This window comes from Myiozetetes cayanensis, unplaced genomic scaffold (genome assembly GCF_022539395.1).
Source record: "Myiozetetes cayanensis isolate MyiCay16 unplaced genomic scaffold, myiCay2020 scf4, whole genome shotgun sequence".
Lineage (NCBI taxonomy): Eukaryota > Metazoa > Chordata > Aves > Passeriformes > Tyrannidae > Myiozetetes > Myiozetetes cayanensis.
Window position 1 is genome coordinate 45563487 of NW_026087631.1, and position 58521 is coordinate 45622007.

At 37.4% G+C, this 58521-nt stretch overlaps 1 protein-coding gene across 1 annotated transcript; it reads left to right on the forward strand.

Moving 5' to 3' along the window:
• Window positions 1-3544: 3544 nt before the first annotated feature.
• Window positions 3545-57547, forward strand: MAP3K1 (mitogen-activated protein kinase kinase kinase 1). The gene is given in 22 exon segments (XM_050329100.1): window positions 3545-3699; window positions 3702-3938; window positions 3941-4043; window positions 33806-33956; window positions 35995-36201; window positions 37906-38106; window positions 38887-39003; window positions 39536-39684; window positions 42016-42137; window positions 42843-42924; window positions 43062-43239; window positions 44003-44293; window positions 44733-44854; window positions 45855-45946; window positions 46144-46333; window positions 46647-47919; window positions 48832-48984; window positions 50327-50489; window positions 51662-51793; window positions 52787-52929; window positions 53406-53537; window positions 54914-57547. Coding segments are annotated over 22 exon segments (4527 nt in total). The 5' UTR covers window positions 3545-3560; the 3' UTR covers window positions 55064-57547.
• Window positions 57548-58521: the final 974 nt, after the last annotated feature.

The window sequence follows — 58521 nt, forward strand, 5'->3', positions numbered from 1 at the left end:
GGATTATGGTTTAGGACAGGTTTGTTTTTCCTTTCTCAAAAGGGAAAGAATGAATAGAAGATCAAGGTGGGGATAAGTCTTTCTACATAGAAGAACAAGACAGGGAGAATCCAATTTGTATACAGTATTAAAGCACTTCTTGCATGTGTAGTCAAGACCAGAAACTACAGATTGTGTTATCTCTCATATTTATTCTGTTTGTGGATGATGATGCTTAGGTTATGTACTCAGGGGCACAGCAGATTCCTATCTCTAGCATGCTGAAAATTGTTGATTATGCATGACACTATTACAAGTTTTGTGCAACAAGGAAACTCCTTGGCTTGCAAAATCTTAGTGTGTTCCCAAACAGAAGTTTCTTTGTGTACAACAGTAGATGTCCCAAATGTTGAATGATGCTAATTTGAGGCCAAAGGCCTCTGTTTCGTAACAAACCCGGGGTGCCGCTACTTGTGACTTAGGGGAAACAAGCCCACTGAAAACTATTAAAAGTCTCATGTTACCATTTAGGGCTGTTTTAGACAGAGTGAGAAATAATCTGTGCAAGAGGTAGCTGAGTATCTTTCTGAGCTCTTCAGTAAGTTTTATGCTTTTTAGAATCGGGTCAACTCACTTGTTTAAATGCAAAAAGACTTCTAAGAGGAGATTACAAGAAAACACAGAAGCCAATCAGCATGTTCAATTTCCGATTTCAAAATGAATGGGCTAGTAGAGTCTCTATATCGTGCATAAATCTATGTTGTGTACTGGCAATGCATTACCTTGTGTTCTGGAGTGTGCCATGGAAGGTGTTTTCTTGTTTGCCACTATGCTGCATTGGTGAAGGCAGAGTGCAGAAACACACGTTTGAAAAAATAGGGTGAATATAAGGATTGTAGGTATAAATGAAAAATTGATTTTTTTCAAAAATCAGGAGCCAATAATCAGGAGATAAACAGCCCTCATAAGCCATGCCAGATACTCTTTAATGACAGAATAGTGAGGGGTTTCCACTTTGTATCTTATCCAAAAGTAACTCTAATCCTTGACAGTGCTGGCCTTAGTCAAAAGGCAAAGTCACGCCTTAACAGGGATGGTGACAGCACTTGTCTGCGTTTAAATATTTCTTGCAGTGGTGCCTCCCACTGTTTATATTTTGCTCTGTTCTTAGCTGCTTTCCAGAAGGCATTTCACCTCAGTGCACATGCACATCCCTCAGTACCCCATTGCCACTCTGACATTTTGCCTTGAATTTCCCAAGTTTCCTTCTCCCTTGTTGGCACTCTGGGAGAGGTGTCCTCTAGGCCTGATATACACATTGTATGCACCCTTATCTCCTAGATTTACTTGAATTAAAGATTTGCTTTTTCTTCTCTTTATTCTTTTCCAATCAATTTGCTATTCAAAGATGTATTTATCCTCCATAAGTGTTTACAAAATTCCTAAAGTTGTTTTCTTTTTCTGTTTAGATTTGTTTTAAAGTGTAGGGTTATGGGATTGGGGGTTTGTGTTTGTTTTTGGTGGGTTTTTTTGGTGGGTTTTTTTTGTGTGTGTTTTTTTTGTTTTGTTCTATTTTTCTGTGAATATGATTTTATAGCAAAGAAGAATATTTGAAAAGATATAATAGTGCACTGTTTATTGGTGTTTTTTTCCTATTGAAGACTAGAGGATCCTGTGTACATGCAGGTTACACTGCCAACAACTAGTAAAAATTCTAGTTTGTTTCAACAATCTATTTCAGAATTTGCGTGCAGCTAATCTCATGCTGCTTCTACAAAGTGGATACTTTGTTATCTTACTCCTGGCATTTATTAACATTCTCCCTTCGCCAATGTGGCTTGGTTTAGGAATTGTCCAGAAAACCGTCTCTGATTCATAGTAGAGGCTTTAAATAAGAGTCAAATGCTAGCTTTATGAAGTTCTGAATTAGGTTATATCTCTGAGTTGTACAAGAGGAGGATTTTTAGATGACCTGCTTATCCCAAAGGAACCCTTCTTGCAAGATGACAATTAATGCAACTGACTTTCCCACAGCATTCTGCACTGAAAAACCTTCGCAAGTATAGGTACAAAGTGGCATCTTGATAGTCCACCTAAGTGATTCGCTCAGTGTGACTCTGAGGCCATATGCATGTGTCTGCTGATACTATTCTGCAAGTATACAAGATCTCCTCAGGCTTTTGTCTAGAGGGAAAGACCTCTACCAGTCTGTTCATCACATCCTCCAGCGAAGACTCTACATTTAGGTCAGCATCTGATCACCTATGTAAGGCAAGAAAGAATCTGCTTCTCTTAGGAGGTACTTCTCACTCAACTAGTGCTTCAGATCAAAGCAGTAATCCTACCAAAGCGATCATACTAATCATGATTGTTCAGTTGCTTAGTTAATATTACACTTGGACACCTACCAAATTCTGGGAAATAAGCCAAAGATACTCAGCAAAAGTGCTTAGAACTGTGTGACTTTTACTGTATTCAGAAATCACACCATCCCGAAAACAAACCTGTACGCATGGCAACATCCAGTTCTCCTTTCCTCATCTGAAATGAAAAAGCAAACCCACTCCCCTGTCGTCGGGTGGAAATCCAGACCAAGAGAAAAACCTTCCCAAGGTTCTGGTCATGTGATGTCTCCTGCATTTCTTCCCTCCCAGTCTCTCAGGAAGCAGCCACACCGGTAGGTGTACTTGGCAGGCTAAAATCTGATCTGGATGTGCATACGTGCGCACATATGGCGACGAGTGTGCTCCGACGAGACATTAACGCTTCTCCATCCTTACAGACGCGGAGCAGGACCTGAGCACAGGGGAAGTGCCGCCTGCCAACTGAGGGCAGCCCGGAGAGGGACGCGCGAAGGCTGCGGGCGAGGATGTGCACTTAATTTCGTACTAACTCCGGAGAGGGAGGAGCAGGTGAGCTGATGCACATTCCAGCGGCAACTCCCCAGCTGCAACGCAGCTCCTCCGGAACTCCCGCCGGCTTCCCGGGAAGTTCTGGGGATGCTGGGGAAAGGCACACGGGACGGGGAAAGGGTGGGCGGAGGGTACGAGCTGGGGCGCGGTCCGAGCTCCGAGAAAGCTTTCCGCGCCACTCGCACGGCGGACGGACGGACGGACGGACGGGCAGATGGACAGCGCCCACCCCGGGACCGCTCCACTGCACGTGGGAAGGGCCGCATGAGGGCGGGGACGCGCTCCCCGCTCGGCGCCTCCACCGGCTCCCGGGCCCGGCCCGTCCGGCCGCCCACTCGCACGAACTGACTGACGGACAGATAGACAGAGAACGTGCTCCGGCCCCGGCCCCGGCCCCGGCCCCGGCGCCGGCGCCAGGCGTGACCCCTCCCTGCGCTGCCTCCTGCGCTGCCTCCCGCGCCCCCTCCCCGCCGACACCTGCGCGGGGGCGGGCGGGGCGCGGTCCCGCGGCACCTTCGCGCGGCCGCCCCGCCCCCGCCGCCGCCGCAGCCAATCGGCTGCCGCCGCCCGCCCCCGCCCTACGCCGTTTGCGCAGGCAGCGCCCTTTGCGCAGCGCGGAGCGGCGCCCGTCCCCGGTGCTCGGGAGCCCGATGTGACCCGCCAGAGAAAATGGCGGCGGCGGCGGGGGATCGCGCCTCGTCATCGGGATTATCCTCGGGCGCCGCCGCGGAGGCGGCCGCCGCCGCCGCCACCTGCGGGAGCCTGAAAGGCGGCGCGGTGGCGGGGAACGTCGTCGGGAGCGGTGGGGGCTCCTGCGGGAGGCGGGCGGCGGCGGCGGCGGCTGCCGGGAACAGCGCTCTGACTGGAGACGGAAGCAGCTGCGCAAAGTGCGGAGCGTGGAGCTGGACCTGCTGCCGGAGGCGCCCCTCTTTCTCGCCGCCGCCCCGGCCGCCTCCTCCTCTTCCTCCTCCTCGCCGGAGCCCCCCGAGACGCTGCTGCTCCACTACCTGCCCGGGCCGCCGCGCTCCAGCCCCGCCAGCCCGGCTGCCTCCCCAGCCGCTGCGCCGAGCTCCTGGAGCCGCTACTGGCGGGGAGCGCGGCGGGGACGGACCCCGCCGCCGAGCGGAGGATGGAGCCGTCCCCAGCCGCGAGGTGAGGGGCGCCGGGGGCTGGAGGGGCGGGCAGGGCTCGGCCCCGGGTGGCGGCGGGTGACAGCGGCGGGGCCCGTTCCCGCGGGCAGGGCTCGGAGGGAGGGAGGCTCCAGCGCTCCGTTCCCCGCAGGGCGCACGGCCGCGCCTGGCCCCAGGCCGGCGGCGGATGCGGGGGCGGCGGGAGCTGCCGCGGAGCGCAGCGCTGGGGCGCGGCGGACAGAGCTCGCCCTCCGCCTGCCTTCCGCGGGGCACCTGGTACGGGGGAGCGGCCGGGCCGGGATGCCCCGCCGGGCGCCTGCAGCTGTCAGCCGTGCGGCGGGAGCGGGGCCGCGGGGGACGGCCCGGGTGTCTGCGGGGGTGCGCTTGTGTTTGACTTCTGCCGGAGTCCCAAAAGGCTTTGAAGTGCGGTCTCGGGGCTGCGGCGGGGCCGGGGCCGGATATGTCAGCGGCCATTGGGACGCCGTGCCTGCCCGCGGGGCCGGGCCGGGCGCGCTGGGGGTCGGGCGACGGCTGTGCCACTGCCCCCGGTGCTCCCCGGCCGGTGCCCGCACTGCCTGAGCAGTTTGCTGCAAAACTGTGTAAATCTACTGCAAAATCTACTTTTTTTTTTTTTTTTCCCCCCGCAAAGGACTTCTCCGAAGTCAAAATCTAATTTGCAGCATCGCGATAGTGCAGAACTGATTTGATTTTTTTTTTTTTTTAACTCTCGGTCAGGAGAGGAAAGTCTGTAAGCAGTAAAGCACAGATGACCTCCTGGTTTTCCAAGAGAAAGTAGTTTTGTCGGGATTTAGTCTAGGTGATAAATTTCAGTGGTTTCATTCAGTGCCCTGATGTTCGAAGCCCGTATTTGCCTTCTGTGTGAATTAATTGATAAGTTCCATTTTCTTGAGAGCTGCCTATTTGACAAGTGTGCAAGTGTTCAGGATGAAACCGAGCTCATGTCTGCAGTGAAACAGTTGGAGTACTTCAGAGCACATTTCAGCTTTACCGTGTTCTTTAAGAGTCTGACTTGTGTGTGTTGGGGAAGGCACTGCAGAATGACTGTGTAAATTTGATGTGAAGTTGACAATTTCACATGGATTTCTTGTAAGATTTTATAGGATGCGGACTCTGTAGTTTAAGAACTTACTCCAGGGACCTATTTTAATGATGCCTTACAGTTTGGCTTATCATTTAAACTTCGTGAGAAAGAAATATTCCCATTCGGGACTTGTGTGTTGTTTTTGATTGTGTCTTATGTCAGGCAAATCTCAAGGATATTTTAAAAATGTTGACTTATCGTGGGACTATTGTAATAGAAACTGTTTTCTAGACCGATGTCCTCTTTATATGTACTCTCAGCAATTCAGATGGATTTTGGCCTGTTTCTAGGGCAGGGTAAAAATACTCGATATGGTGTGGTTGTGCAGATAAGAAATGGCTCTGTACTTACAGAAAGATTAGCAGGAAATCATAAATGTTTTGGGGAAGGGAAATAATGTATGAATGTTAGTGAGTGCTTTGCCTTTTTATAACTCTTAGCATCATCTTTGTCTCTATCAAGTAATGAAATTATAATGTACTGTGTCTTGTAATATGATTGTATCCAGTTTCATGGTTTTCAAGGAAAATAAAGAATCGGTGTCGGAACATGTTTAAAACAATTGAATCTCATGGTGATAGCAAGTGGGAGTTAGGCCACTTAGGGAGTTAGGGAAAGGCCAGTCCTGAAACACTGCATCCATCCTCGATAGTCCCACAGCAGCAATGACAGAGCAGCTGTGGAATTTTTTTCCTTTTCACATGGACAGTTTTGCTTACTCTTAAGTACTTGTATTTGGTCAAGTCAGTGTATTGCATGTATATACAAGTTAGAACACTTGTAAATACTCTCTGGTATTTAACTAGGAATGTTAACAAATCTTAGAAAATACTAAATGCCAAGTTATTCTTTCTTTAGTATTTTAGTGAGAATGTCTACTTTGAATTTATTGTAAGTGCAGTTGAAAATACATGACAACTTTAAAATTGTCCTTTGGAAATATTCTATAAATGCTCGTGTAGAGTCAGTAATTCTGTATGCTGTGTTACTAAAAAATGGATCTTAAAGTATTACTTTGTCAGGCTGTATCAAGAATTTAAAACATCTCTCTTCCTTCATTTTAATATTAATTGATTTGTTTTAGCTGAAAGAGGCTAATTTAAATGTGAGTAATAGTCTATTACACATTAAAGTTGTGTGTGTAGCAGTTGCCCAGGCATTTATTAAGAGGTAAACTTGAAAGGCATAATCTAAATAATGTATTATGTGAAAGTTTTAGATTCTGTTTTTAAATACAGGTAGTTGTAGTTGCCTGTAAGGATCTACTGCTAGTTTGAGGATACTGTGCTTGCTCCCAAGTCCCCCTATCAGTCTCTTCGGTATTACACTTACTTTCGTTTTAAATAGGGTCTCTGTTTTTGTGTATACTCTAAGACCTGCCTGAGCTTCAGAATGAAGCTGAGGAGGGAAATTGACTGCTTAAGTTATAGATGTAAACATTACTTTTTTTTCCTTAAATCTCTCAAGCATTCTGCTTGTGAGGCAGTAGAGCAAATATTTTCACTGACCTTTTTTATATCACTGTGAGAGGAGGAGGGAGTTGTTTTACTGGGACTTGCAGCTTCAACATAAAGCACTTCAGATCTCTTATCCTGTATGGGTTCTACACTGACAATATATTCATTTTCTTTATAAAAGGATCCAAATAGTGAGGTCAGTGATAACTGTAGTCTGATTTCTTGTAGCTTGAGGGAAATCCGTGAAGGCAAAATGCACCTCCTTTTCTGTGACCTTAACAATGTGCTTTTAAAACATTCAGACCCTTAGGTGTTGTTTGTGTCTGAAATTGGTGTAAATGACTTATTGCATCCCCAAGTACAGGATTAGTTTATAATGCCATAAAAATGAAAAGCAAGAAATTATGATATTCATGTCCTCTGCATGCAGTAACCACATCCTGTGTGACTTGTGTAAAAATTGTTTGAAAATGTGTTAGTTCAGCTGCAAGACAACCTTTGTAAATATTAATACAGTATTTTCCTGCAGTTGCTTTTTGACACCTGCTAGAGACACCAAAGACATACTTCAAAACTGAAGTTTTGTCTGTATGCACAAATGTATTAGTAAAAACTTGCCACTTTCAGCTCTGCTCATCAATTTGTAGCACCTTTGATGACTTTCAAGGAAGGACATGAACGCTTTTAACAGAATACTGGAAGTTGGAATTGGAACAGAGGGAGAGCACGTACAGTGAAAGCACAGTGTGGCCAAGGTTCAACTTTTTTTCTTTTTTTTTTTTTTTTAATGTTACTGAAATGATAACTTTCACTGTTTATGTTGTCAAAATATAGCTAAGGTAAAAAAAATATAGCTTATTATTGATCCAGGCTATTCTTAGGGAAGGTAAAATATAATTTTGTATTTTATCCAAATCCCTATAGCTGGATATTTGTAACTGTTGGTTTAAATAAGCCACCAAATTTTCTGCTTCCAGTTTGAGCTGGATATTAGTGGGAGAGAAGATTCACTTTCTACCTCTTCTATGCTCTGTGGCTCTAGAGCACCTTTGGAAGAGGTCACCCTCTACCATGTCTGATTTTTATCACTCTTAGTTATTGCAAGTGGTAGGGTTCTGCTTAAATGGTCTGATCTGGTATGGCAGTTTCTTTGTTCCTGTGCAAAGTAAATAGATTGTAACTAACTAATCTGGAGCTTTCTGTCTCATTGGATTTAGTGATACTAAAGGTTCAGTCTCCACTGTCACTCGGTGGAGTCTAAGTACTGCTCAGTGCAATACCTGTGTGTAGACATGTACAATTGTACCTTACCCAAGGGTCAAACATATAGAGCACGAGATTTGAAGATTGCTTTTTCATTCTGTATGGTGGATTTGAACTTCACAAGATCTTTTAGTGTACTAACATATTTGTTGTCATTTGAAGTTGTAATAAAGGTACTGGTGCAGCTGTGCAAAGATTTATGCTGCTGCAGGAGAGCATGAGGCAGGAATGAAAATAAGCATCTGAGGGTGGAGTGACTGTGCAAATGCTGCTTCCAGTATTGGTGAAACTTAGGTTAAGCTTGTTTAAAACATAAAATAAATGTTACCATGTAGCAGTTCTTTAAACAAACTTATAAAGTTAGTTTTCAGCAGCAGTGGTGATAAGAGGATGAATCTGGTTTGAGTTCTGAGTTTCTAATGTTAATCTTGGTGTTCTCAGAGGATTCTCTGCAGAGATCCAAGGGTCCTCTTAATTTACTATTTATCTGCTGTGGTCTGTCTTAGAAGTCTAGAATTAAATTTGCTTTTTGCATAAGGCAAAGTGGACAGAAAGCCTGTAAAAGGGCGTTATTACTTGTCTCTGTGTGACTAGGAGAATGTGGTTAAGTCGAAAGTTGCTTTCTGTTACTTCCCTCCCTTTTTATCTTTATCTAGAGGCTGAGTGTATTGCCTGCAGCATGCTTCCGCTTTCCTGTCTCACCACACTGTAGAAACTGAGAATCCTGGTCGGTTGTGAATAGTCCTGATTATTTTTTTCCTGTATGTTTGGAGTTTTGGAGGGGGGGGTTGTGTGTTTTTTTGTTTGTTTCTTTTTTTCTGTTTCTTGACCTGTGGGTTATGCTTTGTTGTTTGGTTGGTTTGTTGTGGGGTTTTTTTTTGTTTGGTTGGTTTTGGGTTTTTGTTTGCTTTGTTTTGTTGGGATTGTTTGGTTGTTTTTTTTGGGGTGCTTTTGGAAGATCAGTTTTGTTGGATCTTGGCTGAAGAATGACTAGAAAAAAACAGCAGCTCTATTTACTTGCTACTAAAGAGTAATTTGAAATAGGGAATTGTTTACTTTCTGTCTGGAAACTGGTGAAGTAATTTTCAAATTTTCTTAATAAAAGCTGATTGACGTATGACTCCCTCTCTGTTTTGCTCATAAATGTCCATTTTTTTTGATGCCGTTCGGCATCTGATGACTAAGGATTTGAAGGTATTCACAAAAAGTAGCTGTTTTTTCCTTTTCTTTAGACTTAGAATGTCATTTAGTGTTCCTGTTTCTGAGATTGAACTGGAATTTGAACCAGGTTACCTTTGTTTCACACAGTCTCTATGTATTTCTTTTGTGTCCCTGAAGTGTAAACTATTCAAGTCATTCAAGGAAATATAATACTGTTTGTTCTCATCTCTCTTGTCCTAGTATTCTAATTTGTAGTGGAATGACTGCTAGTATGCTTATTGTGCCAAATGACTTCAATTCTTCCCTAGTATTTCCCATCAATAGATTTCACACTGCCATTGGTACTGCAGCTCCTTGTAACTTATCCAGGGTCACTGTGGAAGGTGGGAGTAGAGTGCTGGAAAATGAGTTGTCTGCTTGACCTCACTGACATCTGACCACATCTGACATCATGTTTTCTGAGCTCTTTTCCATCCTCTTCTTGAGCCTCCAGTCATCCTGCTTTTGAGGAAATCGAAATGAGTTTCTTGCTCAGCTGGTAACAATGGTGATCAGATCCTTTTGGGAAGTGGTAGTTCACCCTCAAAGGTGTGCAAATATGCATTTAATTTCAGTTGTTATTTCTCTGGAATACCCTCTTACACTCTGAGGATTTTTTTTATGTCCTGTGTGACTGTCATGCTTCTGTCTCCAGGATAGTTCCTTTCAGATGGTGAAAGATCTTGGTATAAATATTTGAAATGCTGAAGGAAAAAAACCACACCTAATTTGTCATAATGAAAAACTGAGAAACAGTTTGGATTTTCTTATACAAATTGTTTCTGTTATCTCCTATTCTACTGCAAATAAAATTCCTGCAGAATTTTTCTTTAGTAATTCCTTGTATTCTTTAAAAGGAAAACTTCAAACCTCAGTGGATGATAGGATCATTGCATTCAGGTAATATTTAAGTGTTTTTCGGTATATACAAAAATGCAAATACCTGTCAAAGGTGTGGTGAAACTTCCAGTGACATCCAGTTTGCAGTTCATGTTCACTTTTTTGAGCTTGTCAGATTACAACACTCTAGGAAGCAAATGTTTGTTTACTGTCATGGTTAAGACAATACTCTAATTGCTTTGAATTATGACAGTAATTTCTGGTTGCTGAATATATACTTTGAAAAATTTTACGTAGTCAGGGACAATTTCTCAGTTTATAATTTTTTCACTTTTTTTTTTTTTTTTTTTTTAATTTTCACGATTTTGGAATGTGGAGTTGCCAGGTCTGATTCCAATATTCCTTTCAGTATTTTTCTCTTGTTTAGTTTTACCACCAGATATGTAATCAGTGTTTTAAATGTGCCCACAAATAAATGTCTGAAACATTTGTTATTTCACTAAAGTAAATGCCTGGATAGGAGCCTAGGCTAAGATTAAAGACTTGTTTGCTTAATGTAATAAAATATTGCAGTTGTGATTAACATGGAAGCTTGCTAAGACAGTGTCAATGTGATAGTGTGGACTGGATGGAGTTTTTCCTAAAACTATATTAATATGCATTCGTTTATTTTTAAAAAGTTAATTCAGTAATAGCTGCATGTAGGTCCAGAAAATGAGCCCTTCTGTAAATATAGAATAATGATTAATTTATTGGATTTTTTTAACTGTGAGTTCTGTGTTGATTTGTGATGAACAGCTTATTACAGTAAGTCTCCTGATCTCTGCAGGCAAGTTAGATGCCTGGCCGGTAGAAAGTGCCAGGGCTCTGGGTTTTCTATTAGGTTTTCAATGGTGGGTGTGGAAGCTATTTCTCTAAAGCCCAGCAAATACAGCCAGGCTCTTCACTGTCTGCCTTGCAGGGGTGGCTCCTGGTTTCTGGCAAGGTCACAGTAACCAGGATAATTAGCTTTCTCTTTAAACCTCCAAGGTTAGGGCAGGGATCTCCTGCACTGGTACATTCTGCTCCAAGCTTTGTTCACACCTTCTTTAAACATATTGCTAAAGTACCTGGGAGTTGCAGTTTGTTCCCTGGACAAGAATTTACTTGGAGTTGCAACTGCATGTTTCTTATCCTTCCCGGAGGCTCTTGGGAGGAAGAGCAGGGGCATATGGAGAAGAGGTCTTAAAGATGTGGAAATTGTTGTCTGTATTTGCTTTAAGCCAGTATTATAGGAAGAGGGGGGGGAGAAGAAATTCCCACCGCCCTCCCCCCTGCCAGCCTTGAGGACAAGAAGGCATGAAATGAAACTCCTTAAGCCATGCAGAGCTCTGGCAGAGAGCAGTGCAGGTGGTCTTCAGCGTTGTCATTTTAGAAAATTGTGCCAAACCAATACAGAGAAGATTTAATGACTTATCTGTTTGGTTGCTCTCACTGTGGAGATAGGCACTCAGTGTCAGTCTTCATGTCATTTTTTATGGGAAGAAGGCACATAAAATAATAAATATTTTGGATTATTTGTCTTCCATCTCTTCAAAATTGTAAGATGAGCTCATGTAAGGATGTGTTCAGTATTGTAGACGAATATACACTGATATGGTCAGTAAGCTGAGTGATGTGATACTCGTTGGCAGAGACTTGGGTGATTTGTGCCTGACCGTTGCATTTGGCTTATGCTGCAGGACAGTATCCTCTGTTCAAAATGGTTGCTGTTGTCACTCATTTCTGCTATATTGCTGGTAGTGAAGGATTCAATTCTGAAAAAGAAAGCTTTTTTTCTTGTGTAGAGACTTCAAAGCTAGGTGGGTCCAAGTCTCTTAGGAATGGAAAACATTGGGGAAAGGGTTAGAAAGTACCAGAATAGTAATATAAACAAATGTGAAGTATTTTTTGTACTTTGGATTCCTCGTAATTTTAGGCAAAAAGAGTTTCTCAATCTGAGCTCTTCCTTTCTTCACAAAAGGACAGAAGTTGGGGTTTGCAGACTTGACTCTTCAACTCTCCTACAAATCCTGTTTCCTTTCTATAGTGGAAGCTGGACTTCCCTTTCTAAAGGGAAAAAACCCCATTGTTGATAGGGTTTGAGCTGAGAGCTGCCCTCTGACATGCCCATGAGAAAGGGCTTGATGACGTCTCATTCAAATGTTTACTGTCTATACCAAATACATCAGGGTCAGTAACCTTCCTTGACTGTTGCTCTTTGGGATGCTTTGTGGAATAACAGTTTACTAATAATGTCGGAGATCTTTGTGAAAACTAGCATTTCTCAGACAGGTAGTGTCTTTAACCTAATCTTTCCCTTATTTCTGTAATTCATGATCAGAAACTAATGAAAGTGTTTACTGTTCATCTTTCTAAACTCATTTGAAGTACAGTTTTACTTGATCTTGAAATGATTTTCTTTATATTGAATATATTTTAAGTATAGATTTGCTCTTTTTGAAGTTAAGTGTACATATGGTAAGAAGAACTGTGCTACTATGTTGTCAGGTTTGTCTTTTAAGCATGCGGTTAAGTTCCAGCATGTTCAGGTACAATGCTAAACCATCTTGCCCTGGTAAATACGCTGAAGTATTTAATTCCTCTTAGTATTTCAGCAGAAAATTAGTATGCTCTACTGTTTGCTTGTTCTGACCTGCTCTGAGCTGTATGTTTGTGGCAATGTTTTACAGCTCTGCTACTACTGAGGATGGCCAGCAAAGCCAAGTGGAGAAGGACAATTGCTGTGGTGTTTTGAAATCAGCTGTGTATGAATTGTATTCCTATATTTTAAAAGTGACTGCAAATGAGAGTACAGGTCCAGTGCCAGAGCAAGCCACTTGTAGACCCTGAGAATCAAGACTGCAGGGGAAAGCACAGCCAGAACTTTTAGACTTTTGGCTTTCTTTCAGCCCACAGCATGGACTGCTGAGGAGCTAGCAAGGGGAACTAGTAGGAAATCTGCCAGCCTTTCTAACATGTAGACAGAGTTCCATGGGAGCTTCATCAAAATAGGTCTTTCACTTTTTCTCAGTTGATAAATAATTTCTTGAAAGTACTTCTTTCCAGGAAGCAGCTTAGCTGTATGTGTTAATATTTCCACTGTATTTAAAGTACTTGCATGTGCGTAAGTAGTTGAGACTTAAATAGCTGGAACTTAACAAAAATGCAGGTTTTAATCTTGCTAGTGAGCCTCTAGTAAAAACCTTATGCAATGGTGGAGTCTTACAGGCTTTATTGATACTCTTTTTGAACAAGTGTTCACGTCTTGTGTGTCTATCCTATTTGTGGTATTGGTGCCTTAGCCTGGAATAAAGCAAGGTTTATCACTAAATAGGCAAAATTAGTCTGGGTTTTGTTCAAAACATAAATCCTAATTCAGAGGAAAATCAGGACCTGAATTACCACTATACCCATGTTGGAGCTAATGTGAGCCTGTTGGAGTTCTGAGGTTTCTCTGCTCATCAGCTCTGTGAAGCAGCTGGCAGCAGGATCCAGCTAGCATAAAACCTGTTGTACTCACAATTACTAGGTAAGTTCTGTGGATCTTGTGGCCCTCAGCTACATAAAACTTTTTATGTGTGTTGTAAAGTTAGTGAGCTACACTGTGTCTGATGCTTCAGGCAGCAGGTACCTCTAGAATTTGGGGAAAAAGAAGGGTGCAGAAAGCGTAGTGTGTGCTACAAACTACCAGACCTCCTGGCTCTAACAGAATGTTGCATAGAAATGGGTGTTTCAATTTGTTATTTTAGCACATTGGAGTTGCTTCTGCAACTAGGCCATGCTGACAGTGTTTTGATGCACACTGATTTGTTAAACATCTACATATGGTGAGTTTCTGTCATGATTAAAACCCTGATTCAGAGGATATAATAGTGAAAGTGATCAAAGGTAAGAATAATATTCTTGTTTCTTTAATATATCTAGGACTTTTAAGTATAAATAGCTATATTTAAGCATCCATAAGATTTTAGAAAAATATTCAGTTTGCTTCATTCCCCTTACTGGGAAATAATTCAGCTCTGTTCCCTTAGTTTTTGTAAGGGGAAATACTACTGAATAAATTTACCTTCTCTGGTTACCATTGGTACAAAACATAAATTAAGTTTGTCTGATTGTAAAGCCAAAAGTGCTACACATCTCCTGATTTGCACAACTAGAAAGTAGGTAAACTAGATGGGAACAAAGCTAAAACCAGATGGAGGATTAATTTATGCAATTGCAGCATTTTCAGACATGTGAAATGTTATCTGTGTGAAGGAGCTCAACTGGTTATACTAGTTAGTACCAGCTGTGTTCTGTCTCCCCTCTGTGGGAGCTGATACCCTAATGACAGGCTCTTGTTTTCCATTAAGTATTGTCAGGTAATCTCTGGGCGAGAAGGCACCGTTTCCTCCAGATTTCAGGATACTTCTTAGTACAGGAAATATGATGACAAATAAATTTATGATTTGGTGAAGGTACAAAGCAAGCTTATATACTTTGCCCTGAAGACATTTTTTAAACTACTTGTTCTTGCTAGAAACCACAAATAATTAGTGCATAAGCTTAAATGCAGTTAAAGTTTTCATTGTAGTTAGTGTTGGTCAAGATTTTGACATTTTTCAGTAACAGTCTATCCAGTCTTCCCTTGGGTTTCTTTATAACCACTTTTGGAAAATAAAAAAAAAATTACAATAATTAAAAGCCCAAAACATATGTAGAACTTGCTCGTTTTCCTATGTTAATTTGTTTTAGAGAACCAACATCTCATTTTCTCTCCTGAAAGCCCAATGTGTACTTCAATGCATTTCTGAGTCTTATTGTAACAAGGTCTGCATTTTGATACCTAAAAGGAAATAGGAAATGAGACAATATGGGTCTAGCACTGTTACTCCCTTTCCATGTTCAAATAAATGGCATGTTTTTATAACTGGGAGGAGATAAAGCTTGGCTCTCACAAGGGAAGTGGTTACTGTAGCTGGTTCTTTCCATGGTGACTTTTGATAAGGATTTTGTTGCATTACTGTATATTTATTTGCAGTTGGTAATAATAAGCTATAATTACAGGATTTAAAATGATTAACCCTTTCTGTTTTACTGCATTGGTCCTTCAGTACTTGTGAGCGGGCAGCCAGCAAGTAAGAATTGAGAACTGTGCTATTCTGTATTCATACAGCATCTTGTTTCTAACTTTGTGTAGAGACATGACTGGCTGGCTAATGCTTAACCCAGACATATTATGCAAGCAGGTAGGAAGGCTGTCTTCTGAAAGTGTTGACCTTCCATGTTGACAGTGTTCAGAGTGATAGTTTGTGTCCTGTTGTCTGAGTGTTCTTGAATAATTTGTTGTTATAAATGTGACTGAAGCTGACTGTTCAAATGCCTTTGGGTTTTCTAGAATAGGATTATGTGACAGTGTGTTCTTCACTGGTCCTGGGCTGAAATCAGCCTTGTTCCAACTATACTTGAAAGGCCTATCTTCCTTTTGATATCTGCATGGACTTGGGGCTCTGTCACCCTTTGCCTATCACAGATTGCCTGATGTTTTAATGTAGCAATTAATTCAATATTGACATCAGTTTTTAGTTTCTAATTCACAGCCAGTTCACTCCAGTGCCTAGTATAAGATTAACTTATTGAGAAAAGTATTTCCATAAACAGTCCGTTAGTAAGTCACAAGGTCATGATTTGTTTCCGATGCAGACTTTCGCCCAACTCTAGTTTCACCAGTGTGTCCTGGAAACTAGTTTCTATTTCTTGGCTTTAATGTAAGTATTGTGGTTTCATAGTGATTTGCACACCTTTTTAAAGAAGTGAGACTGCTTTGCCAGTTACTGTTCCATTTTTGAGAGGCTGCTACTATCACACAAGTTCTCATAGTAAGAAGTAAAATGAGTCTGACATCTTCAGTGATCAAAATGTTTGCTTAATCTTTGAGTATTTTATTAAAATTGGATAAGTTATCTGTGTTTTAAAGAAAATGTTTTTTCATTCTCTTCTCTTAGACCTTGTGAAGGACATTCAGAATAGTATTCTTTTGGTTGTAAAACAAGCATATTGCAAATGTCTTTCAGTGATGTTGGTTAAATTTGTAAGACTTCTGATCATGCATTGATTTGACATAAGATTCCTTTTGTAATCTCTTAATATGTGGCAATGCCATTAAACTGGAGCACTTTCTGGAGTTGCAAGAGGTGTCGATTTTTTTCACCACTTTTTTTGTTCTTCTAAAGTAAACTTACATTGAATAGCAAATTAAAGGAAATTAAATTTGATTATGAATTTGTAATACTCAAACAAATTCTGGGATAGAGTTCTTACTATGTCCTGTAAACAAATTGTTTTAACTAAGGTTGAAAGTCCATTTAGAGGAGTTATAGCACAGTGGGGTAATCATAAACGGAACTGTAAACTACTAAAGCTGCCGTGCTGCTCAGGCTGCATAGTTATCACCTGTTTAGTTTGTTACTTCTTTAGTATTTTGTGTACTGAATCACTGCTGATGAGTTCCTTCGTAGCATCTCAGGGAATCCAAGTTCAGTTGTTGTGACTTCCTTTGGGTGAAAAATATTTCCTCTGTAACAAGGGGGATAATTTACCCTTTCTGAAGTTGGTTCAATGAAATTGTGGACTCTTATTACCCATATTTTTATGATTTTCATTACTTTCACTGCTTCAAGTTGCAGTCCTAGTTTGTGGTTTGTGTTTCTTATCTTTAAATGCGTTGCTCAAAGAAACAACACTGTGTTTAGGTTACTACTGATTTTTAAATGGATTCTGATTTTAAATCCTCAAATATACTGTGGAAGTGTGGATAACTCAAAACCTAATGAGATTTCACATATGATTTTTTCTGCAAAAAACACCCATGAAATTTGGTGGAAACTGGAGGAAAATTTATAAAGGCAGATGTGACAATTTGATCTTTCCAAATAAAAATTAATGTTCTTGAATATAATTAGCTCTCCATTTTTCTTTCATTTAATTTTGAGTAAGCCAGTTATGACTGCTGGCAAATAAATGAAGTCAGTTTAAAATTTGTAGATTGGTCCAATAAATCTAATACAAAGAGTGAGCAACTAAGAATTTTCATCAGAAGGAATTCAGGAAAAAAACGCCGCAAAGATAAACGCTCTTCTGAGCTGTACAATTTAGATTTTTACATTACAAAAATACTTTAACATAATTGTATGTACAGAAAATTATAGAAATCAGTTCTGTATGAGCTGTGCTTCATCAAATCAAAAAAGGATTAAGCGAACTGGGCCTCACCTGTGCCTTAGATACATGCTGACACTTGAATAGGCTCAGAAACCATACTGAAACTTCTAGCTAGCAAATTCTTCCAATTTTTTTTTTTTAATCCAGTCAGATTCTCATTCATTTAAGTTGCATTTTTATTGTGAACTTCTTATTTCAAAGTAATTGTCACATCCCTTAGTGGTTTGGTTTCGGTGGTGTTTTTTGGTGGTTATTTCAATACTGGAGTTTTAAAACATTGTCATGTATTGCTGCTTTCTGGATTGTTGTGCTTCTGTCTGAATGTTCTTACAGAAAAGAAATCTCACTCTTGTTAGTCAATTTTTTTTAAAAAGAATAGTTCTGAATTTCTCCTGTTATTTGATTTATGTGTTTTCTGGAGAATGTGTCTTTACTGTGCTCTCTTTGACTAGAATTGCTTATGCAGAAAGTGAACGTTGGATTTTAAATACGGGTGAAATATAGAATTAATTACTTAATTGTGAAGCCTAAATTTGGTAACAGCTTAGGTAGACTTAGCAAATTTTAAAAAATGAGATTACTTCTATGGGTATTTTCATATTGATTGGGAAACTTTTTTAATGTGAAGGCAGGGAGCGGAGCAATCCAGAAGAGGAGTCAGTCCAGAAGGGTAATCTTCTACCCTCTTCAGAAATGTAATACCCTCTTTTTTCAAGCTGGCAGTGGGAAAAAAGTAACAGAAGAGTATCACCTAGTTTGCTCAAAGTGATGTGGTTTATTCTGACTTGTTAACAATCGACTGCACAATGTTAAGTATTATTTGCATTATTAGTTTCAAGTTGGAAGTAGTTAAGAATCTCCTGAGAATAATGCTGAAAATATGCTTTTGACAAATATGTGTCTTGCTTGAGGTGCTTCTTATTAAGTGTCTGTGATGAAAGACTAGATGACTTTCATCCACCAGTTTGAACCAATAAGGTTTGGTGGTTTCTTTTTTTAAAGGGCGTCATTTTAAAAGACCAGAGTTTGTTGTTCCATGAAGAAATTGTAAGATAGGTTTTGAACAGAAATAGAAGATTCAGTCAATGTTAGTTTAACCTTCCCTTAGAAGACTGAAATAAAATGAACTGGAAAAGCTCTGGAAACCAGATTAAGACACACTTGAAAGCACAGATTCACTTATTGCCTTTCTAATTTTAGGGCATTGTGGTGGTCAGAATTACTGGAGATTTCATGAGAAACGGGTAATAGATTGAAGTAAAAACTTGCTGAAGGCATATATGCATTAGTTTCAGAAATTCCTGTTAAAACTACAGTGCAGAAAGAGTATCTCAATTGATGAACTAGTGCTGTGAAGTGGCTGAAGAACTCTTCTAAGTTAGTTCCAAAGTGAAATGACAACACTTACAAACCACTAGGCTATTGGACCTTTTGTAAGACAAGGGGGTTTCTCAGTCAGCCTCAAAACTTGTAGTCTCTGTTGGTATGGATTTGTGTCTGCCAGTGGGATGTGGAGAGGAAAAGTTGGTCTTGGCTTTAGTGAAACTCTGTAGCAGGATCAGCATTGTCATTTATGGCCTATTCCTCTGGGTTTGCCTTTGTTGGTGTTTCAAGTATTTTCCATTTGTTGTTCTTCACTGGACTAAGCAGTAGGGAGAAAGTTAAGGAAAAAATATTTCTGTAATTAGGTTCTGTAGTAGATTTTGAGGTGGGGGTGGGGGTGGGGATTGCTTCTTACCTGAAAGCTCAGACACTCATGGAACGCTAATTTATGTGAAGTTGTTCTTGTGGGTGCAAAATTATATAGGTGATTTCCAAACATAAGATTTTTAAAATAAGTACATATTCTTTCTTTTATTACACATATGTTTCACTCTTATATGGTTGCTTAAAACCCTTTAAATTTATGAAATACTTTTTAGTAATGTTTACTTCCATGGAGGTCCTGAAAAGGTACGTGCATACTTAGATACCAGCATTAATACAACACAGGTCTAATATCTTTTGAGCTGATGACAGCTGTATGTTTCACACTAGAAGCTGTGTTTTTAGTGATTAAGTGAATTTGTGAAGGGGTATAGAGTGGAATATCATTGTTTGCTCATAATTGTACTAACTGGTAAATATATGAAATGAGAAAAAGATTCAAAGCTAACTGTTCCTCACCCACACCATGGCCTTCCCCCCCCCCCCAGACACTAGTGGCACTTATGCATTGTGTTTCAAGTTAAGACATAGACATTTTTGCTTATTGCTCTCATACATTTGTATGCTGCCCTTCATAACAGTGGAAAATTATGAATATATCGATTGAGTAAAATAAAAACTCTGGATAATTAACTTGCTTCACACATTGATCATAATTTTTGTTGGTAACACTTCAATTCATGGGCTAGATTTCATGGTCTGCTTTCTTCTAGGAAGAATATTGCTTTTTAATGAATGGTATTAAGTAAATATGAACAGCTTATTTGGTTCTGGAGTGAGGAGAGATTATGATAGTTTGTCTTACGGATCTAAGAGGGATCCATATCCTATGGATACATTAGTAGTTTACTTTCTAATGCACTCTGAAACTGGAACTGGTAAGTTGTAAGGTCCTAGCTAGATAGTAACAAATTAGGTGATGTTTTCTTTACCATTTTCAGCTAAAGGTATTATATGTGAATGACACAAGATTTCTTTGGCTGTAAAGAGAATAACTTTATAAGATATATATTTTCATTTTGTGAACCGTAAAGACTCTCCCTAAAAAACAAAAGACAAATCTGAGTTTGTTTTCTCCTAGAAGAACCTTTAAAATTACTGCTATAAAAGTCTTCTGAGACAAATTGCAGGTAGCAAGTCCCATGTACTTTTTTTAGCTTACATAATGCAACTTAATCTTCAGTGCGTGGTGAGTTTGCTGTGGACTTGATGTAAAGTCATGCGATACTGCAGAGAACGGTCCCAGTGAGTGTGCTCTGCAGTGCAAGGAAATGAAGTCCTGATCTCAAGCAAAATGGTTTCTATTTAGTTCTTAACAACTCTGTTGTGGTAAATTGTTTATTATTTAAACAAGCCATCTGAGGAGAGGCTGAATTGCGACAGATCATATAGTAAGTTCCGTTCTGTGCTGATTGTATCTATTAAGTTTCTTGAACTATGATGTAGTTTAAGTTAATTGGTATACTGTGCTATTTGTAAGACTTAAGTGTACAAGTTATGTAAGACTTAATGACACCCTTTTATAATTGTTGAAACAAACTGCTATATTTCTGCTTTGTTCAACCATTTTGGTTTTTTGAATGTAAGAATCTGTCATAAAGGAACTGCTTTGTAAAACATGCTCAGATATTATAAGAGCACATGAAAATATCTTCTGTTTTTAGATAGCTGCCTCCCATGAACTGAGTTTCTCGGAGATTTTTTGTGTGCTACAACGGAAGGAAAGAGAAGGGCTTTTTCTTAGGCAGATAAGAGAAAGTGAAAGCATGTGACTGACTTGTGCAAAATGATTTTCATTCCCTAGCTCTGCAATAGGAGTCCTTTTTTAACTTCCATTAGTAATTTTCTATGTCTTAATGCCATCTGTGTTATGACAAATACCACTTTACTGTATGTATTGAGTTTTCTGTTTCAGGGAGAGCATGAGAATGCATCTTTCTTGACTGTCTGGTCGTGTTCTGTCTAGGCCTCGGGAAGAGATTGCCTTTTTGTTATTGGTGCCCTCAGAAATCCGAGGTGGCTTTTTTGGTTTTATCTTTAATTCTGCTGCCAGCTTCCCTTCGTAGCTGAGGTACCATTTTCAGTGTGCTAATGAAACACTAACATTGTCTGGGTACAGTAATCTGTTCCTGTCTGCCTGTTAGATGCTGAAAAAATGACAGTCGTTTTGATAGTTTTGCAAAGCAGGAAATTACGGACTTCTTATGCTTTGTTGGAAACATCAATGCCTAGGGCAGGAAGAGCTGCTGAGATCCCTCAGAACACATTTCAAGACACAAACACACAGTGTTTCTGTTATAGCTTTGTCAGGAAACTAATTTAACTGAACACTTCTTCTGTTTTCTCTTTTTGATAGTTTGTAGTAATTGACAATCATCTTCTGATTTCTTTGAGTATAACTGAGAAGTAATTTTTTAATAAGACATTGTGCAAACAGACATGATTTTTAAGAATTCATTGCTAGTATAGTTACCCTAGGGAAAACCTTCATGAAGTGGAACTTCCTCTCCTCTTCTAGGTAGTATATACATGGTAACACTGAGAGACATGTTTGTTGAATGTCCGCTTGCACGGACAGCTTCCTTTAGAGTTTTGACATAAACGGTAGTTGTACAGTTTCTCCTTCTTCCACCCCCAAAAGGTCAAGTAGGTCATTTGAGTTTTTCTGTCTGCCAGCTTGATTTGAGTAAAACTTACTCACTGAATAATTCATTGAATAATTTTTTTATTGTAGTTTAAATTTAGTTGCACATAATGGTATTTCTGGTGTAACACTTTCTGAATATTGAAACGGTGGGATTTCTTGTATCGTTCTTGTATAATAATGCTGATAGTGTGGTGTGTAATCAAGGAGATGCAGTGTCTTCTACCTTGAGAAGTCAAAGACCTTTTCAAGATAAATTTAATCAAAGCAAAAAGAAGGAAAGCAAGGCCTGTACTTGTGGACCAAGTTTTTTATCAAGTCTCTTATTAATACCTCAGGAGGATACCCGAGTACCTCCTTGTTTTTGACTTATTTACAAGAGCAGATTTCATGATTACAACTCTTTTATACTTACTTTGGTATTTTAAAAGAAAGGGCAAGCTCAAGGGGGGGGTGGGGTGGGTGGGTGTCTTTATGGGAACTCTTTAAAGTTACGATATTTCCCAGCCTAGGGTTTTTCTGATTTATAAAAATGAGAATTTTTTCCCTGACCTACCTTTGTACACAAAAGTGGCAAATGTATGTAACTAAACAATGTGCAGTTACATATGTATCTTAGAATTTTCTATACTGGAGTTAGTTTCAGCTGTCACGTTGCCATTTTTTTTAGTATTGTAGTGTACTGAGTAAACATAATTTTAAAATTTTCCTTGAGGTCATTTCAGCTTCTTTTAAAACATCTCGGGTCATTACACATGACATGACTTCAGTTTCTAGGGCGGGGTCTATATACAAACCAGCAGATGAAAACTTACAGCAGATCAAAAATCAATTGAGCAAATTCATGAGGGGGCATCCTCCTGACTCCTCCCTGAAGCCACACATTTGCTGGTGAAGAATCTGGTGGAAGATGTTGATCAGAGATTGTTCTGTGGTTTTACTACAACATGCACAAATAGTTGCAGTTTGACATAGGATATTGGGCTAGATGGACTTGTGTGGCTTGTTCTTACAAAGATGCTCCTATGGGGAGATCCTGTGGAGTGACAGACTGCAACTGGGAGCCTTGTGAATGCACAGGGTCTACAGTTATTTGTAAGTTCTCTTCTTGTATTTATGTTCGAGTCATACTGCCATGTTTCCTTTCTGTCCTGGAAATATAGCATTTTCTTCCTACCATAAATAGGAGACAAAGGAAATTGTTATTTTGGGGGAGTAACCTGTTGAACAGAAAGCAGAAAAAAGGTAGTATTAATGGCTTTCAGTGTGATAAACTTTCCAATACATCTAATCTCATGGCTGCAGGACATAACCTCTGCTGTCTTACTGAGTTGAAGAGGAACAAACCTCAGCTTTTAGGGGCTATTGTTTCTACTTTGGCAGTTTCACTTTAATAATAAGACTTTCTTTATCCTTTGAAACCGTAGTCTTCGGTGTGGTAATCCCATTTCTGCATGTGAGATCTTCTCTATTGGAATAAATATTTATTACAGTGCATGTGTACTGTGAAAGAAGCTTGTTTGTCAGAAATGCCATCCTGTCTGTTTTCCTGGGAAATTTCCTGGGAAATTTTTCTAATTCCTGGGAATTAGATTGGAGATCAAATCCAGTCTAATAGTTTTCCATTTTCTCCTCTCCAACTTCAAGTTTCAATATGTGTGGCAGTGTTTTGTGTTTTTGATCTGAAGTCAGGTCCACATCAGTAGGGATAAATAGAAATGAATAATCAAGGTGAGGAGTGGAAACTCCTCAGTCTGGGGGATGGTACATAGAACTGTTTCAACAGGTTGCTTACGCAAGTTAGGATACCTTCTGGCCCCTTCTTCATCTGTAGTAGCATAAATAGCTGTTTATTCAGAGCCTAAGTATTTAAATTACCTAATAGGTTTTTAGGCTTATTACCACTTTAGTTCTAATGTTCATACTTGATCTGAGAGTATTCTAGCTGCAAATTCAAGATCCTACTTGCATACAAATATTTTAGGTACTCTTTACCGTTTATTATTTTCTAAATTCTCAGTGGGTTTTTTAATGATTAAAAGCATCTTCATCTCTAAATCTTAAGTGTTTGTGTCTGACATTTAGATCCATTACCAAACTGAAAAACTTAAAGTACATACAGCACCTTGACTTGTCTTTAATGGATATGGAATGGCAGATAGGGGAGTGAGTAGAAATGAAATTTGGATGTCTTGCTTAAGCAGGTTTGCTTTCAGATGAATACTCTGAAACTTAACTTTTGCTTTTTGTTCCTCAGATTTTTGAAAGCTGCTTGATTAAAAAATAAAAAAACTTGAAAATTTTTACTTTTGCTGTGTTGTCCCCTGGAATAAACTCTCAGTACTCTCTCTGAACCTCTAGTTTTACAAACATCATATATGACTTCATTTTGAATGCATTCCGTGGGACTCACTATAGCTGTTATTTAAAGATTACATTGTAATGCTAAAATACCTTAATATCTCTGTTATATACTGCTTGTACATACACAACTTTGTTGCAGCGTGCTGCAAGCTGTTTGATGTTGCAAAAAAATTCAGTATTTCTGATTTCTGTTTTATTTTCTAGTTCTCTGGCCTATAGAATACACTTTGTGTCCAGTTTTCCCCTGTTATGAGTACCTGATTTAGTTGGAATATTCAGAATAAAACTGCCAGCTTTACTTGGATTTTTTGAGATGAAATTCAGTGCTCTTATTTAGTTGATTTTCCTTTAACGGGGATATATGCAGTATGTTTGCAGCAGCATCCAAAAATCTTCTGTCTTGCTTTTAAAACTTAACGGAACTATTGAAATACTGTCCTCTACCTAGGGCTTTGTGTAGCGGCTTTCTGCTTTGTGTGGATTTTTAAAATGTTCAATCTGTTGGTGGCAACACATGTAATATGTAATATGAAATACATTCATTTTATGATATTTTCATAAATGAGACACTCATGCCAGGGATTGATATAGTTTACATGCTTTTCCTACATAGCTTTAATTTTCTCTGCAAGTTATTTTCTTAATTAAAAAAATTTCCAAGGACAGAGCTAATACATGTGAAACTGAAAATCAAAGCTCTGATATTTGTTTACTTTACAAAAACAAAAGCATTCTGGGACAATCTGAATAAAGTATCTGCAATTCAGGACTGAAGTTTCTCTTGAGCTGTTTTAAATAAAATGCAAAAATTGCACTGCTGTCTTAATCATCCTAATTCCCAATAATGATTGTTCTTATTAATCAGGTGGTGGTGGCAGTGGCAACTAGGAAGCAGAAGAATAAACCCAAAATATTTGTAGTTTGACTTTCCCTTATTTCAGGTTGCTTGTTTCAAATGGATTGTAGCACTTGGGCTTGCAGTTTTTAAGGGAAGTATGGTGAGACATGTAGAAAAATCATACTTGGGATAAGGAAGTGCTTTCAGTTGAGTATGTTTTTGGCAGTTGGCTTTGCTATTATTATTATTTGGGATTTCTAAGTGGAAGTTTAATGATAATGTCAAATTTCCAGAAAATTGCTCCATTAAATTTCAGACTTAATTTGTAGAGGGCAAACCTAACTGCGGACAGAATGTGGATGTTTGAGGATTGCTTTGATGAACTTAAGACAAGTAGTCCACAAAAGCCCAGTGTATAGTACTGCAGAACAAACACAATGTTTGTCTTTTGGGCTATGTGGGAGAACAGTTTGAAAATCTGAAAGCACACTTGTGTGTTACTGTGGGTTGTTTTTTTCTTTGAATCCATGGGCTTCACTGAGTGCTACTGTCTCAGCTGAAGCAATGCTTGAGGGTCGGTACTGCACAAGTGGTTAATAACTGCTTCCTATCGATACCTTTCAGGCTCCTTTAGTGTGGATTGACACACTAAAGGCATGGCAATTCTTAAACAAATTTTTCTTGATTCCTGGTTCATGGCTTGAAGTCTTTCTTGCAGTTCAACTTTGACTTTATTCATTGAAAAGCTTGTATGGACCCTGACATTCTTATTGGCTACCTGAAAGATGGTCTGAGTAGTTGTAGGTTTTATGTGACTGATAAAAAAATGGTATTAGTGGTTGTAATGGTAAATCAGGACCTGTTATCTTGAATGCTGACAGTCAATTTCTGATGAAGTAAGAAGTTTAAATGGACAGTTATAAAGAAGGAAATGACATCATGCACTTATGAAGTTCTAAATATTTATTACTTTTCTGATGACTGTCATATTAAACATTTGAACCAAGTCCGAAATAAAGCCAAACTTTAATAAGTGCGTCATTGTAACTCTGCTTCTTAAGTTCCATTTCTAAGGTAATCTAATGATGTAAGAGAAAGATCTTTGCCTTGAAAACATGTCTCCTCTGCCTGAAATATGCATATACTTCTATGTTTCTGTGCTCCAGATAATTATCTTACATATACACTTGTCATGTGTCCTTTTGAAAACACCCTTGGTATTAATAATTTTTTTTTTCAAATTGTCTAACTAAACACTCCCCTCCTCATCAGTTAAGATTCCAGTGCTTATTTTCTTTTTAACACTAAAAATTTTAAGGAAGGCAAAATAGGAGTTACTGAAGCTATAGCCGTTTTTAGCCATATTTTTTTACTTGCAGAAGTTTTGAATGCCTTTTCCTGTAATTTTTTTGTCAGTGCTAGCTTGTTGTTATCTTACAAAAATAAGCATTTGTAATAGCAGTTGCCATTGTTAAAGTGGGTGTAGTTACTTTGTGCCTGGCCTGTGGCTAGATTAGTTGACAGATACCACCAAAAATTCTCCTTGGTGCTCAGGGAGACAGAGCTCTTCCAGTGCAGTGCAGAGCACACTCTGTACCTGGGGGAGCATTGTATGAGCATTAAGGAACTGAAGAGCCTGAGTCATCTTCATGGTGAAAGCCAGTTCACTTTTGGCTTTCTGCTGCTAGAAAACGTGCTGTTCAATATGGATCTACCATAAGTGGGTGAAGGGTTGCTCTAGTGCTGTATTTCTTCACCCAGCAGTTACTCAGAATAGGCTTACAATTAATGTTTTACCTTATTTCTGCACCCTAGGAAAGCTTTTTATGCCAGAGTCAGAAATATATGTGGAAATGCTTAGTCCATTTCGTCTTTTGAGCAGAATTCAGTGTCTGCGTGAATCTTCATAGGACAGGTACACTTTGAATGAGTCTCTGACTGTTATTGAGTAAGACATATTTCTTTAGCAAATAGTGCCTGTTTAGTATAGCTTATTGTTCTTATATCATAAGACATCATATTAATGATATTAATCCAGTATTATTGTTTTATTATTATCCATATTGATAAATATATGGAAAAGAGATATTAAAAAAAAACTTAGAGCACAGACTTAAAAAAAATTAGTACTAAATAACAAAAACAGATACATAAACTTAGGGAAAAAAACAAACAACTAAAAACAAAAACAACAAAAACCAAAACAGAAGACCAAAAGCAAACAAACAACAACAACAACAACAACAAACAAATTAGATGACTAGGATACTAGGGTCCTGCTTCATGACTCCTAAGTGCTACTTCAGTACAACAGTAGATGACAATAATAGTTATTTATAATTGTCAGCACCTTGCACTAAGAAACAAGTATAACCCTGGAGAGAAATAATGGTTATCATGGAACCATATCAGTCAAATCATTCTTCAGAAGAGAGCAAACCTGTTAAACTTTTCTCTGCATCTCTGCTCTCCTTCTGTAAGGCTGGCAGTTTTGGGGGTTTGTAGCTTTTTGACTTTAGCTTTAAATCATTTAAAGACTTAGCGGTTTTTAATAGAGTGAGATTAGTTCTCCACTTGCCTTACATATCACTTACTGACTAACCAGTCATTAAGGCTTAAAATTAGCAGATTATGTTATGTGTCTTTGCTAGAAATAACATACTTATATGCCTTTATGGTTTTTTTTGCCTTTCTTTTGTTGCTTATTTTTGTGATATTTGCTTAGAGAAGTTTAACATTTTCTTTCCAGCAGCGCTTTTGGAACATTTGATATCTACTGATAATTCTGCCATTTTGAACAGTGTCAGAATGTTCTACATTCCCTTTCTTGTTTATAACTGCTTCAAAAATTATTTATAGGTTGTAGCTTTTGAAATTCTAACTCATCCTGTCCAAGTCACTTGTTTGCATGCTGTCTTATTTTCACTATTCCAGTTGGAGGGGGAGGATGTAGTATGCAGCTTTATCTGCTCATCCCTATTGTCTGAAGCTGACTTAAAGCATAATTTTTTTTTTTTTTTGGTATGAAATACCTAATGTTATTCTGTGTTGAGGAGAGGGGAGTTAAATTGTCTGAGAAACTCTTTATCCTGTGCATTATGTTTGGAGATGTTTTACTCTGCTCTGAGAGTCATCCAATATATATTAAGCAATTTCATCTTTAAAAGTAGGAGAGGCACTTGAAAGAGTATGAATGTTCTCATATACCTGATAAGTGGACATATAAAAATAATCTCCAATAACAAGTTTAGTTTAGGACTTGTATTTTGGGTTTTATCCTCTTTTTAATCCTGTCTTTCTTTTAATGGCTTCAGACTTTACATCACCAAAGACCATATATGCTCTGATTCGATCCTTTCTTTGTCTTGGCCCATCACATTTCACCTCATAACTCCTGTTTTGGGGTGGGACAGGCTTGAAGAATCTGAAGTGACAGATAATTTGGGGCCTGAGAGATTTAACTTCATACAAGAAGTGAAGAATTTGATTTTGTTTAAAGGGGAATTGACTTATGTGATATATAACAAGTAAAGACTTGGTCTTACACTTTGGCAAGAGCCAGAGAAGAGCTCTGGTGGGCTAACCTGAGGGAAAGAATCCTGTTCTAAAACCTGTGCTTGAGATCCTATAACCTGTTGCAGAGGAACTCATCATGTAGTTGACTATCAGTGAGCACTTGTATTCCAGTGTTTTTAATGACATTACTGCTGTTCTTGGAGAAAGGCCCAGTAATATGTTACACTGTGATGGGGGCAGGACTTGCATATTCTCTTCAGCTGCTGAAACTGGGCATACTGGGCGCTGCCCTCTATTGGGATACTGAACTTTGTCATACAGTAATAAATTATGAAACTTGGTATAAACTGCATTATCACACTTCAGTTATTTTAGTCAAAACACATAATATTATGAAAATAGTTAAGCTGCATGAGTGATACTAGCTTTGGGTCTCATGTACCAACATAAGTTATCTACCTCCTGTAATTTCTAGAAATTCTGCTCAGTAATGGTGTAAGTTTTTAGCTTTCGAGAGATAAAATACCATATTCTCTGGAAAGCATTTAGTATGAAAGGTCTGAGATCGTGTAATGTAACTACTATTTTTTACATGTTGAAAGCACCACAGTATGCATATACCTTGATGCATCTGGATTGCTACTGGGAGACTAAATGATGGAAAGTATTAGAGAGCCACAGGAGCTTTTTGTAATACTTATGTCATATGTCTGATAACTTTCTTAGGAAACATGCAGGAGAGAGCAACCCATTTCATTAGCTTTGTAACAAGCATCTGTTGCATACAAAGGTTGTTGTTTCTTGGCTTGTTTTGTAGGAAGAGTCTCACAGGAAGGATGATCCTTCTTGACCCCAGGGCCTGTGAGGTTCTACTGAAGGGTATGGCTCATTTGTGGAGTTAGAGCTTTGGTCATGAATATTGTCCTGTTAGGAGTGAAATATTGTCTTTGACAATTGCCCCTTTTGACATACCAGTCTTCAAGGTATGTCTTCTCTAGCAGAATAATGGAACTTAATTTCACAGTTATATAACTTTCTGCTTAAGTCTCTCTTTTAAGGAGCCAGGTACATAGACTTCTAGGAGGTAGCATGTTCATGCTGTTGTTAAGTGGCAGTACCGGGTTAGGAAAGTTCCCTGATAAGGTTTTAATAAAATGTACCATACCTGATCTTCTACTTTATTAGGATGGACACAAATTGACAGATGATAAATGCCAGCAGTAGTGAATCAGCAGGAGAAGGAATGGGAGACTGACAGACTGTGCCTTGTCCATCCTGATATGATTTTTTTTTTTTTAACTGATCTTGATATCATTAGAAGTACTTAATGGCAAAAGAACACTACTGGCACTGTAAGTGGCAAAAAGTTATCTAAAACACTAATAGCTGGCATCCTCAATTCAGTGAATGGTTAACTCTTCTGTCCCTGCTCCCCACACTGAGCACTGCTCTTTGCATGCCTCTTAGAGGAGGCCAACTAGACCAGTTCTTGCTATCTGTTGAGGCCTGGGTTGCTTTTAGCAGGGTTTCAATATTCTTAATTTTCGCTTAAGATCCTCAAAATGAGATCTTTACATCCCATCTAAGGTTGTTTCCAGTACTGTTACCATATATGGCATTTGCACTAAACAGAATATATGATTTCTCCCATATTAATTCTTTTTCATTCAGTGCCTTTCCATTAAACCTGTTAAATTGTTCTGACATAGCTGCTGTATTACTACTTTTGTTCATGAATGTTCCCTTTGGTTGCCCATGCTTTGACCTCTGCTGATATGCAAGTTACCTTTGCTAGCTTGCTTTCGACAAATGTTAAAAAAAAAAAAAGAAAAAAAAGAAAAAGGAAGCTAGTAACTTTTCTCCACACTCTGATTGACCGTTTGTGGATACAGCAGACAAAGCTTCCCTTTCTTGGTGAATTGACTTCTATTTTATGCATTTTCCTGTTTTCCTTTTGCTAATGAAATCTAGTCCAGCCTGGCTATTGGGTAAAGCTTTTTCTCGCCAAGTAAGATAGCTGAGAAACCAAGACATCTAATTGTTGAGAAGCACAGGAAAAGGCATTGGAACTACAGTTCAGCTTTTGTATACCACTGCATACCCTTTGTAAGGAAAATACTTGTGGAGAATTAGTATTTAAATCACTGAGCTATTAGAGGAAAAGATTGCTTGTGTATTTCACTATTACTTGCTAAAGTAGCATGTCTACTACATACCTTATTTTTAAAATACTGAGTCACTGATCCATAGAAAACAAGTTGTTAATATATCTGACTATTTAATTACTGTTTGCATGTCTTCAAAATGAAGACACAGAAACAAAGGATTCTTTGCCTTCTCTGTTGCACAGGATGTTGCAGTAGATTAGTGTGCTGCATGGAAACAATCTTACTGTATTTAGTTTTACAGTTCCTGAAGCAAATAATCCAAAGCGAGTAAAGCAATTATTAATCTACAGACCACTGAACTTATGCATTAAAAAGCATTAATACTGCATTATGCAGTATTCATCACACTTTTGATCTTGCTCTGTACTTTAGAACTACAGTTTAGATCCATTTCTTTGGAATTTCTTGAGAGGAGCTGATGTCTGTTTGCTTAACACTACTAATACAAAGAATTCAGAAGATCCTTAGTGTTGCCTTAACAGGACAAAGTTTAAAAGTTAAACATCAGAAACAAAAAAACAAAGCCTTTTATCTTTTTTACCTGATTCATGAGAAGCTGAAACATTTAAGAGCAACATCCTTGCTTCCTGATGAAGCAGAGAGGTGGGCTGTTGAGAAATGTCAGGCTCCATGGCCCAAGCTGGCATGTTCTCTGAGGCTTGTTCTTCACCTGCTCACTTAAGTACTACCTTGACTGTTCATGGCTACCTTGACTGATGAATAGGTGCTGTTGCTGTATGAAGATTAGAATTCTCTGTACCCTGCAGGATCAAGTCCTTGGTGGAGTATGCTCTGGGTTTCATATTTTTATTTTATGCTGAGGTACAGTGATATAAAGACTGGCAATGTAGCCCAGTGCCATGTAGCAAAGCTTCAGCTTGCGTGGAATAGATGGAGTTTGCTATAGATTAAATAAAATAAAAATACTAATAAAGAAACCCCTGCAGGTTTGGGTCACTAAGTGAGGGGGTTCCTGCAGTATACAGGAGTTTTATACACATACAGGAAAAATATTTTTTTCACAGACTCAGCAGGTAGGAGTATTTAGTGAGTATTTTAGCCAAGCCTTGAGTTAAAATCCAAATTGTTTGGATCACTTCAGAAGTCGTGTTCTATAAATATATATAGTACTTAAATTCTGCATAAGATAACTGTGGTTTAGTAAGCAAAACCTTTCGGACTCAGTTGGTCTTTCCCACCTGCATGGAGAGAAAGCACAAGAGTTCTTTGTGCAGGCGAGAATAGGTTGGTTTAGCTGTCACATGAGAGGAAGATAACTGCTTCTTCTTTTTAGAGAACAGGCAGAGATTGTGAAGCCTCCACTGTTGTATTACATTGTTCATGAATTCAAGTCCAAGGGCCTCTAAAAGACTTTAAATATCAGTTGGGAAGTTAATCGTGGTTATATGAACAAATGAAATACTGTGTCATTCTTTCACTGAGGTGGTGTTTTCTGTCTAGTATACAAAGTATTCATGCAACTGAGATGGTTCATGCCATTGAATAACTAATATTAAAACCACATTAATGATGTTTTTAACTTGCACCTATATTTTAAAGCTGTGCTTTTAGAGCTGCTTATCAAAGATTTTTTTTTGTCTTTAAACAGATTTTTTTGACTGAGGAAAAAATGGTAAAGTTGGCTGTTTTTACACAGTGGTTTCTTCTGTATTTGAAACTTTCAGGCACATTCTGCATTTGGACTCTACCTGCTGCTATAATATCTTTGTTTTTCAAGAATTGTCACTTGTGTTTGTCTCTGTTTCTAGAAGGTAATAGTATGGAATTCAGTACTGGGACAAAAATTATTCTTATGTGACTTGCATTAGATTTGGAATTAAGCATTAATGCTTAACCTCTGAAAAAAACATTTATTCTTAGGTGGATTGTGTTTGTATTTACAAACATTTTTAAGTCTTTAATCACTAGGCACAGTTCTGTGTATCCAAAATTAGTTATTAACAGTAGGTTTAGATTTAAGTTGCTTGAAAGAAAATACAGTTTGTTTATAGTGTCCATTTGCGTATTACATTTCAGTACTGGACAGGAAGAATTATTTCCTGCCTCAGAATCCTTTGTTTCCTTTGTCTCTACAATGAGAGAAAAAAAAAAAGTAACAGGAGTACTCTCCTTCTGACCAACAAAAACTTCATTTTTTTAAGTACAGATATCCAATAAATGACCCTAGTGATACACTACTGCTGAAGATAGGAATTGTAATTTTAATCACTGTATTACAATGAATGTTACAGGGAATATGTTGTAGGTCATCATACAGTACACAAATGCAGTTGTAACTACATAGCTAAATGTTTTAAAAGCTGAGACTTCATACAAGACAGCAGCAGTTATATCTAAATTATTATATTACTCTATCTTCCACTTGAAGTTGTGATCTTACTTTTGTAATAAAATCTCATTCTGACAGTTGGCTTAACCAAGCTTGCTTATTTTTAAAGAGCACTAGCCTCACTAAGATGGGTGGGGATCATGTGCTGCTGCTTAAGAATGTGGTTTTCTTGGTGATTTATCAGATAGCTCAGCAGAATCAGGAAATCTTCCAGACTGTTCATATTTGTTTTCCACTGTCTGACAATACTTTTTGCTTTTTTGTTATTGTCAGCAATCACATGCAACTACTTCGTTGTAGGTCAAAAAGCCCAGAAGGATTTAATTTTCATTTTAAAGATATAAACTTGCTATAAAATTTGCTATTATTATAATCAACTTCAAGGGCTCTTGAGTCATCAGTCACTCGGAGAGCAAATGTCAAGACCACTAGCCTTATTTTCACAACTTCTATGTCTAGTTTAAATATATTTTAGGCCGGGTTCGATGGGGCTCTGAGCAACCTGGAAAGGTGTCCCTGCCTGTGACAGGGGGTTTGGAACTAGATCATCTTTAAGGTCCCTTCCAACCCAAGCTATTCTGTGATTGTGTGTGTTAGTTTACAGGTTCTCTTTTCTGAGAGAGTTGATATATAGGAAGAGGCACTACATACATAGTTTCAATCTTGTTCAACTTATAAAGATGGAAAATTTTCACCATTAATTTAGTTTCATTTTGTAAATTGTATTAAAATAGAGATTGCAAATGTTGAATTTACGAGGAACGTATGAACCATTGCAACACTTGTGAAACCATTGGTGAATGACATGACATAATTTTTGTATTGGTTTTATATTTGTCAAGATCTTGGATTTATATTTGTCAAGATCCTCCTTTTTACTGGGTGTTCAATGTTACACGCAGTACATACATTTTAAACAAGTATCCCCCTAAACAGTATTCTTCAAATGGGAGAGTAACAAATTAGCTTAAAATGCTTGTTAATCTGTTGGAAATAATGTTTTAGCAGCTGCGTTGTAAGGAGAGGGAGAATAGGGTGGCACAAAGTCTAAGACTCCTGTGGTGTTAGACATTAACTGAAATTGTGTTTATGACTTTTTTTTTCTTTGCTGTAGTCGTGACATGGAGAATAAAGAAACCCTGAGGGGGTTGCAGAAGATGGATGACCGCCCAGAAGAGCGCATGATCAGGGAGAAACTCAAGGCAACGTGTATGCCAGCCTGGAAGCATGAATGGCTAGAAAGAAGGAGCAGAAGAGGCCCGGTGGTAAGTGGCACTGATGGAAGAGTAACAGCTATTACAAACAAAAATCCCTTAAAATTCTTTCTATTAAAAACCTTTTCCTTAAAATTTTTCCTACTCTTAATTATGTTCCTCCTGCCCATTGGTTATGAGGTGTTTCATAAGAAACTGTGGCTGATTTTCTGAAATGTAGACGTTTGACGAGCTCTGTTTTTAGGCAAAGGTGTTACCGCTGTGCTGCTGCTTTGGATACTATCCCGTACTACTGCGGCAATACTGCCCTCTAACGGCAACAACCAAAATAGCTCCTGTTCATTCGGTAGAAACTTGCTAAAACCAGGAAAAAACCCCAAAACTGAACTATTCCTTCAGCCTATTCTCAACTCTGCTAAACTTTGGATGATAGAGTATTCTGTTAGCCTTCATTCAGCATAAATGGCTGGGAAGCGGTTTTAAGAAATGCAGATAGATCAAACCCGAAAATTTTTAACATAGTTACAATTCTGTTCAGCATAATGCTGGTTGATTAATAGCCACTACTTACCTATAAATGTAGTTGCATTGGCTGATGTGACTCCCATGTACCAACTGATGGTAGTACTAATTTAAAGCTAAGATCATTGGATGCTGTAAACAAGTGTTTGGGGCAGCTTTTCTAGAACAGAAATAAGCAGGTTTTGTTGGTTTTCATGAGAAATAACATTGAAAATACTTACAAGTGCACCAAAAAAACAATACCTCAAAGGGTCAAATAATACCAAACAGTTTTTACTTGAAAAATTTAAGTACATCTGTGTTAATGCATGGCTTGAAATTGTTTCTCTACTCAGCCCACTTCTCTTGAGGTTTCTGGGTGTTTTAATACATTTGGTACTCCAGATCCTCGATTACTATAATTTACATTTTAAATATTTTCAAGCACTAGCAGCTGGTAACTTTAACTTGTGTGTAGATACAATATTTGCATTCTGACTTTGCAGCAAAGAAGCATTACAGTAATTGGTAGGAGGGGAAAAAAGGCTTTCACTGCCCTTTATACTTCTCTTTTATCCTGTTCACTTTAATAACTAGTCACTAATTCTAGATGTCTCTTCCTACCCATAACCTAAGCAGGGAAAGCCCCTTTCAGTTTTTGTCTCAGTCAAGGAGACCTCTGGAACTTCCTAGTAGAGTCTACTCTGTTTATCTCAGGTGTTACTTGGAGCTTCCTTCTAGTTTTGAGTCAAGTCTGAGACATAAATAAATGTAGAACTAAAACTGAATCTGCTCAGTGTGACTGTTTTTAATTTAATTCCCAGGACCTTACTCTTCTTATGTATTATGTGGGTCTGACAGGCAGATAGGTGAAAGCTGTGTTGAAATACTCCAATCCTCAATGTCAAAATTTAAGTGTTCATGCAACAAAGCACTGTACTGGAACTGTATGTACTCCCTTTACTTGAGCATGTGTCCCCATCAATATCATGCAACACTGTGCACGGTGATTACCTCAGACACCAGATACGGTATACCTATTTTACTTGTATGGCAGACAGAAGATGTTGGTGTGGTTTTTACAGGGCACAGCATACCTGGTTTTGCTGGCTTGCCTCTAGGTTTAAAGTTTTTATTTTGTACTAAGTATTGTGCTGTAGAAATAGTAGCCCTAGTACTTCTCAGCTGGTTCTGTATGTAATGGATGGATCCAATATTACAGCTTTTAATAAACTGACAATGCCTTTAGAAAGAAATTCTTTTGGTTTCTACTGTCCTTATGGGAAAACTGCTGTCCTTTGAAGTATCTTGAATAACAGTTACAGATGTACTTGGAGAATCAAATCAGTTGGTGCCACAACTAACATAAGCGGAACAAATGGACAGAAAGAAAGGTTCTTGCTTTTGTGTTGCATGTAGATCAATAAGACAACCCCTATTAGACATTAGGAGTAGGACCCAAGGAATATGCAAACTTTGGATATCTATCTAATAGCTTAGTTATAGCAAAAAAGTTTTGATTAATTTATTTTGCTTTATTGTAAAATCACCAATTCTTAATTCTAACGTGTGGTTTAATTCCCACAAGGTGGTGAAACCTATTCCTGGGAAAACAGATGGATTGGAAATGAACAAACTCTGTCTAGAACCTCAATCTGAAGGACAAAGCACTGCTTCTTCACCTACACAGAAAGGAAGACGTAGTCCTTCTCCTAGCAGCTCCTCGTCATCATCTGCTAGGACGGTTAAATCTGAGTCACCAGGTGTTAGAAGAAAAAGGGTATCTCCAGTGCCTGTAAGTTGAAAGTTGTAATGCAATTTTTAATTTGACTGTATTCTACAACCTCTTGCATATAGGGGCAGTTGGTCCTCCCTTTTGTAGAGTGAGATGCTGATACAGAGATTATAGCAAGATACTGCTTGAGTGACATACACAAAGCATATCTCATGTGATATTGCTCATGTGTGGAATTTTTATTCTCTACTCTTAGGGTGCATTTTGTTCTTCATTCAGTCCTACTTTCATTTTTTATTTCTAGGAAATAAATGAAGAAGTATAGTCATGAAACATATATGTTTGCTTAGCTTGATTAGCCTGAATAGGTGCTAGTGCTTTCTTTTTCTTCCTGTAGTCAGTTTTTTCCTGCATGTCAGTTCCCCAGGCAGGTGTATTCCACTGAGGATAGGATTGCTGACAAGATTAAGATTCCTGCAGAAAAGTGTGACTGGTATGCTGTCTGTGTTCCTCTATTTCTGATCTTTTTGTACAGATTAGGGAAGACTTAGACGTATGCATTGCTAGAAGTCTAAAATAGCTATCACTGCATTTGAGAAGATCTGGAATAGAATGTTTTGAGCAATAGTAACTGGCTTAATTAAAGAAGATTCAGAGTATAATATTTTGAGGAATAATACCTAATGCATTACCTTGTAAAAATGCTCATCCAACAGTTAAGCTTCAGTTGACTTGCCTACAAATTTACAGTGCAATTAAAGTAAGAATAAGATCCAGTTGTTCTAAACAAGTATTTCCAATGTCAGTTAAAATACATACTGCCATTCCTGTGAACTAGAGACAAATACAGCAAGTTACATCATGGGACTTTCCTCTTGACAAGACAAACTGAAAAAACCCAGCAACTCAAACTGCCTTACTTAGTCCTTGATATTTTTACATGGTTGTTTTTTTGTCTTATATTAACCTTTCATATTAAAAACGTTAGAAATCCAGGTTATATTTTACTTAACTGATGTTATTACTGCATGTATTACTACAATTACTACTTTTATCCTGATATGAAATTCAGTGGCTATAAATAAAAGCTGAAGATTTGATATTGGATGGAATCATTAATGCATCTCATAATGTTAGAAGTGTCAATAACTTAAATGAAAGCAATTTTTGTAAAAGGTTTGAACCATTGCATTTTTGATCAATTAAAAAAAAACCCCAAAAAAATCCTCAGCTAAAAGTTGCTCTTGTTATGCAAAAGAGAGCAAGCTATATCTATTTTTCTTTTCTTTGAAGTTTTCTTAAATTTTTGGTCATCATTGAACATCATCCCTTTTGTAAACTCTAGTCATAGCACTTCTCATTAATGAAATATATTAATGTTATAGCCTTATATAATAACTTACTGCATTGAATCATAAATCTCTGATTATCTTCAGATTGAATTACACTTGATAATTCAGTAGTAATACGGTAAGGCAACCAATGAAAGTGTGAAAATAGAAGCAGTTTAAAAGACTCCTTTTCTATCATGTCAGACATCTAAGTTTCACATACGGAATTTCAGTTTTTCTTCTACTCTCAACTTTTGGGCATGGACAAAAAGTAATCCTTTTAAAGTTATATAATCTGAGCAGATTGTAGTAATTTCAGGTTTTGGGGACTCCTATTCCATGTCATTTGACGGGGGTGAAATAAATAAATAACCCACACCTAATTAAACATACTTTTGTCCTATGAATGCTTATGACAGAACCAGTTATGTAGTTTCAGAGTGGACGGATAACACCACCACGACGAGCCCCATCTCCAGATGGATTCTCTCCATACAGCCCTGAGGAAACAAATCGTCGTGTCAACAAAGTCATGCGAGCCAGGCTGTACCTGCTGCAGCAGATAGGACCCAACTCCTTCTTAATTGGAGGAGACAGTCCTGATAATAAATATAGAGTGTTTATTGGGCCTCAGGTAGAGAACATTTAATACATTGTTTATAGCTTTTACCAATTCATAGTTAATCTTGGAAAACGGTTCAAGGCCAAATTGATTAAACAATGATCACGGTTCTATAAAGTAATGTCTAAAAGTTGTAATTTGTGCTTATGTAGTATAATAATCAGCTTCTGAAGACCCTCGTTTGGTTGAAGGTAATTATTGTTGTCCTGTCTATTTTTCATTCCTAGAAGTGGTTCTTAATTACATATCTAAAGTATTTTTGGTTAAAATTCGGCCACTTACTTCCTCTGTTCATTGGATGTATATAAATGGCAGGCACATGATATAATTCCCGTAATAATGTGATAATTTCATTAATACCCCTAATGAAGTCCTTTTTCATAGACTTTCTTGCTACTGATGTGATGCAGTATTTGGACACATCCAGGCTGGGACAACAGAAGCATGTCATTTAAATCTGATTGCTGTCATGTTGTGAATTTGATTATATGCATAAATTCCTTCTACTATGAAGCTTCATTTGATTTAAAAAAAGGGGGGGGGAGGGGTGTGGAATAAGTTGAAAACCAATGTTTTGTAATTGTCTGATTTTTCATTTGTATTTTTTAATATTATTTTGGGGATTCTCATTTTCTATAAGGCCACGTAAGAGGGTATTTATGGCTATATATGAAATATTTTGCATAAGCTCCTTTTTTTTTTCTGGGGATGGATAGTGTATGTTCTATGATGCACTTAAATGTGGAAAAAGGATCAAGTCAATAGATCCTTAGCGTATACTTTTCTTTGCAGACTTGTAGCTGTGGCCGTGGGACGTTTTGTATTCATCTGCTGTTTGTTATGCTGCGAGTATTCCAGCTTGAGCCCTCAGACCCAATGCTCTGGAGGAAAACACTGAAAAACTTTGAGGTGATCAATTTCTAATAGATCTAATGGCAAATCTAAAATACACTCCATAATGTCTTTAGGACATTATCTTAAAGATGCTGGTTGGATTTCAAAGCCATAAGAACATATGTTTTTAATTATATCTTTAATTCAGTCTCAAGAGCTCTGTAAGTGGGAAATAATTATCTGCAAGACATAACTAAATGAATAGTAGAGAGTTGAGTGATTCGAGTCTTGGGATTTTCTAGTCAAATTTGAAGATCTGTCTCACTGACCTGTGAAAAGGTAAACAGAATGTGGGACTTTGGAAGTGATTGTGGGTATACTTAGAGTTGTTAATAATTTCTAATAAGAAAGCAAGTTTTTGTAATAAAGTTTCTTGTGATCTGTTTACTACTAAGACTTCTGAAATTCCTTCTGCTGCTGCTAATGCATTACTGTAAAGGTGAATAGGGATTCTTTTTTAGCAGTAGTTGGGCTTTGGTGATATTGCTTTTAATTACAAGCTATTCACAGCATAAATACAACTGTTGCTATCTTTTTCTGATGTTAGGTTGAGAGTTTGTTCCAGAAATATCACAGTAGGCGTAGCTCGAGGATCAAAGCTCCATCTCGTAACACCATCCAGAAGTTTGTCTCACGCATGTCAAATTCTCATACATTGTCATCATCTAGTACTTCTACATCTAGTTCAGAAAACAGGTTAGTATTTTTTTAAAAGGACTTAAAAGCTTTGTTCCATAGTTTTAGAATCACCTACATTCTTTTTGTTCAAAACTGCTTTCATTTCAAGTCACATTGAGTCTCTGCATTTTTGCAAGTAATTGAGTCAAGCATACATTAGTCACTGTGGTACCAAGTGGGCATATTTGTTTTGTAACTTCTGGTTGAAAAGTGTTAAATTTTTTGACCCTGTGTGAATTTGGAAAACAAACTTTTGAAATGTAAGGGCATGACTGAAGCATATGTTGACTTGGAAGTCTATTTGTATGGATTTATTCAAACATAGCACCTTGTGCAAGTGTTGACAAAAGAATAAACATGATTTTTCTTTATCTCATGTCTTACTTTGGAGAAAAATTTGTACCTATGACAATATCCTGAAAAGGTTTTGGGTAAATGCAGTCTGTGTAATCATATATATGAAAATATATCTATATAAGCATAAGTAAGTATGGTTTTAGAAACACTTCTCTTAAAATTGGTGATGAAATTGTTTTAAGAGCCATCAAAATATTTGTTTTGTAATTTATATAATACTAAATAATTTCTTATGAATTTTACATGGTTTTATTATTTCATTTTTTTTCCGTTACTACTTCTACTTGAGTGCTTATTACATGTTCTCTTCTGTGATTTTTGAAAAGATACTGGTTAATTATTTAAACAAGTAATTTGCATTAGTTAGTGGATGAACTGAACGTTATCTAGAGAGGTCAAACCACAGGAGGTAACCCAAACTGAGGCTTTCTTTTGTGTGAAGTGAAATATAACTGAAGGAGTACCTTGATATATTACTTTGTGATAGGCATATAGTTAGATGAATATATTCATACAGGTTTAAAATTCCAATATACAGACTGTGACCTTAATTTCACATCATATTTTACTTATTTTTCTAAATTGAATCATTGTAAATAAATGGCATAAACAAAGCTGTTAAATACATAATCTACTATGAAACTACTTACCGGGCAAGCCAGTGCCTTTAAAGTAAATACCCTTTGTAGCAGGTTTGTTTTTCCTGTGAGATTGCAAACCTCACTGCATTAGTTAGCACTTTATACAGGATGAAAGATTTTTCAGTTGTTTGTCAGTACACCTGGTAGCTGGTTCCTTGCAATCCTGATTCAATGAGATAAGCTGCCATTTTGTGCAAGTCTGATTTTGTACGGTATAAGTATTGGGGAACACTGAGCATCAGATTCATTTGAGATAAAAGTTTACTCAGTCCTGAATCACAATTACTATGACTTGCACTTTTTGTTTACCGCTAATTCTTAAAAAATCTGTTTCTCATTAATATGTATATGTGCTATTAATTAATTTTTCATTGCAAGCTTATTATTGTGGATTTTGTTAAACCATTTGTAAAGAAATAGAAGGGAATACATGTGTATAGAAATAATGTGTGTACAAGTTAGTTTTATTTTAAAAATATGTTGTTGGTGAACAAATACAGGGTTCCTGCAAACCTTTAGATGCACACCAACTATAACTTATATATTTACTATGAATAATAAGAGTTTTGCACATTTAAACAATATTGCAAAAGGTTACAATTTGTGGTTTTTCCCTGCATGTTAAGAGTTTTAGAATAATTTTAAGTTTAGAATATTTTTTTAATATGCCTTGTTATATCCATTTAAAGATTAAGGTGGAGAAAAATAAAATAGAAACAACATGTAAAGGGAACATAGGGTTTTTTAAACATTTACATGTGATGTGTAAGTATGTTAGTGTTCATGTGAATTTATTCCATCAGTTTCTGTTAGTGGCAGAAAATTCTTGAGTAGTTGTTGATTTTTTGACTTGCATATATTTACAGTATATTCCAGTATTTACAGTTTTTTGTATTGAACTAAAGAATATCTTGTGTCTCCATACTGTGAAAGGAGTGTGATGGAAAAGAAAGTGGATAGCTTTCAAAATATAAAAATTTCTTAGTTTTCCAAATGAGATGATAGATTAAAAAGTGGAGGTTGGTTTGTTTAAAGGAGTCTTAGGGGAAAAAAATGTAACGTGGCCAAAGCTAGGCCTTTCAGTCTCTAATTGGTATCTGACCTAGTTTGAAAAGATGTCATGTGTTTTGTGACTTTCCCTTTCATTTCAACAAAGTGTTGTCTGTACTCAGTGCATCTAATAATCTGGTTACTTACTTAGTCAGACCAAGGTTGAAGACAATGATTCATGAATAGCCTATAGTTATCCAGAAGTGACTGTTCCAAACTGGAAGTTAATCTTTTTCAGTGCTGAAGCCTGTTCTGAATTCTGATACACCACTTTTACAATCATAAATACCTCTTTTTCTAGTATGAAGGATGAAGAAGAACAGATGTGCCCCATTTGTTTGTTAGGCATGCTGGATGAAGAGAGCCTAACTGTGTGTGAAGAAGGCTGCAGGAACAAATTGCACCACCACTGCATGTCAATATGTATGTTATCCTATAGGTTTTGTAAAGTTCTGGTGACTCTAAATATGCAGAAATATTATAACTTAGTATGGTTTTGGGGTTTGGTTGGTTGGTTTTTATTGAAAAGCAGAAACCTGCTCTTAAGTGATAACTGTTAACTCTGTGAGAGTTTGTCATCATTCAGATACTATTAATATGCCTTATTTTATCACTTATTCACAAATTAAGTTTGTAATTTGATGCTCTGAGAAAGAAGTCAGTTGCAGGGCTGGGAATTTGAACCTCCTTTACCTGAATGAAAACAGACTGTCCAATTAGAACAAAGTTAGGAACAAACTTTCAGCCCTCTGTGAGTTGTCATTAGAGTGCATGAAAGTCATCTATTGTCAGCTAGGATTATATTATGAATTATGAAGTATGTTTATATAATACATTACAGTATATAAATATTTACAGTTTGCTTTAACAAGTAAAACTTGAAAAAGTATTGCCTGTGTTTGAGGTACAAAAGGAACTGCATTTCAGTTCATTTCAGTATTTATAATATTAATTGTAGTACTAAAGTGAAGCATTCATGCAAATAAAAATGTTTAAATGATCAGGCTGTTGCAAGTGGCTCAGGTCAGAAGTGTTTATTCTGAAACTACTGTTCTTCAATAAAACTTAAAAGTAGTAACGTTCTAGCTGTAAAACTGAACTATGTGTTACCGTGTTGCTGTGTTCTAGGGGCAGAAGAATGCCGAAGAAACAGAGAGCCACTCATCTGTCCTCTTTGTAGATCTAAATGGAGATCTCATGATTTCTATAGGTGAGGGTTCAGTTGGTGTATAACAAGAACTATCTGTTTCTGGATCCTTCATTGATGTTTCAAAGTATGCTGAGGTATCTACCTCAGTAAATGTTTAATTTGTTAATCCATGTTAATCCATTGTTGTTGATCTGTAGTCATGAATTGCCAAGCCCTGTGGATTCGTCTGTTCTCCGTGTGGTTCAGCAACAATCTCAGCAGCCATCTACAGCTGGATCGCAGAGAAGAATCCAAGACAGCAATTTTAACCTTACTCATTATGGGGTCCAGCAGATACCTTCTACGTATAAAGATTTAGCTGAGCCATGGATTCAGGTAATTTTACTTTGTAAAAGAAACTTCAAGTATAAAAACTGATTTTGAACTGTTTTGCTAGATTTATCAGATCAGAATTCAAAAATTTATTCTAAATCCTATTGGCTTTGTGGTTGACTATTACTAGAAGGTTATATTTAATTTGCATCAGAAAAGAAGGTTTTACAGTCTTGTTTTAACTGAGACTTCAGTTCTGAACCTAATCTCATGCCTCATGTCAGAGGTCCATGTAATAAAATTTAGTATTCTTAACTCTAGTTTTGGTTGTGCAAGGTATCACATAAACATAGACCTGGCTTATGCAACACAACTCAGGTAAAAATAAGTGCCAAATGACCCAAATAATCTCTAGAGTCTAGAGGTGGGATCAGCTGAGGAGGGGTCACACACTTAAAAATGGGAGAACTTGTATTTCTTACATTTCTGCTGTTATTTTGTCTGGTATAGCCAGACCTTGGTTTCAGGATTTTTTATATCAATGTCTGAAAACTAACTTAATACTGAAAAGTCTTTGAAACCATCCACACAGTCATCCTTCTGCTTTTTTTAACAGTTTTTAGATAGCTGGTGACTTACAATTTATGGTATTTCTATCACAGAATCTGTTTTTTAAGACACTGCACCTTCTGACACATTTTTCTTGTCAGACTTCATGATTTTTCACTAGAAACATTTATTTCCTCTTTTTGATCGCTCTTCTTAGGTACTTAAGTTGCAGTATTATTCAGTTTGACTCCTGTAATGTTGCTTTTTTCCTTGGCAGGTATTTGGGATGGAGTTGGTTGGCTGCTTGTTTTCCCGAAACTGGAATATACGAGAAATGGCACTTAGACGTCTTTCCCATGATGTTAGTGGTGCTTTGTTACTGGCTAATGGTGAAAGCACTGGAAATTCTGGAAGCGGCAATGGAAACAACACAAGTGCTGGAGCTCTGGGAGCAGCTAGTGGGTCATCTCAGACCAGTATCTCAGGAGATGTGGTGGTGGAATCCTGCTGCAGCGTGCTGTCCATGGTCTGTGCTGACCCTGTCTACAAAGTGTATGTTGCTGCTTTAGTAAGTAGTTGTTTACTCATATTTTAGTAATTTCATAGTTACTTCACTTTGAAGGGGGAGGGAAAGGGAGAAGATATATGAAGTCAGGCATCCCAGTACTTATTGTTGAGCACCACTGATGACTTAACTTTTAACAATCATTTGAAACTGGGGCAGTCAAAATACTCATCATGAGTGAAAGGGCGTAACTTCACTAGCCAAATATAAGGAAGCGCTTGCTGCAGTGCTAAGTATTGACAGTATGTCTTTCTAGTCTGAAAGACGTGACTAGTTCTAGCAGTGAATAACTAGTAAGCTATTTATCCTTTTAATATATTTTGAACACAATTTATGTAAAACTTAATTTGCAACTCTTTAAGGTTTACTTGCATCTCTTTAAAAAATAAAAATTATGTAGCTAATTTGATTTCATATGTATTGCTGTTTTCCTTTCTCTTAGAAAACTTTAAGAGCCATGCTGGTGTACACTCCCTGTCATACTTTGGCGGAGAGGACTAAATTACAGCGACTTCTCAAGCCAGTTGTAGAGACAATATTAGTTAAATGTGCAGATGCCAACAGGTATGGTGTCTTATGAACTTTATTTTCAATTGTTACTAAAATATCTTAAAGCTTCGTTTGTTGCTATTCAAGTGGAACTAGTTGGTAGTAAAATAAAGTGTGTGGATCATAATTACATCATTGTTTTGTTTCTCTAACTGATGCCAGCAAACTTCTGTCTTGAAAGATGTAGGTTTTGAAGGCAACTGATTGTACTTTTCCAACATGTAAAATCTTAAATGATACTTTGCTTTCATAAGGCCTTTCTTCCCCCCCCTTAAAATAAAGGAAGATACTAGGTGCAGTCATGAACCATCCCCTCCATCCCAGTTGATGTTGCTTTGGTCTAATTCTTATGACTCCTCTTTAAGCTGTCCTTACTTTTCATATTTCAGCACAAGTTGTCGCATATCTGTGCCATGAAGTGTTAACATGAATGTAACACTTCTGTTTTTCATTCAAAGTGTAATGTTAGGAGGCAGCTATTCAGAGTAAATGCCCTTGGCTTGAGTCTTCCTGTCCTAGGCTACCCTGATGGTTCTGCCAAACCAACCATTTCTTCTCCTGTACTATAAATTAGATACAGAAGTCCACCAGCTTGAGTTTTGTTTCTATAGTTTTAGTTTCTAAGCAGCATTTCCTCTGAAACTGCAGCTAGAGATGCCCCAGTAATAGTATAGCAAGTGATTATATAAAGTTAAAGTAATAAATGAAATAGAAAGAACTGTTCTTATGTTGTTGTATTTCTGGATTTGGACACTTTTTGCAAGAGGATGAGATACTATTTGGGTTTCTGTTTGTGTATTAGTGATAAATATTACATTTTTGGAAGAATCCATGTAAAAAATGTCACAAGTATTGGTAGCTTAGGGAGGATTACAGAAATTTACTGGAATAAAGTGATGTGAAGTCATTTTACACACAATCTCTAGCTAGTGGTTTTTGAAATATAATGAGTAGAAATATAATGAGTTGAAAGCATTTGCTGAAAGAGTTCTTTTTTGGTTTTAATTTCTCACAGTCGAACGAGTCAACTTTCAGTCTCAACGCTATTGGAGATGTGTAAAGGTCAAGCTGGCGAGCTGGCAGTTGGGAGAGAAATACTTAAATCTGGTAACAATAGCTCTTCATACAGAATTGAATTATAATTGCAAGCAAATACACTGGGATTTACCAAGTATCAGCATGGCAAAGAGCACAGTATTCCTCTCAACAATTTGGAAGGGTGATAGTTTGAGCACACAATGTGTAATTCTGGATGATACTGTTCTGATCTTTATTTAATCTTCATTTTATCAACTTTTTTATAGGGTCCATTGGTATTGGAGGTGTTGATTATGTCCTAAATTGTATTCTTGGAACCCAAACCGAATCCAGCAACTGGCAAGCACTACTGGGGCGACTTTGTCTAATAGACAGACTTCTGTTGGAATTTCCGGGTGAATTTTATCCCCACATTGTCTGTGGAGATGTTTTACAGGCTGATACTGTAGTAGACAGGTACTTGCTTATACTATGTGACTGTTACTCTTGTACTTGAATTTGTTGTTGGCAATTTTGTAAAAGGAGTATTTGTTCTAATTTCTGTTAAGAAATAACATATATTTATATGTGAAGTGTGCTTGATTTATGGAGTAAATGGTTGCCTTTTCTAAAACTTCTGATCTGTGAAGCAATTTGCAAGCACAAGTGCAGCAGTAAATCTCCTTTCCACTTCAGAACTTTCAGCTAAATACATTGTCTTGAAACTAATTTCTCGACGCTAGTTAACTAGAGCATGTCTGTGTATAAAAGACCTCTTCTCTTTTTTTAGGTATAAGAAACTTCTCTCCCTCTTAACTTTCGCCTTGCAGTCAATTGACAATTCCCACTCAATGGTTGGCAAACTGTCACGGAGAGTATTTTTGAGTGCAGCAAGAATGGTGGCAAGAGTGCCCCATGTGTTTTTAAAGCTGTTAGAAATGTTGAGTGTGACAAGCTCAAGTCACTATGTAAGGATGCGTCGACGTCTGATGGCAATAGCAGATGAAATGGAAATTGCAGAAGCCATTCAGCTGGGCATGGAAGAAATGCACTCTGGGGAATGTCGGCATGAAGACTTTTTGCAGCTGCCTGTACCAGATAACTCTCCAGAAGCTACAGAAAGTAATACTCCCAACAATACTGTCCAGTTATCAGGGAAAAGTGTGAAAGGTTTAAGTGATAAAAAACTGAGCACCAGTCCAGAGGACGTTTCTGAGACGCTGGCTGGCCTTGCTATGGGACTTCCCGTTTCATCAGTAACCACTGAGCAACCAAAACCAGCCATTCAGACAAAAGGAAAACCCCACAGTCAGTGTTTGAACTCTTCTCCCTCCTCCAGTCATTCCCAGTCACTATTTCCAACACTTCTGTCTCCTTCAAGCCCATCTGTACCAGCTGGCCCTGTAACAGATGTCCCTAAACTCAGACCTCAGGGATTTGTTCCCTGCAAAATCCCCTCACCGTCTCCTCAAACACAGCGGAAACTTTCTCTCCAGTTTCAGAGAAACTGTTCTGAAAATAAAGACTCTGAGAAACTTTCTCCGGTTTTTACCCAGGCCAGACCATTGCCATCCACTCATGTACACAGGCCAAAGCCATCACGACCCACCCCAAGTGATGTGAACAAGCAAGGAGAAACGTTAAAAAGCAGTATGACACTTGACCTGAATGACATTACACAGAGTGATGGCAATAGCAGTAGCAGTGCAGTTATACCAAGTGAAGAGACAGTGTTCACACCAGTGGATGAAAAGTGTCAACTGGATGCTAACACAGAGCTCAATTCCAGCATTGAGGACCTGCTCGAAGCCTCCATGCCAACGAGTGATGGAACAGTTACATTCAAGTCTGAAGTTGCAGTTCTTTCTCCTGAGCGGGCAGAAAATGATGATACTTACAAAGATGATGTAAATCACAATCAAAAGTGCAAGGAAAAGATGGAAGCTGAAGAGGAAGAAGCTTTAGCTATTGCTATGGCAATGTCAGCATCTCAAGATGCCCTGCCAATAATTCCTCAACTACAGGTTGAAAATGGTGACGATATCATAATCATTCAGCAGGATGTAAGTATACCTAAGCTGGGGTTAACTGAAATTATAAAGCAGTGTTGTTATATTTCAAAAGTGATATAAAACACTACTGTCCTCAGTACCCTTTCCTAGGAGAATGAGTATAAACCATCTGCCAGTTGAGAGTGCTAACAAATCCTCCCATGTTATTAACAAATTTAGAGAAGATATTTGGAAGAGAAACACCATATCATGCACCAACATTTAAAGTAGCATAGAAGTAAAATTGGGGAAACCAGGAAATGAGAACAAAGGTTTTAAGCAGGAGTAGAACTGTACGGAGTCATAATGTTAATTTACTTTGAAGGCAATTGTACTAAACAAAACTAGCTTCTGAAAGAAAAGGCAGAGTGGGAACAGATCTTGAGAGATCTGTGGGAACAGTGTATCTTGAGAGAAGATGAAAGATACTTTAGAAGTCAGAAAAAAATACCTATTCATTTGCAGATAGACAAAAGCACAAGAAATTAGAATAGAGAAAGGCGTATTATATGTGTGATCTTTTGTATAAGGTAAAAACATATGAAACATAAACCAGAAGGAATAAATTAAATAGAAACCAACATTATATTGATTCTGTTTACTATTTGGTGCAAGATAAAACCTTAACTAGATATGAGATCAGGAACAGAGAAGTCATGTTTCTACTTGTGTCCTTAAATCTTGCCTTTCACCTTGAGGTAGTAACACAGAGGAGGCTCTCTGTTCCTACATTTAGGAACTTGTTCCTACAAGTTACAGAATACACTGGTGCTCTGATCTCAGCTGAAACATGTAACATGTGATACAAAGAAGAATAACTTAGAGAAGAGTCACATAAGCTGGGATATTTTGTAATGTTTTAGAATGTCTGCGTTTTGGATGCATGCTAGTAAGCTCAGAATTGATTTTGAATTTAATTTGCAGACACCAGAAACCCTACCTGGACATACCAAAGCAAAACACCATTACAGGGAAGATGCAGAATGGCTGAAAGGTCAGCAGATTGGTCTTGGAGCTTTCTCTTCCTGTTACCAAGCTCAAGATGTGGGAACAGGAACATTAATGGCTGTAAAACAGGTAGATACTTCACTTCCTTGTGCTTGTTCTTCGGTGGTTTTTTATTGAATAGTGAATATAAAAAGCTCTACAGTCTCTCTCATGTTCCTTGCTCCTTCTGCTCCCTGTCATGTGTTCTCACATAATACATAATAAAAAATAGTCTTTATGTGCATGGTATTAGCCTAATATATTTAAGTTTTTTCAATTCTCTTTAAAATCAAAAGCAAAAAATACCCTTTTTATCGACCCATTTTCTTTAATAGTTCCTCAAATGCAGTTTTACTTTTATCAAGGTGATGAATTGGTAACCGAGTTAAGAATGGAGCCCAGATCTCTTAATTCCAAATTAATGCCCTATTTGCAAGATAGCTTCCGCTTATTGACAAGAATATTTTTCCTACAGTTTATAAGGAGGAAATATAGTTTAATGCTTGTTTCTTCTGATTCAGCTTTGCTAACTAACTAAAGCCAACTTTGAGGCAAGTATTTTTAATATTTAAATTAATAGATACAGAAGGGTGGCTGAGAAGAGGCCCAAATGCACATGTTTCACTCAAGATTTTTGAATGTGATTTTAGATGTGAGTAAATTGTTTCTTAACAATGACACTTAACAATGGCACTTAACAATGCCCTAGATCTGAATCAGTGGTAACAACATAGAGGGAATTATAGGCCCAACATTTTCTTATCAATTTTAGAATGAAGTTATACCTGTGGAATTGATTAAATGTTTTGAAATTGCTCAGGGAAAGAATATCTGTCACCAGCTGTTCCTGTTTTGAAACTCTTGCTTGTGAAAAAGTAGGATTGTCCAAGTAGCCCTTGAGGCTCCTCTTCAAGAGATGTTGATAATGGTGATGCCTGGGGGAAATTCTCTGCAGCATACCATTACTTCATACTTAATGTGGATTAGAGCTGAGCTTGGCTCTAGTTCCATTATAGGATTTCTGATCTGTCATGTTCCCCCCACAATTGAATGTGTGGGATAAGAACTTTAGTTATGAAACATTTACCGTTTAACTGGTAAAACTGTACAAATAACACTGTCAGAATCCTATTTCAGGCCTTATCTTTCTTACTTTTCCTCAACATCTGGAAAACAGGGGTTTTTTTCCTAGTTTAAGCAGAGGGATGTTTCCCCACTCTGTACTAGAAGAGATTCTTGCTATTTCCCTAGACGATCACTCTTAATTTTCCGTGACTGTCTCACATGAAGATACGTTCTCAGCTGAAGGGTTTGAGATAAAGAATAACTTGCAGATGGTGAAAACCATCCATTCTTGTTGGTGTACTGGAGGGGGATTACAGGAGGACTGGTAGATAAGTTAGGTAAGTCTGAATATCATGTTTCAAAACAGGTGACATATGTCAGGAACACATCATCTGAGCAAGAAGAGGTAGTTGAAGCATTGAGAGAGGAAATAAGGATGATGAGTCACCTGAACCACCCTAACATTATTCGAATGTTGGGTGCTACATGTGAGAAGAGCAACTATAACCTCTTTATAGAATGGATGGCAGGTAAAAAACTAATGAAAATAGCATTTGAATCTTGAAATATTTCATATTGTATTTTGCATCACTTCAGTTTGTGGATTTGTATTTTCATTGCTATTGGTAACCAGTATAAAGGTCTACATACAGGATAGTTGAAGTGGTCGTAGCAATATTCTTATTGGTGCATCTTCTCTCACTTGGAATTTTCCATACTTAATCTGTCATACAGTTAAAGCAGTTGGAAACCTTGAAGAAAAAGTAATAGAATCTTTCTTCAGTTTCTGACTCTAAATGAGAAGTTACAAACTTTGGTTTATTTCCAACTGAAGTGCCTGTCCCTCAAACAGTTAATTTTCAGTGTACCTGTGTAGCTTTGAGTTACTACTAAAAATAACTTTGCCAGAAAGTTTGGAATACCTGTCACTTGCTTTTGTCCCAAGCATTATCATAAAAATTGTGTCAGGTGACATGTAAAGGCATTTAAGAACTTAAAGTAAATTTCCAACAATAGCTAAGAAAAGCAGTATGCTTTGGGAAAAACTTATCTCAAATATCTTAACTGGTAATTTAGTAAAAAATGTTTAAATCTTTCATAATTGTATAAAGCAGGGACGAGAAAATCTATGCCTTTTTTAAAAGAAGTAGTTTTATTAATTTTATGAATGGAATGTTACCATCCAGTTACCAAGACTAGATTTGGTGTTTCACACATCCTGATCTCTTGTAAAAAAAAGCATTGCACTTTAACTTGCATTCATTGGTAGAAACCACTTATCAATAGTAAATTAAGATCTTCACAGAGAGTGCTTACTGGAGGCTATGCATATCTGTTGCCCCAAGAAAATCTAGTGTTCTGCTGCTCACACGTTAATGTGAAGTGTGGATAAAGTGTAGTTTTTTATCAGCAAAAGTGCTGTGTACACTAGGGATTTGTACATTCTTTTAAGGAAGTATAAAATTATTAGGAAGCATGAGGATTTGTGTCTTTAATGTGTACAATTCCATGTAGAAAGTAATTAAGGGACATAGTATATTACTTTTTGCCAATGAAACTATTTAATTTTTATGGGGTGGGGAGGGAGAAATATAGTTATAAATTAGGAATACTAACGTCAAGTTCCAATTTCAGGAGGCATTGTTGCATTCTAGTAATAGAAAGTCCAAGTGTTGATAGAATGTACTGTTTTATCTTCTAGGGGGTTCAGTTGCTCATTTGTTAAGTAAATATGGAGCCTTCAAAGAATCGGTAATTATTAATTACACAGAACAACTGTTACGTGGCCTTTCTTACCTCCATGAGAATCAGATAATCCATAGAGATGTTAAAGGTGAGAATTATTGAGAATGTCTTTTAACAAGGAATATTCATAAAGCAGCATCTGTTTTGGCCTGAGACCTATTGCTTCTCACAGATACCATGTCAGGAGGGGTACTTCTGTTGGCATTGTCTGGTCATTCTTAAGAACCTTTAATTACTGAAATTAATTAAAATGTTACTTAAATTAATCAAAATGTTCAATAGCATGCTTAAGGACATTTGCTATCCCTGCTGACAATTTGGAAAAATTGTTTTTCTTAATTGATTAAAATAAGATATGAAGTTGCCATATAGTTTTAAAGACTGCTACTTAAATTAATGTAAATGCTTCCACTGAAATGATAATCAAATCTGTGAACAAGCCAAGATAAAGAGGTGAGTTTTCTAATTATAAGAATATTATGATGAGTTTTCTTCCATCATCCTAATTGAACATAAATGCAGTTGTACCTTGAAAAAAAATGCGGACTTCACTGGGAAGTACCAGTCTAAATCAACTTGTCCCTTTAATGTTACTACAGCTGTCCATGAAGTGGAGATATGTCTGTATAAGTAGCGATGTATCAATGGCAAATGCTTGTTTTTACTAATTCTTCATAAAATAGTAAAGCTTTCAATTGCCCTGTAATTCTCTTCAAAGCAACTCAAAGTTGTTTGATAATGAAATAAGTTTAAATGTCTTGAGGAGCTGCAGGCAATGAAAATCTCCAGGGTTTTAGGTCATTTTCTTGCATTACTCCATCTCCAGGAATTGTTCCAGAACCTTGCGTTTGCTCTAGTTTGAAAGTTTGATTACTTCTCTTAATCTCTCAAGTGGCCTCGAGCTGTGTGCTTGTCCTCAATTTTTAGACCTTGTCCTCGATTTTTAGTCTTCCTTGATATTGGGGTGGGGAACGTTAACTTATTTATGATTTTGAAGTGGAGGGCGGAAAAGTGTCGACTGTCTGTTCATCCTTTTGCCTTTAATAGCCAACTAGCAGTATTTTTATTGTGCTGTTGACAGGTGCCAATTTGCTAATTGACAGCACAGGTCATAGATTAAGAATTGCTGATTTTGGAGCTGCGGCCAGGTTGGCTTCAAAAGGAACTGGTGCTGGGGAGTTTCAGGGACAGTTGTTGGGAACTATTGCATTTATGGCACCGGAGGTAAGAAACTAGATTTGGAAGTTATTTCAAAAAGTTTGTTTGAACTCTTTAAGCTGATTCAGATGGCCAAATAACAGAAAATTGCTGTATATGCTTCAAATGTGTTTTAAATGCTTGGTTCTAAAGATTAGGAATGATTTTAATATAGCAATTACGACTGACTGCTGTGAAGGTTGTTGTAAGTAGTTTGCTACAAGATATACCCATCACAAGTGTTGTTACTAAAGCTCAAATGACAATTTGTTTGAAAGCTGTTGCAAAGTACTTTGTTTTGCCTCTTGATGAGGCATTTCATTTATTAAATCTCTAGAGCAGTGTAAATCTTACGGCATTTACATCACTGATAACTTTCTCAGCCTGAAATCTTAATCAGAGTACACTTGGTTGATGTTTTTTTGGATTTTGCTTCTAAATTACTTCAGAGTTAAGAGACTTTGAAGCATATAATCTGATCTTTTGTCTGTCTTTCTGTTCAGGTTCTGAGAGGTCAGCAATATGGTAGGAGCTGTGATGTATGGAGCGTTGGCTGTGTTGTTATAGAGATGGCTTGTGCTAAACCTCCTTGGAACGCAGAGAAACACTCCAATCATCTTGCTCTGATATTTAAGGTGAAGTATTTTGTTACTGTAACAGACAACAAATTGTATCCAGCAACATGAATCTTAGAAAAGTATACAAGTATCAGCAGTTGTTGCAATAGCTTTTTTTTATATTGGAGCCGTTAGTACAAAACAATACTGGTACCAGCATAACCCTACTTGCTTGTTTAAATACCAACACAATAACATGCTGAGTCATGGAATTGTAAAAAAGTTTGTATGAGGGACCTTAAAGATCTTCTTGTTATACCTTCCCTTCTTCCACATGCAGGGACGCCTTCCACTAGATCAGGTTGCTCAAAAAGGTCAGTTCTAAGATATAAATACCTAGTGTAATAGGCTGATAAAAGAAAAATTAGGAATAGAGTTGATCTTTACTCTACACAGAAAATTGGGATTTTAACTTCTTCTTACAATCCTGTAAAATACAGGACCAAAAGAGGTTTTTGTACCATCTAAGTGTGTATTCATATTTCACAGTGAAGAGAGTTTTTGGTAAAAATGCTCTCTGTTCCAAGTTCAAATTTTGCTGAAAGATATTTGCCATTATGCCATGCTATGTATGATTATCGCCCCTTCCTTTTCTCAGTCATACATCTTGGCATTCATGTTTCTTACTGAAATCAATTAAGTCTATTTAATTCTAAAAGTCTAGTTGAATTTTACATATGAATGAAGAAAATACTGCTGCAAGGGAAGAAAGTGATCATCAGCATTTTCACTATCATGAGTGAAGGAAGTGTTTGTACTAGAGAACTAGCACAGCGGTATTCAGATATGTTCTATTTAAGTACAAATCACTTGGGATAAGAGATGTAATTGTCATGGTTCTGTCTGTGAATCTAGTGGTGCCACATTAGTGTTCTCAGTCAACTTGCTTAATTTGACCTAGAGAAGATCAAAATTAATTTGATTGAGGGAGATCTGCATCTGTGTGAGAAATACTGCCATTTGGGGTGGTAACAGAAATTCAGTGAAGACAGTGCAATAGAGCATACCCTGCTTAACATATTGTAAAGTAACATCACTCAGCTTAATCTGTCTCCATGTTGGCTTATACCAGTTAACGGTGAAGGCAACTAATAGACAATACCTGTATGTGTGGCATTAGAGCTTTTCCTAGGTCTGCTCAGCACATGATCACTGCAGAATCTTACTGTAAGGAAAAAAATTAGAGAAAAGTATAAAGATTAGAGTCAGACTGTGACAAGCAATAGGCATAACGACACTTAAACTGAAAGTGTTAAATAGTAGGAAATATGCTGAATGGGGAAAAGTTCATAAATATAAATCATCAGCTGAAGTGATGAACTTGTCAAAGGTTTTTTGGGGTAGAAGAGGGAGCATAATTGCTGACTTCTAAAAAGTTGTTTTCCCTTGTTCAGATTGCTAGTGCAACTACTGCTCCATCTATCCCTACACATCTGTCTCCAGGCTTGAAAGATGTGACTCTTCGGTGTTTAGAACTTCAACCTCAGGACAGACCCCCGTCAAGGGAGCTGCTGAAACACCCAGTCTTCCGTACTACATGGTAGCTACTTATGTGTAAGGCTGAAATACTAAAGAAAATGCTACTGAATATACAATAACTGTCTTGCAGTGCAGTTAAGCGCAGCAGATTTTATTTTTCTCTGGCCTTAATGATAGATACATCAAGAACTTATGGCCAGTGGGGGATCCTACCTAAGTATGTGATTGACAAATCAAGATCTTTACCTAAGCTCAGTATGCAACATCTGACAATTTGTGCAGAGATTTGTAAACTGTGCCTTTTCAAACATCTGGCTCTATGTGAATACAAAAGCATTTTTCCTTAAATCTGCAAGATTATTTAGCAGGTAAGTGGTTTTTAATTTTATTTGGAGCACTTTTTCAGCAATATTAGCAGCTGAGAAGCTCAAGATCTATTTTAATATAGCTATCACTGTTCCATTTCACATCATGTACATGTTCTGCAATTAGTAAGTTTTCAGTACTGGCTAAAAGGACATTCTGTATTTGTCCTTTTACATGATGTTCTCTGAGTAACAAATCCAAATATTGATGGAAACTTTAAAGAAAAAGCATTTTGCCTTCCTATAAAGTAAGAGCAGGCACTTGTGGTTCACTGTGCATTTACTGGCCATGTAATTTCTCTTGAAATTAAAGTTTGTTTTCTTTGTATTTTTAACTTTCATGAAAAGGGGATATTTTAGTCTTTAGACAAAAAGATGCAAGCTGTGTCATGGAATATTTTCCTGACACAAGAGTTTTAAAACCAGATTTGCTGGAAATCTGGAATAAAATGCCACCTTCAACAAGGATGTGTTGAAGGCTCTGATAGTATAGGTTATTTAATAAACAAGATTGTTCTGTATAAAGCAACTTAGTCTAAACCATGCTAGAAGTTGTTGAGCCTTTTTTATTTACATATAGCAGTTTCTTCTGGCAAATCGTGTAGAGAAGTTTCATGTCAAAGGCCACCCCAAACCCAGCTCCAATTAAAGTTTTTATGGGAGGCTTTGACATGTACTTCAGTGTGAGCAGGTGCCAAATGTGCAAATCTCATTCTTTGTGTAAAGAAACTGAGGTTATATTCTCTACTGATAACAAGTTCTACCTGCTGTTTTCCTTCTGCCGTACATCATCTATTTACTGTAGCCATTAGTGATAATTTAATTTGAAAATGTTAAAAATATTACCGTAAGAAAGGTATTTATTTTAACAAGAAACAAACTTGGACTTGAAGAGCAAGATAAAGTAAAATGTGAAGTAAAGCTTCACCTGTAGTGCAAAATTTGCAGGTTTTTTTAGCAGCTGTGGAATTTTTTTTTAAGTTTTTAAAATTATTTTAAAGGCAGGTTTTTAGATTCTGATGCATGTAATTCTGAAGGAAAATGGCAGCTTTTTCTTTTGCTTTTTTAAAAATGGGGATCTTTTTTAATCTAATACTGATTGTGTTTAATCCATTTTGAAAAAAATACTGTTCATGTTATAACTCTTCAGAAGCCAGTTGGATTGTTGGACTCAAATAGGATTGGTTATTTTCAAAAACTCAGGACAAACTAAATAAGCTATAGTACCTTAAAAATGTATAATACAAATTGGAAGTAAAACATCTTAAAGATAAGTTTACAGGAATGATAGTGCTCATACTAATAAAAAAAAAGGTGTCATTAGTTGTGAATGTGTTTCTTTTGGAAATTTTACATTCCTTTGTTTTGGACAATTGGCAGACTTTGAAGAGTTAAAAAGATAATACTGAAATGTGAAGTTTGGTAGCTCTGTTTTGTACTTGACTTTTTTTTTGACCACTTTAGAATTTTTCATTCTAATAAGATTATTTCCAAGTCTTATGTGCAAGCTTTAAAGGATGCACTCTTGCCAATTCATGTACTGGAAGATCAGTTGTCAGATTAATACTGTTTCTGGCAGAAATGTAAACTGTATAAACTGATGAACCTCAGCTAATCAGTATTACTTAGTAGATCACCATGCCTACCACATTTCAAACTCAAACTGCCTCTTAGGTGTCCAAATGCATTTGTTTGAGTTTGTGTTTCGCTCAGCTTACTGGTAATTGTGGTGTTTTTAAAAATGCAGATGTGATGTAATATTCTTATTTTCTTTGGATCAAAGCTGGACTGAAAATTGTATTGTGTAATTATTTTTTTGTGTTCTTAATGTTATTTGGTACTTAAATTGTAAATAACGTCTACTGCTGTTTATTCCAGTTTCTACTACCTCAGGTGTCCTATAGAGTTTCTTCTACCAAAGTTCACTTTCACAATGAAATTATATTTGCTATGTGACTGATTCCTAAGACTTCCAGGGCTTAAGGGCTAACTTCTATTAGCACCTTACTGTGCAAGCAAATTTTACAGAAATCTCTGGGTTAAGAAATTTGGCTTCATTGTATCCTTTGTTATTTTAAATATATCGAGATATTTTAATTAAAAGTTTTTACCCCATTGAACCAATTTTATATAGTATAATTTGTACGTATTTTGGTGTTTTTGTCTTTATAGTAAATAAAAGTTTTTGAACAAATCTTGTCCTTTGCTTATTAAAATGTCAGTACGTTCAGTTTACCGATGTAAAATATTTCTGGTACACTTGACTGTTAATGCACAATTTCATAACCACACTTCATATATCAAGACTTGTTTTCTAATATTAAATAAGATATGAATGAGTTTTGACCTATATATACACACATATATATATCTATCTTGGATGTATCAATAAAGAATGGTTAGATAAGGGGCAGCAACAAAGACTAATTTTTTTTTTTTAACTGATGATGAAGATAGGAACTTCTCTTCTGACAACACTTACTTACGAACCTCATTTTTTTCCTGCCTTTAAGTCAGGAATTAAATGTCTAAACTCTGCATTACTGCAAATGTAACAATTACCTAGTCGGGTAAGCTGATTTGATTAGATCAGTTCTGGAGCCATTGAAGTGCATCTTGGAAATTAATCTGCTATTTTATGGTTTTGGTGCAATGATTCTGTTGTTTGCAATTTAAACAGCACATCAAGCCCTTCCTTGTTCAGGCAATCTGACTATGTACTGCAAAGCTAGGGCTAGTTTAACCTGATTGTCTTTCTCCAGGTATTTTTTAAATAATAATTTTTTTTTTATGAAACACAATTTTCAACTATAGCCTTTTTTGTGACTAGAAATTCTGTACTTCAGAGGATTACACTTTTTGTAGTTTTCATTAGTTATGTGACTTTCTGCAGATAGGGACCAACATACCAGTTCACCAACAAAAACTGGCAGCAGAAATCTTCAGAAAAGTTCTAATATCTGATTTTTTAAAATCAAAAAAATGTGCTAACTGAAATGTCAGGAAGGAAAATATATGACAAGGATGAAGTAAAAGATAAATTAATTGTAATGTATTTGCCTTTACTTGATTTACTGTGGAAGTTCTGAATTAAGCAGTACTGTGTCATATTTACAACGTTGCAGCCTCTTTTTTAGGAACAAGGGACGGCAGAGATC